We start from the raw sequence: 72,089 nt of genomic DNA, 5'->3' as shown, positions 1-72,089 counted from the left end.
CAGCGTAACGATTCAATCCGAACAAAACATTCGGAATTGGAAACCCACACTTTAATAGTTTTCTCCGCTATTATTTCAGATTCACATTTTGACGTCTTGTTGAGTTCGGTTAGATTTTGTTGGTCAAAGCCATGAAGCATGAATATAACGGATTTCAACGATTTAAAAAATATTCTCAAGAGCAATGTTAAATATTTTTAAATCACTTTATTAAAATACGTACTAACAACTTTGTCGAAACCACTCGTTAAGAACTAATCCAGATGTCAAAGATGTATTGGGTGGGTTGAGCTATCTCGATACCGATACCAATTTTGTGCCGATATATCGGCACAAAAATAAAATCAGCATAAAACAATTTTCCTTGAGGTACATAGCTGAATACAATGAAATAGAAGCCCAAAATTGTGGCCTTTGACCGTTTGACATTCCTTTAATAAACAGGAACTACATACAAGCAACCACAATCTTTCTGGGATTTATCTATTTAATCATTTGTAACGAAAATGATTGAGGTAAGCTAGTTCTAAAGGGGTCAAATATAAAATAAATCAATACATCTTTTCTGTAAATATTTTTAATACCACTCAATCTATGTTCTTGGAGTAACAGAAGCCCTACATACTACTACATGATGCTCTTACATATGTAAGTTTTGGACCTTGGATTTCGTATCAATTTAAAACATAGTGCCTTAATTAGTTGCCACGTTGAATAGTTATGCTATTAACATACATATTCTAGGACGTCGCGTGTTTCACGACAGACATATCATGCACATCAGGAAAATGTAACTTTGGGTTGGGATGGATGATAATCCTTACATATATTTTATATTTACTGATAGGGATTGTCAAAATATGGTAATTTTTCATTCAACTGTTACCTCGGCGCAGAGTCTAAGTGACTAGCTGCGGGATGGGCACTTTCCCCAGGGCCGGGCCCCGTAGGGGCAGGGCCATCATGTCCATTAAAAAATTTTAGTAGACAAATTATAATGGCTTTATTAGATTGGGCGCATCGATGTGTGGAATATTCTTGTTAGGTAGCAAACTCTCCAGTAACAATGAATTTTTGCGGAAAGCAGTCCAGATAACAATTTTGTGATCCTTCTTTATTTTATTTTTGTTCATGTTTATTTGTCATCCTTGCGGCCTGACTAAGAATTTCATTTTGAAATTGTTTTACATAATCCAAAATAACTAGAAAACATAAATTAGAGAATCGGAAGCCTGTCAGCGATACTTCGAAAGAATCGGGTGCTCAAAAGCGCAAAAAGTTGAAGGTGAGAGAAGAGAAAGCCAAAGTTCTGCGGAAGCAGGCTGAGACTCTTTTTAAACCGGCGGCTAAAAACTTAGTTCATGAGGATGCTGATAAGGATGAAGTATGTATGCTATTCTTACTTCTACCATGTAAATACTTTCAGTTTGTTATGCATTTGACAAATTAATTATTTCAGGGGGTGCCGTTTCTGAAGATTGTTCACCGGGTAGACCCAACGATGAAAATGTTGATGCCAATGAGCCTGTTGGCGATAAAAGTGAGGCTAAGGTGAGCTTATCTAACCTTGTTAAAAATAAAAACAATTAAATCTTATTGTTTCTAATGATGACGAGAGAAGAAAATTAATGATGTTAATAATAAATGCAGGTTTGTGCATTACCAGCCCCATCCTTAACGATGGTTTCATTGGAAACTTTAGCGAGGAGAATCAAGCCGTTGATGTCGCGGATCCTAGTTGTTGGCGATATATATGAAAAATCATTTTGGCAAGATTTAGCCTTAAGTAAATACATACTTGCACATAAGTCTTTTTTTACATTTTATCTGCGCACTTAGGTCTTTTCTGAATTGAGCATCGACTGCACTTCGGTCGTTTCTGAATTAAGCACCGACTGCACTTAGGTCTTTTCTGAATAAAGCATCGACTGCACTTAGGTCTTTTATGAATTAGTACGACGATATGTAAATACCATCAAAATTAATTATGTGGAATTGTGAACAATCCCACTCAATTTTCATGATAATAAAATCAAATCAACTCTCGCCCAGCGGGAGACTGGCTTAAACGCTAGTCTTTAATCAAATCGTTGTTTTTATATTGCGTGCCTAACTATGATTATGGGGCAAAATTTGCCCCATTAAATATTACGCCAAAAAATAAACTGGACTTCTTAGAACCCCCAGGGCCGGGCCTCACTCGCTTAGCCTCTGCCTCGGCGATGTGATACATACATGGGTTCGTGACAATTATCTTTTTCTAAAAGTCACATCCTTAAACAAATTTCATACGTGGTGTATAATCTTTGCACTCATACCTGTGCAGCTTCACTCAATTTAGGTAAATTGAAGCTTCATTCACGATGAGGGAGTGAAGGAGAGTGAGGCAGAATAAGACGAGAAATGAGTGGAATGAAGGGTGAAGGAGTGAAGAAGATGAATTTCATCTCCTGCATTCTTTCATCTTCGGGGAAGAAGAGTGAAGGAATATAATTAGTTTACATACTAAAATCACCTTGGCCATATGACAATAGTGAGTCTCATATCACCCCAGAAAATTCTCGCGTAGCCCCAGCCTCGTCTTACATTACCCAAGCCCAGTCTCACATCGCCCCAGCCTAGTCTCACATCGCCCGAGCCTAGTCTCACATTGCCCCAGCCCAGTCTCACATCGCCCGAGTTTAGTCTCACATTGCTCCACTAGATGGCGCCAAAGTATTTAAATTATGGTGACACGAGGCATTTTACATTAGTTAAAATTGGGGCAATAATGAGACTCAACGAATGGAGTAACTGTGTGGCAGTACATGAAAAGTGGACGGTGCGGAATAAAGATAATTGGAGTTTTATAGGTAGAGGGTCAAGGTAGTTCAAAGCTTGGAGCCATGAACATAGATTTCATAAGAATTATGACCTTGTTGGAACAAGTACAAAATTGAGTTAATTGAATAATCGAATTAGTCTAGAGACAGGATTAAGTTCGTCTAAAAATTAAAATATATGATAAAATATATGACATTTGAGTTCATGCGTCAAGGACATACAAAATTGTATGAGAAATATTGCTGCCAAACAACCTGTTTGATATGATTACCACCTACGCTCTACGAAAGGTTTTATAAAAATTTTCTGACCGAATTCCACAGGTCATGATTCACATTCCAACTTAAGCGTGGACACCCTGTATTACGCTGTACAAAAACTTCTTTCTCCACTTTGACTTCCGTCACGCACGAAATTCCTTTCACTTCCGTGACCAATATTATCCCAATTATAATGTAAATAGATCATAAATATCAAGCAGCATATACATGCCTACATATGGTTTGTGTTTTTAAATTAGATACCATTTTGTATACATTTCTAACGGAATAAAGGGTTTAATTAAAGACAGCTACCATATTCTTGACGCACAATTTTTAGGATTATTAGTGGTTATGGACATCCTGCGCCACGCTAGGGCTACCTGTGGACACACGTACCTAATTAATTATTTAATTATTCTTCAATCATTTCAAATTCTTCATTCGAACATATTATCAAGTAGCTTCAGCTACTTTGTGCGAAGACTTTGTCTGTCTGTCTGTCCGTCAGTAGGATAGCGGAAGAACGGATTGATCGAAATCGATTTAAGCATTATACATATGACCCCAGGGGGAGGATCCTATCAACCTTTGGGGTCAGTCAAATATTGGAATTTTTTCAATTTTACAAATTTTCTGCACATTTTTCCCGATTAGGATGCATGTATCTCAACCAAACCTGCGCATTGGCAGGTAGTTCGATTTTCATCCGAATTATATTTTTGATCGATTGATACTAAATACTTCGGTCCAAATTTATGAGCGTACGTTGGGAGACCTCCATTGTGAGTGAGATCGTTTCTCCTTGTGTCTTAAAATTTGAAAGAAGCATTACGTTACGGTTGTATTACCCCTCTCAAATTTCGATTTCCCCCGTGAATGTTCTTTCCCTTCGATGGGCGTATAACACGCACATGTATGTAAATTACGCCATGTTAGTTCCACGAGCCGGTCGAGGGAGTCATGCAGTATTCATAATAAATGTGTCGGAAATCCAGAAATGTTTTTCAACGAAGGTATCCATACGCTCCAATTTCACGTAATGAATCTACCTAAATATTCATTTTATTTGCTTAATTTTCACGTTAACGAGGAAATTCCCGGCTACGTAAGGATCCCTAAGGATCACGCAATTGTAAGAAAACCATCGAATAGCAGAAATTCTAATAAATATTTTACATTCACCAAAATATTGATGTAGTGTCTCGATCGTTTGTTAAATATTTAGGGGATACATGCCACCTATGTACATATCACCTAGTTAGCAAACGATTGACGCATTAGGAATTTCCGGAGCAGGAGTTGCTAGCCAAATTTTAATAGTTACATATACGAAATTTACGCATTGAGTACACATCATCCCAGAAGATACCAACATACATTATTGTAAAAACCAAGCTATCTTCTGCCCGAAGTATAGTGTCTTTACTAGATATTTATTTTCTCTTGCTCGTGGTATTAAAGAAAGTGATTGAGTGAATATACGTTTACTTTATCTAGATTTTATTTCAAACAAATTATAAATTGTTAACAAAATTCAGAGCTCACCAACAACACGAGTAGATTGGTGACTAACTATTAACAAATTAATTGTGAGCGTCAATTACAAGGAACTAACAATTCTCACTCTTGACTGCCTACCACAACGACTAAAATCTTAGTAACTGACTTTGAAACATTCAAATTCCCACTCAGACGTCACTATGGCAACCACCACGTCACGGGGCATAGATGTACATAGATGCATACTCAACAATTTACAAAAAAATACATAAAACAATTTCATAAATACATTTTCCATTTTACATTGAACAATTATCGTTATGTATACCGACAAGTTTTTACCCTTATTAATCGCTCATTTAAAATTAGCTCGGAAAATCAGGAATCTTCCCTTAATATTTGACTCCGACTCGGAGAAACTGATCCTGATAAAATCTCCCGTGAGAATATGGGCATATCGTATACAGGCCATCATGACTTTAGTGTACTGGCTCGTACTCGTGGCTAATTTCGTCTTTGGAAAGGTCACAACGATACAAAGGTTGCAAGGATTTCCGTTTCTAGTCTGCTTCGCGGCTCAGCTGGGGGGAGGATTTAATGTTAACCCGGACATTGTTCCGATTCAAATAGTGAACTCGATCCTAACGTTTGAAAAACGGCTTCTCCGAGGTATGTATTTATATATTTATTTTTTTGGCTTTTATTAAAAGGCATTTGTAATTTAGTAATAAGATAAGTCCATCCAATTATCAGGCTTGGGGAAGTTACTTTAAGTCCAGGATACTGAATAGAGATAGTTTATTCTCTGTGTTTGCCACAGATACTTAGATTTTAAGTAAAAGATACTTTTTAGTATTTTTAAAGATAGGAGATAAGACAAAGTATCCTTAAATATTCCACAAGATAGAAGATACTTTTGATTTTTTAAAGATTTAAAATAGGTAAAATTTCATATTTTTATGAAAAGCGAATTTTAGATTGTTGCGGGTAACATATTCTTGCAAAAAGTATCTTGTATCTTGAAAAGTATCTTAGATACTTTCCTTCTGACGGAAAATATTAGATACAAGATACACACACAATATACTCATGGAGGATTTTCCAGATACAAGATACACACACAATATACTCATGGAGGATTTTCCAGATACAAGATACAAGATACTTTGAGCTGGGGCAGCTGGAAGATACATGATGCGCGTAGTATCTTGTATTTTATAGTATGTATCTATTAAGAGGTGAATTGACAGATCGTATGGATGACATTGTGTAGTAGTTTATTGAAACACAAGCTTTCGGAAAACAACTGTTTCCTTCTTCAGGTGATCAGAAATAATTACAATAATTATTTACACTTGGCTATCTATCTATTGCCCAAGCCTGCTAATTTTATTCAAAAATGACTAAATTGATAGCTCATCTTTGCAATAATTTTCAGGTGGTGAAAGCTCTAAGGCATCTTCCTCAGAAAAGTACATGGTCGCCTTGACCATCACTAGCGAACTTGCCACGATGTCAATCCCGTTCGGCGTCGTGTTTCTTGCAACGATGAATCCATGCACGCCTCCATTTATTCTCTCCATGTCGGATCGTTGTCAAGAAATTCGTTGGATGTCAGGCGATAGTGGCAAGTTCTTCGTTATTGTCCTATTTGAAGGATGGATGGCGTTGCAGTTATATTGCTCTGGACCGATATGGGCCTTCTATATTCTATTCGATGGAGTTGCAGCAATCCTGAACTATTTCAAAATGCTGGAAAGGTAAAACTTTTTCACTTTCTTGACAATCTTAAAACGTTATGAAAAATTTAAGAACAGCCAAGACAACTTAATTCAAATTAGATATGTTCAGACATGTTCATAAAATTTTCATTCATTCAAAGCCTTGAAAAAAATGAATTCCTTATCCACTCAGTCATACATAATTTGTAAGAAAAATATTCATTAATTATTCAACATTCCTTCATTATTCATGTTATTCAAAATTCATAGTATTAAATGAATTTCTCAGCTTTCTCTATGTATTAAGCATTGAGGTAAAAATAAATGATGAAAAAATATTCATTAATTACTCATTCACACGAATTGAGTAGATATTAACACAAAATTCATTGATTCAAAAATCAGAATAAAATACTTATTCATTTAATATTCATTCAAAATTTCGAATATTGAATGGATAATTTATTCAATCATCATTAAATGAATGAACTTGAACATGTATGATTACGTCATATATTATTAGCTCACCCTGCGTAGCATGGGAGCTATTGAATTCCTCTTGTCCGCCTGTCTGTCCGTCTGTCCGTCTGTCCGTCCGTCCGTGTGTTCACGAGTTTTTTGCATCAATTGATGCTAATTAATAATCCCCATGTCCATAATTGAATAACTTAGTCCCACCATTGGTATTGAAAAATCCGAACGTAAATGGTGCGAATCAATTGGGAAAGTTGATCGAGAAAGTACTCCAATATTGTAATAAGTAGCACCGTTAGTATCAAACAATCGGTTATCAAAAATGATGCGAAACAATTGGGAGAATCGATGCCACATGCACCAATACAAATAGTTCTGAATAACTGGATGAAAGGTGGTGTTAAAAATTTACCACCACGAGTTCATGGCTCCGGAGGAAAACCAAAATTATGTCAAAATTAGATATTTATTTTGGCTCTTTATTCTGCACCCTTGGTGCAAAAATATATCATTTTTACATACCTACATACTCTTTCTGGTTATCCTGTACCATTGGTGCAAAATTATATGACAATACGATATGTATTTGTTCGATTATTCTGCATCAATGGTGCAAAAATTGTATAACTTTTATACATATATATGTATATTTTGCGCGATTATTCGGCACCTTTGGTATAAAGTTATAGCAAATCATTATATATGCATATCTTACTCGTTCAATTCTGCACCATTCTGCACCATTGGTGCAGAATTGTAAAAGTATGTTTGTCGAGTTACACCGCACCTTTGGTGCTAAGTTATAACCAAGGCATTATTACAGAGTGAGCTACTTCTAACGTTACTACGGTTTATTTAATATGTAGGCGCCTCGCGAGCTCTAGAACGGTTTCGGAAAGTCAGGCCTGTCTCAGTCTCTATAGGAGGATTCAAATCTTAGAAAAATACATGAATGGACACCTCATGGTCCGAATGACACCCACGGTTATTACAATGCTGCCCATCCTGCAGGTTTACATGTTCACATTCATTGATTTAATGATCTATGAATAACTATTTTTTGAACATGTAACAGGTAGCCTGTCAGTTCGTCTGTATCAAGATGCACGGGGAAATCCCGATGCCGGGATTGCTCGTTTTTCCCCTGATGATGTTGGACTGTGCTGTCGTCAACGGATTCGTGTTCACCTTGGCCTCCAGAGTGAATACGACGTCGACTGAAATGCTGAAAATGCAGGAAAGGCATAGCATTCAATTCGGTGGGAGGCGATCCGTGCTGGCGCGGGAGATCAGGTCCTGTGGTGTTTTGAAGATAAAATTCGGGTCGAACTATGTCGACAAGGGAACCCCATTGGTAATCCAGGATTTCTGTGTGAATCAAACCTTGAACTTGCTTCTAATCGATGAAGGCCATTAGGGGGGTCTGAATTCATAGTCTTGTTTTTCCCCAAGATTTTAAATTTAGTGCTTGAAGTAACTGCATTTTTCTGGATCATTCCTTTTGTCAGTTAAAAAAGTAAGCAAGCAGGTATGCATGTATGCGAGAGAGAATAAATCAGAGCATAGTCTTTGTCAAGTATTTAATTAAATTGAAATAATTAAATAGAGTAATTTATTATTGCTCGATTAGAGTTTTTATACTGTTTCATTTGCTCCAGATAAGTATTTTTTTACATCGACCCAATCTTTTTTAAGACGTAGAACCTTTCTAGCTGGTAATTAGTTAGGTCTTACAATAAGGGGGTCTGTTTAATTGGAAATTTTACCTTAAGGGTTAAAATTCTAATCTTCCGATAATTTGTAATTATTAATAAATAACGATGAAATTACTTTTGTTGCAATTGATAAAATTTTATTACATTCGTACTTATCAGCTCTGACTTACAGATTACACACATGAATGCGAGTTTTTAAATTAGCATTCATTCAACTAAATAATGACCTAAAAAAGTGGGGATATGTAGTATGTGAAACATTCAGATACATGCAATGTGCACGAATTATTTTCCTCATCACATTTTATTCTTAATCTGAAAATAAATTACGTTAGTTATTTTGTTCTACTTTAATTAACACTTGTTGACTGAAAGACTTTAATTCATCTATGCCAAAAGCGCGGTTATAGTGAACATAGCAATATTCGCAATAATCGAGATTTTAGTGGATTTCTCCAATTTGTGGAATCTATAATCAAACAAACCCGCATAAAATGTGAACGGTCGTAGCGCACTGATTTGCCTTCTTATTAACTTCCTTCGATTGGAGGGCTTGCCATCCTCGATTTGTGGAAGATAGGCTGGTAGGAGTTTTAAATTTAGAATGATCCCGGTCGACCCTTCTAACATGTAGATGAAGGGGGTTAGGAGGATTTGAAGGATGCACACACTACAAAAGTCGAGGTAGGGAAAAATCCAATAGATTGCTCCTGGAGTTACGGTGTACGCAGAGATGGACAGGTACGAGGCGATAATAGTAGTTCCCATTAACGATGCTATGAACGAACTCATGGCGCAATCGGACAGCCCCTGCTGACATCGAAGGTAAAGATTTACCATGGCGTATGTAAGTCGGGTCAACTTGAAGGAGAGCTTTCCCCGTGTCAGGTGGTTTATGACTGTAAACATGAAGTCGACTGTCCCGTACACCAAGACGTACGCTAAAGCAGCCATCCACGTAAAATCAAAGATGCAGGTTGTGGTTATTATAAACCTTGCGGCGAAAATCTTAATCGAATGATTTTGCAAGATGTGACTTGGTAAGAACGCTTTAGAAACGAAGTAGAACGGATCCAATTCGAAGCAAGTTCCGAAAAACGATAAAAGAACGGAGAAGAAAGGGCAAGATAACATGACTAGCACGTTCACATCGGTAAAAAGCTCCAACATCTTGTGTTTTTTTCGGGGACGTTTTGGACTCTGTAAGAGAAACGTTCTAGAGAATCCTGAACATTGTATAATAATTCTGAAGTAGCCCACATAAAAATAGGTTTCAACAGTACCTAAATGACATACCTTTCTTCAGTATATTTTCAATCAGGCATATATTATCCCACGTTGTCACCCCTACTTGCCCATAGATTAGAAGCAGCAATCCGCACCCGCACCCTCCAACGGCTCCAAGCATCCCGAATAATATCTGCACCACTAAAATATGCGTTGTGACATTAGTCACCTTCACGAAGATCTCTCTCAGGCATATTATCCCGCAACAGAAGATAACTGTCAGGCAGAAATACCAAAAGAGTAATTCTCTGTGACTTAGTCGGTATATGAACTTTTTCTTTTGTACATCCCAACGAAGCGGGAGATTTCCGAACCTCTGAAATACTGCGGCATACGAGTTCAGGGCGTAAATACATGATTTGGTAGGCATTACGGGAAACAAAATGTTGTGTTTAACTGTGTAACGCAACCTAAAATCTCACTATGTCGTAGGTTCCCAATTTGAATACGGGTATGAACAGAGGGACACAATCATGTTTTATTTTCACGGGAAAGATACAACTATATTAGAAACAGTAATAAACTCAATAAGGGACAATAAATTATTTTAAAAGTCAACCCACAATGTCCGTCTCAACTAATTTAAAAAAAAAAGTAATAAACTCATTGGAAAAACATTTATATCGCAAATAGAACAAGGACTGCTTAGGATATTTGATTTTTCTTGCTGTTTATAACAACAGGAAAGAATTAAGCACAACCTCGACCATTTGGCCAGTTTATCGAATTGTATTATATACCACAATCATTAAAAATTAAGAAGGAGAGCTGACAAGCTTTGCAAAGCCAGATTCTGATGCCAGTTATATAGTTGGATATGTTGTGCTGATAAGAGAGTAGAACAAATGAAAGCGAGTTGTTTAAGGTCCAATGTGCGCCCTGTAAGGCCACACCCTTTCAGCGGATTGGAGAACAAGCAACCACCTCGTGAAAATTCAAATTAATCTTGAATTTTACATATTTTCTTTGGTATGTTAGATTTGCGTTATCATGTTCGACATCAATTTTGTTCATGTTTTTTTGGCCAAGGGTATTTCTCTGTAGTTCTTGGCATTCCTATAAAAAACCCAGACCCAGAGCGTTTACCCTGGTTTTATGGGTATTCCGGGTATGTTGTCGGAGTTCTGGTGGCAAAACCGTCAATTCGGCATGTATTACGTTACGGAAACAATCTACTTTTTCAACAATTTCGCAACAAAACTGCATACGTATGAAATCAATTTTAATGACTAATTAATTCATAGAATTTTATACAACTCAATGCTATAAAATATTTAGTGTCCGTTTTATTAAGTTTGAAAACCCCGACCATCCGGAGAATGGAAGGGTATTGCCGATACTTGTACATCAAAACACACGAACCCGGGTACTATTATTCTTATGCTAAAATATTATCATAACATTTCCAAGAGGCATCAAGATCTGGCATTGCAAAAATAGTCGATTCTCCAAGAGATAATTTAAATACATGTCGAGAAATATATTCTTGGTTTACGTATTTAGCAATTTCGTTGCGCTCAAAAACTGAAGGCAAAGGACGAAGTTTATTAAATTTGCTAAACAGGATGTGGCTGAGAAGAAAAACAATTATTCTATGTGCGGCGGACGTTATTTATTTGAACTTGGCATATGTATGTAGATATGTGTAAATATGCTTTGCGGTATTGAATTCAGATGAATCACTAAATCCTGGACTAGAGGATTTTAGCAATCAAAGAATTATGTATCAATATGCTTAAGTATATCCAGTGTACTATATTCTAAATCAATGCATTGACGACACGTGGAAAAATTCAAGCAGTAGGTAAACAACACAGCGAAACATGGGGAACATTGTTTTATTTTAATTTAGAAACTATTTAAAAATGAAAAATGTTAATTTTGAACATTGTTTAATGCTAATTTTTAAAATGAATAACGTTAAAAAACAAAACTGTGTGTATTAATGCATCCCTTTCTGAAGACAGTGAATAAATTTTGTGCACTTCAGGGAAGATGAGCTTTAGTAATATGCACAGGTGCATTATTAGTTCTTTAGTTTCCAAAAATAACACTTGTACAAGCACAATAATACTTTGCTTATTTTATAAAGTAGATATTATGTAGATATTTACTAATTTAAAAGACAATAATAACCTCCAAATGATTAACATAGCTGTCATATTTTACTTTGAACAAGTGCAATTAGAGTTTGTTTTGCTAACTGAGACATTTATTAATTCTGTTCAGATATCTGTGAATTCTAGGAATAATGGGTACCTTCACATGCTTTACGAATTTGTCGTATTTTACTTTTAGGTAGTAATAAATACCACTTCTACACTCGACGATAATGCATACAACCCCAGAAATCAAACATATTCCACACAGAGCCAATACCTCTCTTACAGATTTCATAGAAACAGGGTCCGATTCGTGGAATGTAACTTGCTCTCTCCCACTTGACATGGCCTTGCGGAAACATCTTTTGTAGTTTTTGTTATCCCTTTTATATACGAATTCTAAAGGCGTATACAATTCACTCATTTTATACCACCTAGCAATTAAACCGGAGCTCGACAATTGTACAAATCCCCTCTGAAATATTGGGACAAGAAAGCTTTTACCCCCCACGGTAAAAGATATTTCAGTAAAGGGCGTTGTTCCATCTTTGGCGTAGATAAGTTTCCGCCAACCACTCAATTTTATATATGAAGTAAACTCGTTTAGAATTACCTTCTCGTCCACAATTCCCCATGCTTTGTTACCATCAAATCCAAGCGACAAGTTCTGAAGTAGTGGAGGATTTGATTTTCCAATATTACCAAAAACTTTTGCCATCACGTCAAAATAACTAATTCCTTCGAAGGAGACAACTCTGGAATTCAGTTTTTCCAATAGCTTGACGAAACTTTCCTTTTCCTTGTATAACTCGATGTATTCTGGTATGCGAATAGTTTTTAATATGGACAGTCCAGATTGATAGGCGCTGGATAATGTAATAATTGGAATATCTGAATCAACAAGAGTTGTAAATTTATCGGGAAGTATGGGTGGCATTACTGCACTTAAAAAGAGTAAATTGATCCTACATATAAATTATCCATAGTTAGGTAGCGTCCACCCAAAAACCAGACCGTGAGTATGGGTACTGCAACCCATTTCTTATTGTGGAACATTAAAAAACTGTCTCCATTCACCTGTCCCATTAGAATCGAGGCGATATTTAAAAAATCAATGATGAACCTGAAAACTTTATGTCTCCCAGTGTCAGTAACTACAATAATTAACGTAATAATTACACAAGCAATTATTAAAATTGCCCAAACCGTTGTATTGAAAGGCGACAGCAATCCCTGTATCCCAGTTAGAGCAGTGGGAAACGGGGCAACAAATATAAATTGTATATTTGACCATCCCATTTGGTAACTGGAGTAGAAGTCTCGCACTATCAAATCAATTAATGTCTGGTGAAGAATAGCGTTAGAATGAAAATCATAGTAATAACCAGACTGATGCAGAGATATGTCCACCAGGGTGAAGTTATGCTTCACAGAAAGCGAAGAAATTGCACAAATATCAAAATCAGTTGTCATTTTGGGCTGAAAATTTGTCATATCGCATTGGCTATACTGGTAAATCCAAAGGAGAGGAACAGCCACCATATTTTTGTGAAGATTGTTATTTAAGGAAAACCAGATTGACTTAATTTTTCTAAGAGGGTAATCCATCTTGCTAATTTCCATTATTTGTTCCCACTCACAAGTTATACAAGGGATATATATTTTGCCTGGTTGATTGTAACTGAATAAAAATAGACTCGCAATTCCGTGACAGGTATGGTATGAATCGTAATTCGATGGATTTGTAGGTTGATGCGTATGGAGGAAGATGTACGAGGGATTTAAATACAACATGGTCGAGTATTGCATGTCAAAGAAAATGGAGAAGATTTCTGTATTTGTTAGTTTTTCTGTACTTCCAATATTAAGGAATATCAATGGTACTCGCCTTGAAGCTGAGTGTGGTCCATGGATTGATCTGTGGTTGCCTATAATATCCATGTAGGAGTCGTTACGTTCAAACGAATTATGAACAATAGGCGAGTAAGGATTTGAACAGAGTAATTCATGGAAATATGGTATATTGTGATGTATATCTAGTGAAGAAAGGTCAAACTGATAAGTTAGAAAAATTATGTGACAGTTTTGGAACATATTGGGTACGGTCCAAACACTGCGTGATAGAGGAACGACTAATGCAAAGAGAATTAAATAGATTAATAGTATTTGTGTTATTTTTGTAATCATGATTGGGGATAAGGCATAAATATGTACGACAATTCACACTCACTTACAAATTTGATATGATTCCTGCCAATGCCAACTAAGGATATGTATGTAGATGTTGAAAATTTTGCTTGAAGTTAAATCCTTGTTTATCGTAGTGTTGCCTGGCAACTAAAATCAATTTGTGGCGCAAATATGTGATTTTAAATCGTCTTTTATACTTTAAATATTAGACTTAAAAGGGAAGCCTCCATGGTGCCCGTCGTTATCTTCGTATCCACCATGTTTATTCCGTATCTGTTAGGACGACTGATGAAAGATTGGTTAATATTTCTGTGTAAAATTCACATTTGGCACCAAGGTGTGGCAATACATTCGCCAAATTGGAATGTTTTAAATTTTAAAACGACCATAATAGCCTGGACGGATTATCAAAATTTTTGACTACAAATATTTATCGGTAACGAAAGTGAAAAGATATGTCCCGCCTAATCAGTGAAAGTAAAGGAAGCCAAGAGCGAATGGGGGAATAGCCCGAATTAAATAAAATTCGAAACATTAAATGTCTAATGGTTATCCAGGCATGTATAACCACTCCCAGATAACCGCCGTCAGACGACCACAGAAGATAACTACCATAAGACATTTAATGTTTTAAATATAATTTATTTCGAACTTTCGCGCCATTCGAACCTTGATTTTCTTTACTTTCACTTCCGTCCCGGACAGACATTTCCTGCGTATAATATAGATTAAAATTGCCAATTAAACTTAAACCTTCATGACTGTAATTTATTCGCCTTATGTTCCTCAGGATTTTTTTCAGTATACCGCCTCCCTCCCCCCACGCAAAAGTCAAACTACCGCCCACCACGTCGACGTTGTGAAATCTATAAAGGAACACAAAATAAATGTGAGGCAACTTTTCTCCTTTGATGGAACTTGACATAAAAATTACAAACTATTTTTCTTGTCGATGCATATAAACTTTTTTCTATAGATGAGCAAATTCAGAAATTTACTTACCTTTAAAAGGGTTTATAAGATGTGATCTGTGAATGGAAATTTGTACAGAATAAGTTGGTGAAAGGCGCCCTAATTTTCTCCTCTACTTTTTATCTGTAATTATATGTGCGTACAAATTATCAGGAACTTAAAAAGTAAGTAGATATAAATACATACGTTATCAAGAAAATAATCGGGATTTATTACTAGATATGTATTAATTTTTTACACAAAAATATATACGTTTAAATGAAATGTACTTCAGATATGCTTGAAATTTACCTTAAATATCTAAATTTACTTTGCCACGTACCAATTTCATTCTCCAGGCAGAATGCCAGGTTGCCTTCCTCGTCTTAATTAATCAGGCTTGTTCCCAAACTTGTAAACTAATTTTTTTTCCAATCAGTATTTCTTGTTTTTAAAATCTGTAAGTCTACCCTCCACTATCATTACCAAAACCTCTCAGTTCTCGGTTTTCACAATATTCTTCAATTATAAATTTGATTTTACGTTTTACTCGCATTTTTGCCAACACTATGTTTTCACGTGTTTCTGAAAGAATGTATTATTTACCTTGAAATATCAATAATGTTGAACCTTTTGGTGGAGGGCAAAAAAATAACGTCTATCCATCCACCCATCCCAATGGATGTGACGTCCTCGATAAATAAATATTTTCCTGATTATCCGCAATTAGTTAATTTATTAATGTATTTTACCATTCAAGCATGCACTCCCCTTTCTTCTCCAAAACTAACCCTCTCCCATACACTCCACGCAGTAAATAAAACGTAATAATTAAAAATTGGAACTCCTACTGTGAACATTTTTATACCTAGTAATTAAGCATTCTTATTATTAGTTATTATGTATATACTTGTACCCCATTACATATACGCTCCTTTATGGGCCCGAGTGGCCCCAAAAAACGATTAATAAATTTATTCATTCATTCATTGATAAATAAATATTTCCATGCAATAAATATTTTCTCCTTCACTAATCCTTACACCGATCGCTTTTGTACTATACGGAAAACTGATTGTATGTATATTGGCACACATTTTATCATGGAATACACAAGCTTCGCTAGCATATTAAATACCCAATAATTTCCAGCATCGCAGCTTTATGTTGGCCAGTGCCGGCGGAAGCTGTGGGGATATCTTGAAACATTACCATTCGAAGATATGGGATCCCGGGTGAAAATCGTATGTCGAATTTGACATAATTCTACACAAGTGGCCGGAACAATGGTTTGTGCAGAAAAAGTATGAACTATTTTGCATAAAACTTCTGACAGGTAAATTCTGTAGAAAGATTTGGCACAATTATGCATAATTCTGCATATTTTGTACACAAATTGTTTCGGTATAAATTTTTCTACATAAAATCCAGCAAATTCTCTATATAAAGTCCCTAAAAAATTTTACCCTGCATGGCTATTAACCAGTTTACACTAGTGTTGACGATGGGATGAGATGAGATTGCCGTTAAGTTACATAGCTCATCTGAGAGGTCTCAGATGAGACGAGACGTGTTTGAGGCCCATAAATTCTAACGTGTCTCAACTCATCTGATCTAATGAGTTTCAACCTTCAGTAACTCATTTTAGCTATACTAGGGAAACGAGATGAGAGGAGGTCCCTCTCGTCTCACAGACAACCCTAGGGGACACTGGGCCTCTGTGCTTCTGCGGCCACTTCGTTTGAATGTAAGCAGCCTTAAATAACAAATGAATCAGTGTTAGGTAAGTATTCAGATTGAATATAAAATATCCCCCACTTAACCTTCTTCATGCGTACCATACCATGCCGCATAAATTAATAGATTATACATCCACATATCTGGTCTTTTGTCGCTGAGTTGTTTAAATTTGTTTCTACTGGATATACATACTCTTACGCCGTGTGCTTATCTACACTGCAAAAAAAACACGAAAAAAACTATTGTGCAAGAGATTTTCTGACTGATGTTAGCATTTTTTATTAATAATAAGTTATAACATCGTGCATGGAGAAAATACATGTGTTAATTACTAATGAAATCCTACTACATACAGAGAACGATGTAATACCCAGTCGGCTAATGACGATTTACACGTCTTAAAGACATCTTCAAGATCTCCAAATGTCTGCAAAATGAGTAGCCGTTATGGAAACCATTTTGGGAAAGAGATTATGCTAAGTGACCGCACACGGAAAATATTACCAAGAAATGGTAATAAATTGACTACCTGTTGTTACAAATTTATTGCCATGGCGGTAGTGTCATAAATGTATGTATGTAGGTATAGTTATCAGAAGAAAGTGGAGTAATTTATATACATAAATACTTGCAAAAATCGGTTTGGGTCAAGATATGACGATATTGGTGGCGAGGGCAGAACTATTGGGGCCATCCATATGTTACGTCATCAGAAATTCTCTATTTTAGTACCACCCACCCAAAGTAAACATTATGTGATGAATCTCGGTCCCCATTTCCGCACCAGCGGAAATGGGGACCGCTTTCATTTTTCAAATAATTTTGCATGTAAATAGCTTAGGTTAACACTTTAGATAGTTCTTGAGGATAGAAAATTCCTAACACTTTTTCCCCTGAATTATCCATTATGGAATATGAATTTGCTGTTATGAGCTTCGCTAATTTTGTAAATCTTGTCTGTAAAAGTAGGGGAATAGCCTTTCCTGAAAAGCGCTTTATTTATTTTAATTCTAACAAAATCTCCTGATTTTAATTTCGGTTTTTGATGCTTCATCATAAGAACATCTTTATTACTCTGAAACCAAACATCCATCTGATTATACTTGTTGACAGACCTAGGCGAACATTCAATAATTCTGTGTTTGCTCTCATTATATGAATCTACTACTTCTTGTAAAATATCATAATACACATTTGTTTTTCTATATGTGAAAACTTTTTGTAATCTCGTCATCAGAGTTCTATTAAACCTTTCGACCATTGCTACTTTAAGTGGCGAATGGTTATGAAATAATTTTATGTCTTGTTCCTTTAATAAATTATAAAATTGTTTGTTAAAAAATTCTTTTCCTTCGTCTGTTTGTATGAATTTTGGTTTCCGATTTGAGTTTAGGATTAATTCCTTGAAAGACTCTGTTACTGATTTTCCATCTTTTTTTCTTAGAGGTTTAACAAAAGCAAATCTACTTAGAGTATCTATTACTGTTAATAAATATTTTGTTCCCTTGTTTAATCTTGAATATTTTGATATATCTATTAAATCAGCTTGCCAACAATAATCAACTTCGTGGGAAGTCATTTTACGTCTAAAAAATTTATGCTTCACAGATTTGTTTGTTGTATATGTTTCATAATGCTGTAGAAAAGTTACAGCATCCTTCAGGGATACTCCCGTTGCTGCAGATAACCGATGTGGTCCACCAAAACTTCCAATATGTTTTGGATTAAAGTAGATTTCTTTCAAAAGTTTGTCTGTTTTCATGATTGAATTGTTTGAAATATCCGAACGCAAGGTCTATTTTTCTGAATACAAATATCGCTGAGACTATTTGCACATTTTCCGCTACATTCGATTCCACATTTGGAACATTTTGGAAAGTAAAGGTTTGTTTTTACAAAGTTTGATACTATTTTATCATTCACAAGAGTATTTTCTGAGTTGAATTTATTTAAAATTTTATCGTAGGACAAGCCACGGTTTCGATTAATTAAGAAGTATAAGCAATACCCTCCACACAGATTGCTGGAATTTGACTGAAATTGAGATGATGACTGTCTAACCTTTTTCTCGTTTCTTAATGCAAAATCTTCAAATTCTTTTCCATAAAAACCTAAAGGCATTCCAAAGCTATCAAAAAATTCTAGAACAGACGATTCAGTTTCTTTGTAGAAAGCTAACCAGTGCATCCCTGCCTCGTTTGAAGATTGGTTATTACTAATAATTGCAAACGTTTTTGAATTAATACTATCTAACTGATCTTTGGCACAAACAGCTATGAAAAGGTTCATAGAGTTGATTAAGGCATATCGAAGTTGTAAAGAATTCATTATTGTACAGAAATTTGTCTAAATCTGTCAATCTCCAAGATTTTAAAATGTTCAGAATAAACTAAACAATTTACCGCTTCAGGCAGTGCCTTAGCAAATTTTAATTCGATTCTTACACATCCGTTTTTTTCCAACTGTAGTGCAGAATCTGACCCAGTAGACTGATTAATGTCAAATCCCAAAAATGTCTGACCACTACAAAATTCTTCTCTGTCAAAAGTCAAACCTTGATCTTGTCCTGCTGTTCCAAGAGAACAATACAGTAAATAATATGGTAATAACTTAATATCACTGTCAAAATCAAGTTGTAAACCTTTAATAGGATAGGGAACATTGTTCACACTTAATGATATATAATTAAGATTGTAATGGGGGAATACATAAGGATTAACGTCATAGTCCCCAACAAAACCCTTACTCGGAATTAGACAGATGACAATTCTAGTTGGGATTGTACCAAGGAAAACATTTTCTTCGATAAAGGATTGTGACGATTTTGGAATTGAAAAAAATTTTCTGATTTTTTGAAGGGGTATCGAGCACTATGCCCTCCTTCAAGTAACTTTTGGTGAGACAAGACAATACTAGGATATAAAACATGTTTTCTAACAAATAGACTCGCATCAAGGAATTTTACTTTGGGATTAATCGCGGGACTACCTGAAGCAAGTGCCCCGCACAAAAGGGAAAACGTTTCAACAGCTCTGGCTAGGCTAATGGTAACTGTTGTGTCATTCAAAATATATCGATGTTGATAAGCAAGGTCAAATTTTAATTTATCAATTAATTCCACCGGTTTCGAGGCTTGAATCCATTGCTTTCTTTTTTTGTAGCCTGTGTTAGTATCTTTCAGCGATCCATTATCAGTGTCTTTGTAGAATAGTGGACAAGTCGCTTGGGAATTTATGTAATCAGTTCCGTATGTCAAAACTGTTTCTAAATAAGCTTTGTACATGTAACAGTTATTGCTGGTTGAAACAAGTTGATTATTTATACTAACATCACATTGCGAAAACAGGGAATGCATAAATAAGTTAGAAGTACTAACCTCTGCTGCTGCTGGTAAATCTTTTCCATCCGATGCAACAACTTTTACTCTAAGATAACAGAAATGGTCAAACAAGTCAAGATATTGCGATGCATTTCCAGTAATTCGAAAATCAATTTTTGCATCGTTATCTTGTATATTTACAACAGGTTTATATTCTGCGTAGAAACTGGATTCAACCGTTGTGTCTGTAGGTGGAAGACCAAATAACTCTACTTGTCCCCTAATAGACGGTTGAGAGAATTCGTTAATTAATGCCATTATCCAAATATATCCCGTTTACTAAAAATTGATCTTCTTTTCTTAGGTGCAGTTGGTGTTTTTCTCTTGTTGCCCGATTTTACGGATGAAGCTTTAGATTTCTTTGGGTTGGACGAGTGATGTGATTCGTGCAACACCTTACACTCTTCTGACGTTGCACCTAGTAAAGCTTTTCGTTTTCTAGAACCTAATCCAGCTCCTGCTTGGGGTTTAAGAATAGATTTTCCAACCTTTTTAGCCATTTTAATAGCATTGGATTTTAGGGCTGTTTTAATTGATTGACCATTTGTAATATCAGATACTGTACTCATAATTGCAGGCGCTGCATGAGGTAGAATATATTTGGTAATGAGCGGTAATCCATATCGACCGATAAATCCCAGAATACTTCCTAGACCACCTCCTTTCTGTCTATAACCTCTAAACACGGGTATGCCTTTACCAATTTGATTCTCTAACACAGTGATAGTGTTCGTGGTGAAATACATGAACATGCTTCATTTTTTAGACTATTAGTAGTGCCCTGGAAAAAGGATAAAAACTGTATGAAGCTTCGTACGCTAAGCAGTTGAATAATGGAAGTAAAGAAAAGTTCGGTGTACCCTTTACTTATAAACGAAAAATCATGTCATTGTACCTACACCTACCTTCTAATGTTAGCCCACGGTACTATCCTAATAACAGGATGTCGTTATATAAAACTAAACTACCAAAACGTTTGAATTTTATATCTAACGAATATGAAGTAGCTATTACAGAGTTTACTTACGTAAATTCTTTGAAAACGTTTCAGCAAGATGACGCAAGAAAAATAATATTTCCAAATGATCCAGAAAACAATATTGGTCATCGCATGGTTAAAAATAAACAATACCAACATGTACAGTCACTTGTTGAAGAAATCAATCTCTGCTTAGTACTTAATGACGAAGTTTATGCAAGTTTTGCATATAACCCTGAAACAAATAGAGTACATTTTTTAAAGGGTTGTGGAACATTCTATATAAATGTGTGTTTAGCTAACATGTTGGGGTTTGACTTATATACCCTTGACGATACGTGTCGATTTGACGTTAGTAGGATAGCAACGAACACCCCCAACCTATCTAGGGGAATATATCATATTTTTATATATAGTGATATAATTAAAAGACAAATTGTAGGAGACTGTCTTTGTCCCCTACTAAGAATGGTTAATGTAAGTTCAAAGAAAAATGAAGCCGTGACTCACGAATTTCGTCCTTATTATTTACCACTAAGTCAACTTGAATTTGACACAATTGAAATTCTTCTATGTGACGAATTTGGCGATGAACTTCAGTTTGAAAAAGGACAGTGCATAGTAACGTTGCATTTTCGAAAACAGCAGAATGGAAATTGAAGGTCATTCTCTAAAGCTTTTACATCCCTTCTCGTTAATTATTTCCGGAGTTTCTCAATCAGGAAAGTCAGAGTTTGTTAAAAAATTACTGACTCATGATGCACAATTAATTGAGCCTTGCCCAAGCCGGATAATTGTTTCTTACACAGAAAATCAACCTGCTTATGATGATATGGCTAAACATAATAATCGGATTGAATTTAGACAAGGATTGGATTTTGATATGTCTGAATTTAGTAACAAACACCCAACTTTGCTAATAATTGATGATCAAATGAAGGATGTGCTCACGAATGAAAAAATTCAAACGTTATTCACAAGAGGAATTCATCACAATTCAGTATCAGTAATTCTATTAACACAAAATCTATATCCTCAAGGAAAATTCGGACGCGATATACGACTAAATTGTCATTATATGGTAATTATGAGGTCTCCTACGTTCGCATCTCAAATACAATATTTAGGTAAACAGTTTTTCCACATAATACGAATTTTCTATCTGATGCCTATAAAAGAGCAACTGAGCAACCATACTCGTACTTATTCCTCAATCTATACCCTTAGTGTAACGACAGAACCAGAGTGCTCCAGGGAATTTTTTCAGACGAGCCAAAATACGTGTACATACCAAAATGAAGTACGTTATTGAATTTGAGGTATTTTTACTTCCAAGAGGATTTGTGTTTAAAGAAATAACAATTTGTAATATTAAGTGTACGGAAGACCCCACTTTTTTTCAGAAACATTTCTTTATTAAACCCCCCTGTCATTTCAACTCTCTTACTGTACATGAAAAGCGTATAGTGAAGTATTGTGAAAATAAACTTCATAAAATTTACTGGTTTGCTGGGCGGGACAAGTTTAATAGTGTTCTGGCGTATTTGTCTACTTTAAATGATGCTACAGTATACACTAAAGGACTACAAAAGGCAAACGTTTTGAAGAATTTGGGATTTAACTGGACTGTTATTAACACAGAGGATTTATTGGTTAAAAATACAGAGGACTGTTCTGAAAATCTGCCTATACAAGATTCTATTGAATGTCCGCTCTCATTCCATATTGACAACGCGCAATGCTCACATGCTAAAGCATTAAAAATTCTCAATGATTTATCAAGCTACATGAGAAATGAGTCACTGCCTAAATCGGAACCTCTCGTTTCTGAAGAAACTTGTGACATGCAGGGGGTTGAAGAGGAAGAAGATCATTCAGGAAGCATCCCCGGACGAGATACGAGCACTAAGTGAAATTGCTGTAAATATATTAGAAGGTCGTTTTCAAGTAGACGAGGAAACAAGAAAGAAATTACACAAACACAAAGATCAAATCAGGGAATTATCAAAAAAGTCAAAATCACATAAAAGCAAGAAGGAACATTTAGTACAGAAAGGAGGTTTTCTTCCATTCTTAATAACACCCGTGCTTTCAGCTCTGGGTGCAATAGCAGGACGAGCGATTAGTTCACACTTAGGGTTTTAAAAACTAAATATTAAAATGTCGAAAAAAATGATAGTTGTTAGTGAAGACGAGTATTCCCAGCTTCTAAAAAAGACAAACACAATGGAGCATGCTAAAACTCACTTTTTTACGGACAAGGATCAGGAAGCTACATCAGTTTTGGGATCCTTAATTCCGGAGGATATTAAAGTCCAATTGTACAGTAGTTTAATGAAACGTGTAAATAATCAGTTGAAAGACATTTTAGATAAACCTATTTCCGTTAGAATGGTTTCTGGTGAAGATAAATCATCCATATGAAAAAGTAATACTATCTCCACTTATGAAACTCCTCCACCTGTAACTCCTTCTAGCACAGAGTCTACTCCAGTTGGTTCCCCTGAAAAATTCACGTTATCTGAATCAGATATAAAAATGCTGAAAGAATTTCCTACCACTCAAATGAATAAAGCTCACAATTTGCTCGGGTTTTTAAAGTGTCATCCTGAAATGATAAAATGGGATAAATCAGGACGAGTAACTTTCTGGGGAAGTGAGTTTGAACCTGACTCTAACATTTCGGATTTAATGAGTTACTCCATTAGAGATTTGAAATGGACCACATCCCCAAACGGAATCAACAGATTCCTGAGAGTGTGTAAAATGTTAAATGTCCCTGCCGCTCTATTTTCAACTGTAGTGAGAAATGATCTTATGGGTACCTTAGATTCTATTCCTCTAAAACAAACAGCTACGCTCAGTGCTCATAAGCTGTCGAGCTTCAGTGCATGGGAACCGTTAAACCAAAATGATGCTCTGAATAAAACCTTTGACCCATATCGTACTCCAACGGGAATTCCCCACAGACCTCGCAACACTAAGGACGTTACATCAAGACAGAAGACTTCATATGGTTTCCCACATGATAGAATGGCTTTTGACTGAGGTATTCGTTTTTGAATAACAACAACAACAAAAAAAATTCCTTCTTAACTTTGAGGTCTGGTTTGTGTAAAAAAATTGTTTTAATAATTTAATAAACAATGCTAAAGTAGTACGACATATTAGTGATATGTTCATTGTAGTGTCAGAGCTCATGCGATTCAGTTCTAATCAGATAAGGTTTTCCGTATTTATTTTAAATACTAAACATGGTTCTCCAAGATGAAACTTTTCCAACTCTGGTCTATAAACCATACGATATTGATAACAAAGATATGTGTCTAAATAGTGATCGTTTAGCAACATTCAAAAACTGGACCGGAAAAGCAAAATCCCAAAAATTTTAGTGAAGCAGGATTTTACTCTACTGGATATGGAGATCGGCTTTCTTGTTATTATTGTGGAATAATAATCCATAATTGGCTGCCAAGTGATGATCCCTGGATTGAACACTCTATTCATTCAAGTGACTGTCCATTCCTCTCTTTGCACAAACCTAAATTGCAGACTATTTTATCGAAGGATTTAGACCAAAGTTATACTTACCAAAAATATAATGTAATTTTGTAATGCTTTTATATATTTTCAGTTTTATCAAAATAATTATTTTATTGTTTTATTATTTTTTTATTACAGAGTCTATGCAAACAAATAAATTCGTCAAAGGATGAGAATGGTGAAAATCAAGAAAATGCTACTCTTACACTCCTTCATAGCCTGATGGAAACATTTCTGTGTTCGGTGTGTAAACTCGAAGAACCTAATTACATGTTCACTCCATGTTGTCACATTTGCTCCTGCTTTCCATGCTCTACCACCCAAGACCTATGTCCTATTTGTAGATGCCAAATTAAGGGAATAACAAAAGTTTTCAAACCTTAAACTGTACATATTTTATTTATTATTTATATATTTGTAATTGTAATCATTTTATTGTTATGTTTAAACTGTACAATAATTAATTTGTTAATTTTAAATATTTTACTTGTTGTACGTAGGAATCAAAAAATGATTGTGAGCAAGTGTACTAATTCCATCGGGTAAAATAAAACGTTTCGAATCAAAACTATGCAAAGCTACTTTTGTATAATTTGCAGTTGTTAGTTTATGATTCTTTGAACGAATCAAATTCATTCTGCACATATATTTTGTTTGCTCAAACAAAGTCTCCATAAAAGCTTTATGAGTTACATGTTTTCGTACTAAAGATTGTTTGACTCCTTTCATAGCAATCTTATGGATATTCTTGCCTGCAAAGGAATACATTTTTGGAGAAACACCCACAAAACTATACATGATTTTTCCGTTACTCTCGTCCTTCATTTTACCAATCACTTTTTTATTTTCTGTAGAATAAAGTGGATGAGTGTGGTCAAAATCACTAAAGTCAAAATCATTTTTCACCAGTCTTAAATCAGCATAAAGATCAGCGGTTTTAATTTGATAGGCTAAGCTGTCCGTATCTGTAAAAAGGAACCTGGCTTTAATTCCATACCATTTTTTGATCCTGTCATAATGCCAAACCTGCATAAACAACTTGCTGAGATCTAAAACCGAAAACGCTGTATATATTGGCTTATCCAATACAATACTAGGTTTACTCATGAAAACAAGTACCAAGTTTGGAGAAAGAATCTCAAATTTTCTGAAGTTCGAAAGCCTGGAATAATATTTTGCTGTTAACTATATATACATATTGCTGATTCCTAACATTCATCATGCTACGTCCAAAAATTGCGTTAACTATTAGATTGAAAAAGTCTTGCTCAGATTTGTTTGTAGCTTTTCGTCGTAAATCACAACAAAGGTTTACAAAATCTTTAAGCCAGGGCCTTTGAACAAATTTAATTATCTTATGAATCTTTGTTAATACCATTCCCTTCTCCAAATAATATTTGAGACTTCTATAATGCACTGGATACATTTTTCTAGATCCTAAATGAGGAACTAATTTTTTCTGCTTTTCTGAATATTTAATGTTATAGGAAGTTAAAAGCTCCCGCTGATGCTTCGAGAGTTGATTCATGGAAATTGTAATTTTCTCCGGAGCTAGTGAATATTCGTTGTGCTCGCTCAACAGGTGGAGCTCACAGGGATATTCTAAATTGACAACCAAAATTCTACCGATTTCATCCTCATCACCCCATGCCAAAATATCATCTATACTTAAATTATCAATGAACTCTTGACTTTCTCATTGAAAATCAGAAACAGGCAAAGGCTGCTGAAGCGCCTCACCGTACAAGTTGTTTTTATCAATATAAAGAAGAAAAGAGTCTTCCTTGACTCCTTCTTCATAATCTTCCATATACTTGTTGTAAGCTACAGAATATCTATGAGATATCATAGATACTCCTCCTCTAATGCCAGACTCTATAGTATTGTACATGTCTTGATCAGTAACAAGTTCTAGCTTAACTTTTGTACTCAGAAGAGCAGCATCCCAGCTGAAGCCTGGGAGACTAAAATAGTGACAAGGGTCAAGCTTAAAGTTAGAAATTGCCATATCCCTGTAGCTTTCAAAAACGCATGCCAACAGAAGTACATCTGTTGTTAAATATATGTCGTGGTACGAACCCAGGTCAGTGCATTCGGTTTCAAACACTGACTTACCAAAATCATAATCCTCTTGTGAAATCCCTTCACAAGTGAGGGTGTTATAAAACTCTGAAATATCGGGAAATTTGGTTTCCTTAAATTTATCCCAAGAACTGAAATAAGAATATGGATAGACACCTTTCCTTGAGAGTTTTACAGCCCGTTCTTTTGAAAAATGTTGTATCATTATACCAAACTTGTCATCAAAGCCTTCGGGTTTTGCATGAAGGTTTGTTACAAGAGTATCTAAAGATTTGGGCAGATGCATGAAAGAATCTATGAACATGAACTTATCACAAATAATGCCTATAAATTTTTCAGAGTTTTGAGAGATAACGAACGTATTCCCAGAACCAAATTTCGTTGCTGAACTTAACAGCAGGTGAGAGTCATAATTTCTAAAACTATGCATAAGTACAGGGATTTTGACTTTTTGAATATACGAAGCATTACATTCTCTATGAGCAGCTCCTCTAAATAATCCAGTATTGTGATCATGATCTCGAACTTTTATAGATTGGTGATCAAAATCATGCTCACAAATGTGGCAGGAATCTGCCATAGAAAAATCATATTCTTCCTCTAGAGAAAGTTGTTTCATAGCGATATGGATTTTGTTCCTTTGTATGCAAAAGCTAGCTTGTAGATTCACTTCATCTATAAATTTGTCAATGCTATTTGGACCACGATATTTCGATATATGAACCAGTTTCTTATTTGGGCCAATTACTGCAAGATTATATCCTGAAATTTTGTGTTTATCTATTGAGGTCGTACTGGTATTATCGTCTGTGAGCATTGCTTCAAAATCTCCATACATCACAAAGTTACACTTTAGTTTATTACTAAGTTTTTTACTCTCAAAAGAGCAGAATGGAATTTTTCCATCAACGACTGAAGGAACAGAAACCTTTTGAGTTTTAAACTCAAAACACAACTGCTGATGTGAATCAAGACGCTTTTCATCTCCGAAAGTATTCAAACAATTGTAGCAAACAAATTTTCGATGATGTCCCTGTCTGTTGATTAGGCGAGAAAAATTCAGGATAGACATGTAATGCCCATGTTGCTTAAAAGCATCCGATGTTGGAAACTTTAACGAAGAGAAATCGTAGTGAGTTTTAAATTTTTCATATTGAGATATTCTTCCACGATGCCTGTTATCTACTGAATCTCCGTGCATGCAGATCAGAAAAGCTGAAACAAAGCAATCATTTTCCTTATTATCGGGATTCACAATGGCATTCTTATTTTTCAGATGGCTGGGAATGATGCACGAACATCCACCCTTTAATATTTCAAACTGAGCTGTTCGTATATCACAGCCTTTCACTTCATCTAATATCCAACCACTGCCATTTTGTTCGAAGATTTCCACATTATTATCGATTTCATTAACCATGTCACAAAAGATTCTACTAATGTAGAGGGGACTGAGGATAATTTTAAGAGAAGAATTAAAATATTGTTCTGTTGTTTCCATGAATTCTACCTCTTCTTCATCCACGCTTGGATGCATACGTTTAAATTTACACAAAAGCGTTATTTGAAACTTAATGCTATTATAAATTGAAACATTGTGAAATAGAATCTGATTAATTTTAAACTTAAATCTATTAAAAAAATCTCTAACAGAAATAATATTATTATCCTCATGTGTATTTCTAAATCTGTAGGTTTTCATAAAGCCTTTAAAGGCTTCAATTTCAGAGAAAGGGAAAGCATTCAGTCGTAGCCCTCTTCCTCTTTGATCAAATTTCATGGATTTTATAACTCCTCTTTCATGAGCTTCATTGTGCTCTATAAGATCAAAAATGTTGGCTCAGAAGTCACAATATTCACATCTATGATAAGTATTCATATGTACTTCTAACAATTTAGACGACTTGAATGACATGGTACAATATTGACACAATTTTCTCTTGTTTTCATCTCGGTGCCTTAGTAAATGTGACGCAAAATGCTGACGATTTAAGAATCTCCTAAAACATTTCAAGCATTGGAATGTTGTCGTCTTAATACGAGGAGCCTGCCAAAATAAAACAACAATCTCAGTAACTATCAACAGTTTATACACATTCTTGTCTAAGTGATCTCACCATTTTCTTTGTGATGTAAATCTCTCTCTATTATTAGGTTGCTCCGAATGAAGTACTCATACACTAAGCACTGAGAAAAAAAACAAATTTTGAGAATTAATTGTATAAATTTAAACTTGGAAATTTAAAAATAGTAAATAAATAAAAAATAACTTTCAAAAATTTCCAAAATCAAAGTCAAGAAGTGTGTATTCTAAAAATGCTTGTGAGAAAATATGTATGACAACATCTTTTTTATATCTCGGCGTGACGTCATTATCTTAATACCAGGAATGTGTTTACATATAATAAAACATACCATCACTTCAACTCCAATACTGTAAAAAATATTAATTACCACTTACCACTATTAACCGTATTTTGTAAATAATTGAATTAGTAACCCCTAGGGAGTTATTACATTTTTACGGTATGTACTTATTTTGGAATTTTTTTTTTGTAAATTACTAAGACTATAAAAACAATTGGCAAAGTAATGAGCAAGTTAGTCAATGTTTCAACATTACGTGCAAAGGATTTCCAAAGAAGAAATAAAAACTTTAAAACTCCAAAATGTCTCAGGGTAAGTTTTCCTAAAACACAAATAAAATAATTTTAAGAAACTAAACAAGCTTTAGGAAAACTTTCAAATGTTGATAAAATATAAACTTAAATAAATTCCAATATTTACGTAAATCTTAGCAGGGATAAACGCAGTGGCAAGAGCACGAAAAATCTTAGAGGAGGCTAAGCCAGGAAGTCGAGAGTCTGTGGACGCACGAGCTTTTCTTCTTTCTCACCGCCGACAACCTGAAGTCTTTGACGCTGGATTCGTCGTAGACGATGATGAGGAGGAACCAAGCGGACCTTTCACTGATGAGGAGGAGGATGAAGACGAAGAGGACGAGGATTCTCCGTCTGAGCCAGAGGAGGATCCTGATTTTGTTCCTGCAAATGAACATTCGCAAAAGCGTAAGATATTTTATTTTGATTTATTAGGTCATATACTTATTGTTCATTTTTAATTTAATTGTAAATTGTTTCTACTATGAGGGCTGAACCTCGTGGATGATTTGTATGCAGTGCCTAAGTCAAAGCGCAAAGAACCTGCAACCAAATCAAAGAAACTGGAGCCAGTTGTTAAACTGAAAAAAGTTGATTTATATACGGAGCAGAAACGACGACGGGAAGCAAGGGAGAATGCAGCTGATGCGAAGAAGGTTGACGCTGCTTCCAAGAAGGAGCTAGATGCCGCTCGTCGAAACCCGTTAAGCCTGTTCTACACTGGTCCTGAAGAGAAGACAGTCAAGGCTGCTGCCGCCGCTAACAAGAGGAAGATGACTGAAAAGGGTAAGATGTCAATAATTATTTTAAAATGTTAATAGGGAAATTTGTTGTAATCATAAGCTTTAAATTTTTATTTCTATTAATTGCAGAAAAGTCCCCAGCGGAGAAGAGAGGTCGAGTCAAGAGTGTTCCGCCTTCTGCTGTTCCTGTTCCTTCAACGGCGCTTGTTCCTGTTGCTCGTACTACGATTCCTCCTGCAAGCTCATCATCATCAGCTCCGGAGCATATGAAGCATATGTGCCTTCATCATCTTACAAAGGTCCTATTTCGCTTAATTTTGCTCCCGAAGGGGAAAGGAGTGACGATCCTAGTGGACAAAATATTGTCCATTGGGAGGGCCAGCGAGGTCAGGGGTTTTGGCTAAAACTCCAAACTTGGAGAAAAAATGGGCAGGCTTATGTCTGCATCAGAAAGAATCAAACCACAGGGGCAAACCTGTCGTTTAAATATTTTCAATCGTTGGTTGCAGCTTGCGATACCCTGCAAACAAAGATTGACACAGACCCTGATTATACTACCTGGATCCCATAAATCCTTTCAAAATTAAACTGAAATCTATTTTTTCTTTACCTCTCTTAAGCTGAACAAGTTGGTTGGTCAGAGGAAGTAGATTCTAATCAGGGCGTCTATAAAAATTCGGAAGATCTTATAATTATTTCAAATAACGATTATATAATGGGACATACACAGTTTTTTCACTTCTTGCCTATAACACTCCAAAGAAAATTAAAATTTGTTAAATCATGTAACGTAGCTATGACTTCGATTTTCCAAGCCAAAGAAAGCTTTCTTTTACCTGACAATTTTTGGTATCCCGTTTTGATGGTATCTCCTCATTATATGGATTGAATGTAGTAATTGATTTCCTACATATTTCAAATATATAAAAATAAGTCAATAATTATAATAGTTTGACTAATAATTGAAGTTTAAATAAAAAATGTATAAATATTAACCTTCTAGATGACTATAGAACGGTCCACTTTATTAGGAAGACCTTTGAAAGTAAATTTCCAACAAAGTTGCACCCTCAATCTGCTGGTTATGATTTGTACTGTCAATCCGGAGCGTTGCTTAAAGCAGGGGAAATGATATTGATGGATATTGGGATTCAAGTTAAATTACCGTTGGGCCATGTTGGTTTGATTAAACCAAGGTCTGGGTTAGCGTTGCGGCATAAAATTGACGTCATGGGGGGCGTGGTCGATGAAGATTTTGAAGGAACTTTGGGGGTTATGCTAATCAACCATGGGAAACTTCCATATCAAGTTGAACTTGGGGATCGTGTTGCTCAGTTCTTGATTATAAAACTCCATAATGGACCGTTGAAGAAGTCTACGTTTGATGAAATTATTACCACCACAGCACCTGTTGCTTCTCGGCGTGGAGCCAAAGGATATGGCTCCTCTGGAAAATAAAAACGAGCAATTTTTACTATATTCAATATAAACTAAGTAAAATTTACTTAAACTTAAATATCTTCGCAGCTAATGTTAAAATTTCACCATCCTTCCTGCACGACCCTTGATTCAATAAATAAAACACACGCACAAACTTAATCCAAATATTTAATGTAATAACTGAAATAAATGTCCTCAAAAATGTTAATATTTGTTACATAAAATGTCTCCTATATTGAACTGTACCTGAAGAACATGCTTGCATTAGTTGGTGGGCGAGCTCCTTGTTGGAGCTACTAGTGGAAGAAACTTTTCTCTCTTGGTCGAGTTACTTTCACTTTCCGCTGTAAGACAATGTTGCAGTAAGACGGAATATGTAACTTGAAAAGAAAGAAAAAATAATAATGAAAATCATAACTAAAATCTAAAATAATTAATGAACTAAGCATACCAAGCTTAATTTTGCAAATATTTTGCAATGAAACATGCGTATTTTCATATGTACATATATTTCATGTAACCTACACACTTACCAGAAAATAAAACCTTCATTTATCATCCTATCTTTGGTGCTGTTGTTACAATTTATTGATATCAATCTCCATCCTGTATGACCCTTCATCACACAAACACACACACACACACACACACACTTTTGCAAGTATTTATTTTTAAAATAATCTCCTCTCAAATGTGAATATTTTCTTTGCAAATTGCACGTTGCATTTAAGTTGATATTAGTAGTAGTGAATAACGTGCATGGCTTACATTAGTTAATGAGCAAGCTCCTTGTAGCAGCAGCTGCTCGGAGAGAAAACTTTTTCTCCTGGTGGAGCTTTTATTTCACTGGTCTCCCATCCGCACGCTAGGGTGCGGAAGAAACTTTTTTTCATTTTAATCTTTTGTAAACTTTCTCTCTTTCACTTTCTCTCCTTCACTGGTCGCACTTCCGCTGGAGCGGAAGTGCGACCATAAGATCATCAATTATGAGATAGGGAATTTTAACATGGGAAAGATAGGAAGACCAAAACCATCCTCCCACTAAAACGATAACGTAATTTATGGATGATCCCTTTAATCACGGTAAAATAAACCGGACGGAGATAGGAAACCCTTATTTTTTTAGGAATTCGTCACCCCTAAATATAGCCTTAAGTGTTCTACGCAGCTGAAGGTATTTATGCCTGAAAGTTTGACCCAACTTATTTTTATCCATATTTACTAATAACGTGTTCTACCTTGCGCAAGGTGGTCTTGGTTATTTGACGAATTTGGTATCAATTTTGAAATACAATTATGAACTAATTTCATTTATATTTGTTAAGTAAATTCGATTCAAAGACGTGTCCTATATTTGTAAAGCAAGCGGCGGGTGTACATAAAGCTATTATGAAAATTTTAAGAGCAAATCAGTTACAGGTAAGAAATTCGAAATATCATAGATAGTTTTTGATATTGTGAAAAATTCCTTACTGATATTTCTTAAGAGTTTGAGAGACTTGTGAATGCAGAAATTTTGACAAGTTGAAAATTTACAAATTAAATAGGAAATTTAATATTTAAGGGAATCGTATGTCGAATTTGACATAATTCTACACAATTGGCCTAAATATTGGTTTATGCAGGAAAAGTATAAACGATTCTGCATAAAACATTTAACTGCATCTGAAAGGTACATACATATATTCTGCAGAAAGGTTTAGCACAATTCTGCATATTTTGTGCGCGAATTGTTTCCGCATAAATTTGTCTGCATTAAATCTAGCCAATTCTCTGCATAAAACCCAGCCAAATTTCTGCACGAAATCCCTTAAATTTTTCATGTGGGAAAATAAATAGTATCTGACAAAATCTTATTTCTTTACTTTGTTTCAGTGAATTCTACCAGTCTGCATTTTCCAAGAAAATTATTAATTACTGATGGCACCAATACGACGTCTACCGCGAGGAGAGTGTCCTCACTGCTTTAAAATTTTCAAAACGGGATGGCGTTTAAAGCTTCATCTCGTATGTCACGAGACAGATTCTTCCGTTAAGTGTGACGTAAGTTGTCTTGCCAAATGATAACGGTACTCACAATGGAGGTCTCCCAACGTGTGCTCACAGATTTCGTTAATCGATCACAAGTATAATTAGTGTGAAACTTGCAAATGGCACCATATGCCCATGCGCAAGTTCAGTGGAGATATTTGCATCCACAGGCGCGGCGGAATATGATTTTTGCCGGGGGGACAAAATCAAAAGTTTCCTAAGCCGCTCGCGCCTTTGGCGCTCGCGAAATTTCCCGGGCAAAAATACGGGCAAATTATAATTTTTATTTGGCACTTAAATTCAGTGTGCACAAAAAGGCTGTCTTTTTGCAAGTTGTGATGCCTTTTTGCCTTTATAAATTCCCTTTTGCCGTTTTTATACAGTTTTGGTGTCTTTTCGCCAGATGGCATGAGTATTTGAAAGCCTTTTACCTATTAGTATCATGCTGTTATTTATATACTAGCTTATAAACCCGCCTTATAGACGGGCCACATTTACAATTTTTCAAAAATATATTAAACGAATTAAAGAAAGGCAGAACATAATCGGAGCAATGTACAAATATCCATCTAAATTATACAGAGGGTGTCCCATTTATTCGTGGAAGGGTTGGACAATTTTTATTCCCCACAAGGGAGACTTTTTTAAAGGCGTTACTTGCTCGATATGACGGCCATTGTTCTTAATTTGAAGAATGCTTCACTTTTTACCCGATAGAAATACTTCCAGGCACTTTTCTACGGTGTTTTTCCTCCACTCATTATTTTAAGCGTTCCAAAATGAGTAAAAATTCTTAAATCGTCGAATATACAAATTCCCTCTCTACGATGAAAAACCGGAAATAAACCAATCGGTCAATGTCTGATTATCACCCAGGGTTGTCTTGATATTTTACGACCGCAGGACCAAAATTGCGCACTGCTGAGTTTTCTTGGAAGTAAGCGCAGAAAAGTTTGTGGTTTTTGAATGAGAAAACCTACATAGGTTATTTTTGTTCTAATATTTCCAAAATCAGTTTTAATTAGTCTGTACATAGTTGATTTACTGCAATTTAACTGTTGGACCATTTTATTCAATGCATTTTATGCATTGAGATTAGGTGTTTTCTTAGTGGGTTAAATCGCCTAACCGAATTTTCAGCTTAGCAGTTTAGTAGGGGGTGGTTTTTCGAAGGTGAAAATGATGTTAGACTATTGGGTTGAATTTGAATATGTCTACCATGCCCTATTTTATAAATTAAGTGCAAATTTATTTCATTGGAATATAATTTAAGCTCTGTTTCATAACCATTCCGGTGGAAAATCTGCTGGAAAAGTCTTTCACTAGTACCTCTACTTTATGTGAGCACAGTGGTCGCACTTTTTAAAATAAGTTTGCAAAAAAATTCGGAAAACTACTTTTTGAGTTGGTCTACCCGAATTTTTTCTTCAAGTTTGAATTTTATTTACCCGCCAGTGAGCACGGATGTCTCAAACCTTCACACGGATAAATGGGACACCCTGTAATTCCAGAATAAATCAACAGCAAATATAATTCAGAAACGGTATTATAACAGGCTTAGCCAAATTTGGAAATTGTTTATCATATTCATAACTAGTGTATAAGCCCGTCTTCGCCGGGCTAGAGTTTATTATTTGATTTTCGCGAAAATTAAGTCGGATTGCTCATAATTCCAGCCAATTATTTTTTACTATATAATTAGCTAGAAATACCTGTTGGCGAGGGAAGTGAAGTTTTCTCCATTTTTACTTCCGTCACGGAAAATTACTTTCGCTTTCGTTGCAAACAAACATTTCCAGCCTATAATATAGATTGATTGATTAAGGGCTTTGTATACGTTCGCTAAGAATTTCATAAGGTTGTCAACGAATATTGGTTCTTTAAAAGTTGATCAGCTATTTTTAACGTTTCTAAGGGATTTCATAACGCATCTAAGGATGCAGCATCCAAACAGGAAAAATGCGCAGCAAAATTTGCAACATGAAAAATTTACCAGTCTTGGGGTGCTTCTTCTCCTCTTTTTGCGCAAATATCTCCGCCAAACTTGCTCATTGGCAGGTAGTTCCATTAGGATATTTCAAACTAATTATATTTGTGATCGATTAACGAAATCTGTAAGCACACGTTGGGAGACCTCCATTTTAAGTCTGAAATATTAACACTGTAATAACTCCCACCTATGTACGTGTTTGCAGATTTGCAAGAAAGTCTTAAAAAATCAGTTAGTACTGAAGGTCCACGTTCAGGTGAGCCACGGCACCCGCGAAAAACATGGATGTCCAATTTGTCATAGGGAATTTAAAATGGCGGCAAATTTAAAAAGACATGTAGACGTTGTTCACAGTACGACACAGGGACCACGCTTCCCCTGCAAATATACGGGCTGTCACAAAGCATTTAAGACCAAGCCAGCCGCCTTGAATCATTTCAACGTGGACCATGCCCCAAATCCAATCCGATTTCGGTGTACCCTTTGCAGCAGGGAATTTAAGGCCAAGGGAAACTTAAATCGACATATTGTTTCTCACACGACGAAGAAAACCTTCACGTGCGCCACGTGTGGAAGGGGTTTTCAGCACAGGTGTGAATTAGTGAAGCATGAGGTTAGTTGCTACATAATTTGTACACAGTGGGGTAGCGAGTTCCCGTACAAGCATTTGTGGTGGTAAATCACAAAGTAAATATTAGATAGAGCTATAAGTTAGAAGTCTCGAAGCTATTTTTGGACAATTTTCGGACAAGGAGCAGAGTTTTGTTGGAATGTCAAGTGTTGGTTCCCCAAGTGTTCTGGGTCCAAGGGTTTAACTGTTGGCTGTATTTAAGACAATATTTCTTGGCTTTAGCTTTTACTCTTTGCGGGGACAAACAGAGCTTCGGCCAACTTGCTTCCATTCACACCATGCTGATGGCATCTTATTGACCTCCGTAGAGCAAATATCTGACTATTTTTGCTAATAAATTTTTCTCCACGGTGGAAAGTCTGACATTTTTCTCACGAAGATGACCCGTACCGCGATCCAGCAGGGGCAGTGCGTACAAGCCCGTGCAGGAAATTTTGACAAGGAACGAAAGATTTCTTAACTAGATTACCACCTTGTTCAGCATAGATCGGATATTTTGCGTACTCCAGCCTCTACGTACTCCGGCCTCCGGCAAACCTCGCGTACTCCGGCCTTCAGAAAAAGTTGCGTACTCCGGCCTCCGGAGGCCGGAGTACGTACTCCAAGCCCTCCAAGCCCGTCTGTATGTTAACGATCACGGACTATGGATGTAGCTTTACTTGATTTTAACCATTGGCGCAATATTGCATACAAATTATTGATCTGCTTTGTTGGATTTTTCTGTACCATTGGTGCATAATTGCATAATAATTATGTATCTATTTTGTTGCATTCTTCTGCACGTTTGGGGCAAGTTAAAACCAAATCATTATTACAGGGTGAGCTACTTCTAACGTTACTACGGTTTGGATATGGACTCCATATCCAAGTTTCTATTATTAATTTACGAATGCTCTCTTACCAGATTCTACCCGGGTACCGAAGTGAAAGCTCGGCAGCCTTTACGCTCATCTCTATACATAGGTACATAAATACATACATAGACTTGCTAGGAATTTGTGGCATGAAATAAACATATGGGAAGCAGAGTTCCTCTAGTTCAGTCTGAAAATATTTCTTTTCTGATTTTACGTTGTCTTTAGTATTCATGTACAACGTACAGAAAAAATTGTAAAAGTATTTGCAATGTTCGCCATGGGAGCGTGTGTGGGTGGAGGGATGGGTTTGTCAATTGCGGCGTACGGCAACAGGGAAAGTAATTTGGAATTTATTATGGCAGAAATTGACCTCCCCTGGGGTCGGAGACGGAACGAGGTTTGCGGAAAATTGAAAATAACGCAGAAAATTGGACACAAGATTTGTAAAATTGACACCAACAAGGCCGACAATTGGCATTATTATGGTAAGAATTTGTTAAACATGGGTTTACAACAGAGTGGGGATGACGTATTGTAAGAAAGGAATTATTAAATAAGTAGCTTAAGCTACTTTATGCGAAGCCTTTGTCCGTCTGTAACGTAAGTGCGGATAGAGATAATCGAAATCGATTTGCGCCACCATACATCGGACCCCCTGGGGGAGGATCCTATCAAATTTTTGGGTCAAACGGACCACCCCCCCCCCTCCCAGGGTCAGGGGGCGTGGTCGGGGCAAAATGAGATTTTTACAAAACTTGAAACTATGAATGAAATGGAGAGAAGTTAAGTGACCCCGAACCGTGTCGCACCCAGGGGGAGTGGTCGGGGCAAGCTGAGATTTTTATGAAAATTGCATCTATAAATGAGATACTATGAAATTAAGTACTCCCCAGATGTCGTGGGAGTATTTGGGGGAACTCGTCTGAAGCTACTTTCTTACATGCGTTAACGACGGTTTATTATTTTCAATTCGTTGAAATATGTACGAAAGGCGTAATATTTTTTTTAGCAAATCATAAATAGTTCTAGAAAAAATATTCTATCTGGTACGTGTTTAGATGAAGAATTTATTTCCTTGTAGCAATATTTCTGAGCCAATCTGTATTTATGTGTGATTGAAAAAATCTTACTTACTATACATATAAATATGTTCCTTGACAGCACTCGTACTAGAACTACAGGGTCACCTCACAACTACAAATAAAAGTGGGAAAACATGTCGCACCCCTTTGTCGGAGCTTGTGCCGGACGAACATCCCCAACTTATTTGCAAATCAAGGATCTTTACGGTGGTATCTGGGGAAGAAAGTGGTAAAAAGTATACTATTTGTAACCAATAAATGGGTTCTTTAAAGGCTCTGGAAAAAAATTTCATAAAAAATTGTCCACCAATTGGTGTACAATTTAAGGGATTTTATACCGCACTTTGGCCTGGGTTTATGCAGAGAATTACCTGGATTTTCTGAATATAAAAATTTATGCAGAAACAATTTGTGCACAAAACAATGTGTGTGGTCATGGCGCGGGAGGAGAAATTCAGGAGTTTTAATAACACTCGAAGAATTGAAAAATTAAAAATTTAACATTGCGTTGTATCGGGAAATATAAAAATTTTCGGGAAGAAAATCTTCAAATTTAGCGTTGTGATGGCATAGAAGATAATCCCTCAAAATTGCAACAAATTTGAGGTCGCGGAGAGAAAATGGTGAAAATCAATGACCTCCTAGAAACGACAATTGTCTTCCTTCCGCGCCATGACCACGATTTTTCAGGACAACTTTTGTCTTAGTCTAGAATTAAACTATTTCTTATAAAACGACTATTGTCTTCGTTACAGTCTAAATGGTTAATCATACATTAATCTTGCAGGAATTAAAAAGGAACTCGACCCCAAAAATAAGACTCCTCTCTTCCTGGTACGAAATCCAGCCTCGTTTCCGTTCGAACTCCGACTCCCTGCAACTCACCAATTCCCCGCCAGCCTGGAAGGACCCCCTGTTCGGATCGAGTACTTTTTAGTGGCCTACCTCCGCACGGAAAATGGCTACATAGAACTCGACAGAAAACCACTGGAAAGATTTCGTGGGCATAATTTGATCTCGTTTCAGAACGAGGGTGAAACTTTGCGTGGGACTTTTATCGGTAAAAAGGTTACCGCGTTTTGCACCTCACCCCAGAAATTTTACCGGCTTTGGATTAAAGAGGAAGTCGTTTTCAGTGTGGAGCTCGAATTTGTCGAGAATTTCGAACTTTCCGTGGAATGTGGGGTCTCCGTCGTGCAAAGGGTTTCAATGGGTGGGGTGGTCGTCGAGGAGTCTGTGATCGAGTCGAAATCCGAGTCCAAGCAGGTGACCGGATTCAGGCTGAGATTTAGCGGGAAGTTGCTCGACCCAAAGAATAAGACGGCGGGGAAGGGGGGAATGTTGTTGGCGACGTATAGTCAAGGGAGAGAGAGCGGGTTAAAAATCCAGCATTTTTTGAAGGTTAGTAACAGAGTGGGGATTATGTAGTTGGTTACACTGGATATAAATGTTTTTTGTCGGATCTACTATGTGGCCCTGTCGTGTCGGTGATAATTTATCACGAAAGGGTAACAAAAGAATACACGGATGCTAACTTCAAATTGGCAACGGTCTAATGGAAAAAAATATATTTCTAATACCGATCCCGGATATATATAGCTACGCACCATGCAGGTACATATATCCGGTACGGTAATAATTTATCAGCAGATGGGCATGACCATGTAATTAGGGTTGTCAATATGTCATGTCAAGGAGTAAATGCCATGTCCTCTCAGATGTGTCAGTGTCATGTCGTAAATGTCCGTCAACGTCGTAGTGGCGAAATACATGACATTTATGACATTCTTTATATGTCGACATGTCTTGACAAATGACATATTAACAACCCTAACGGTAATTATTACCTTAGAAAGGGCCACATAGTACGAAGACCGTCGATAATTTTGTCCCTAATTATTATTGAAAGTGTAAATATGCGAAATTCAATCGGAAACTTGATTATGGAATTTTATAAGGGAGATAAATTAAAAAGGGAGCCCATAATATTTTTGTGCTGCATTAATTGCAGTTTGATGTGGATTTTACCAACTCCTTAGAAAAAATAGAAGGAGAGGAGGAAATATGCATCGGGTCTGGGAAGTTTGTAGAAGGAGTCCAAGGCCCTAGATTTTTCTCCAGGATGAGGTCACACTCCGTGTCATCCCTCCTGTCGCTCTTACTACCGTCATATTCGCGTATCTCGTCTCGTCGGGGATCACTGATGTCCATGGAAACGTGTGAGTATGGATTTATGAATGGAAATTTTTTATTAATTTATAAAGGTAAAGCTGGACGAGGAATTTCACTATTTATGTGTATTGATTACAGTGCCTCCACATTATGACGATCTATAGGACATGTAACTAAAGGGTCGCTGGTTTGTGGGAGTTTTTGGGTATCGAAGGCCTAAAAACACCAATATTTTTTATGCAATTTGAAGTTTTTATTGAATACAGGCTTCTAACAAATGCTTGTATGTATGTATATGACTACTATTAATTTGAATTTAAGGTTCTTTAATAAATCGTCTGTGTATGTATTTATGGAAAGGGGGTGTGGTCATATCGGGAAATTCTGAAAATATACATTTCGTAGAAACGTACAAAGCTTCAAAAAGTTCAAACCTTTGAAAATCGGGCAACAACCGAAAAATTCGTGACAATGTTCATAGCCAATGGATTTGGAGTTAGAAGGTCAGCAACTCAACCAGAATGCTAAAAAACTCAAGGCACTCACTCGACGATACTGCACACAATCCCAAGAATTAGACGCATTCCACAAAGAGGAACTATCCGTTTTGCAGAATTCATGGAAACGGGATTCCATTCGTGGAATGTGCTTGGGTCTTTCCCACTTGATATGGCCTTGGCGAAGTATTTTTTGTAGTTTTTGCGATCCTTTGAATAGCTGAGATCTAATAAACCATATACACTAGGGAGCAATATTATTCGGGTAAGGGGAACCTCTAAATTTAAAGGACAATTTCTCAGGAACAATAAGAGATATTCCAAAGCCGTTCCTGCAATTAATAGACAATATAATAGGGTTCCAAATTGCATGTTGCATTTCACCCCAACCCTGGATTTTATGTTTTTGATACTCCTTGATGAAAGGAATCAGACGGTCTATCTCGAATTTCTGAAAATAAACCTGTGCACAGCCCTTTTCAACTAAATGGTCCCAAAAATGCCCAAATTCGACCAACCACGGCCAAATCCGTAACTTCTTAAGAAATTTCGAAGAACATTTTAATTTCTCTCCGGATTTCAGTTGAGAGATATATTTCCCATGAAAAAATTACCTTCCCGGAGTTTCTTACACGTTTCCAAGGACGTAGGACTCGTCGTCAATGGACATATTTTTTGGTGAAATTTTGTTGTAAAGCTTAGGAGATGTTGCGTTTAACATTTTTCATGACCTTCCGTATGTTTTGGCGCAGATTTGTTTGCATACATTTTGACCCACAATTCATGGGCTTTAATATGATACAAGTAGTTTGTGTTAATCTTTTACTTCTTGGCAGCACCAGGCACTGACGTAGAGCGGCATTTTCCAAAAATAAATTGGGTGCCAATTAAACGGTCCCCTACACTGGATAATGATATGGTGCTTTTTTCCGTGTGCTGGCGAGACGACATTTTCTTTGGTATCGTATTGCAAAGAAACATTTCACAACAAAACTTACAAATACAAAAGTAATCAACAAAAACCGAGTGAAAAAGTCATCAAACTTTTAGGACACCCTTCATACAATATGGTAAAAATTTTAAGTCAATCGCCATCAATCGGTAAACTTTTTCGTAAGTTATTGAAGGACATACAGACGGACAGACGGACGGACATCATAACAATTATATAAGCCCTGGTTCAGGCTAAACAGTAAATTATTTCGGTGGAAATTTTAATGAAAAGCGTTGTAAAATAAATCAATTGGTTGCATACGTCATGATTGCCGAAGTTATTAATTTTTGTTGGAATAATCCATATTTTCGTTGGATGGTATAAAATAAATCCAAATAAATTCAATCGTTTTTTACTCTTGAGAGGTCGATGTGATGGTTTTTGCTCATTGCGCTTGAAACCCAAATAGTCGTCCAAGCCTTGCGTAACCATTCTCAATTTCACTCGCTGGTCGACCCTCCAAGCCAACTACAACTGAGAACTGAGAAGAAGTCGTCCCTTAATCTACTTGGAAGCTACAGCCTGAAAGAGTCTTGAAAGGCATATGGCAATAATGCATTTGACCTTATTATTAACAAACTGTATCGTCCCCGTGCCATACTCTTCTTTAGCCTCATCTGCGTAGGAAATTTCACAGAGGGTCTAGCGCACGATATTGGTGTCTCGTTCAACGATTACCGTGAAGGTGGATCTAGCGAAAAATTTACGTACAGCGAACGCGTTATGTTGGACGTATATCGAAAGGGGATTACATTCCGCGCTATACAGTACATCCCCGTATTTCATGTCACCACGACGAATGAAGGGTTTTCATTCATGACCTGTTATTCTAAAGATGAGTTGTCATTTCAAGCGTTTCTGAAGCCATTCGAGAAATAGGTCTGGATAGCGCTAGTGTTGACCCAGGTAACTATAGCGACTGTTCTTGTCGTAATTTTGATAACTAAGCTGCACTGGGGATGCCTGGATGCGATGTCTTTCGCACAGCTGGCCGTTATATCCATTGTTTTTGAGAAGCCGACAAACTTAAATAAGAAGATGGAAAAAAATTTTGCATTTAAGTTCATATTCTCGCTTTGGTTGCTTCTACTCCAAATATTAACAAATGGGTATTTGGGGTTAAGCATTACTGCAATATCGTCGCCGTTAAAATTAAGATCGGTGACAAGGTTCGATCAGCTGACTAAACCAGGATGCAAACTAGATAGAACGGAATGCCACATTGGTAGAATTCGAATGTTTGATACATATATCGTTGCTTTAGGGAACCATTTGGCTCAATCATGGCGTAGATTTATAACTACCGTTCAGTACCGTACCAACCGTGGTATATTGTGGTACCAAATACCAGGCCCGGGGCCCGTCAGGGCCCGGGCCAGGTCGCTAGCTTTACACTAGATATAATGGACATTTTTGTGTATTGACGATTAAAAAAAATATTCCACGCAAATAAATTTTCTTACATCTAACATTAAACTGCTAGATCTTATTTGTTTTCCATGTTCAATTTTTGTATGAATTTCATTCGCTTACACTTTTTTATGAATCTAGAGCAAATATACTGTGCAATTTGTAATTTTAATAGTTTGTCTTTCGAATTTTAATTAATATACAAAATCATGATTTTAGCTGAAACTTCCACACTTCCACTTCTTTTAAAAATTCAGCTAAAATGGAAGTTAGGCATATTGAAGAAAACCTAAAAGTGTGGGCCGACTTATTTCTGTGCCTAAGCAATTTAAAATTTGTAGGGTAAAAGTTGGAGAGGATCACTTCATGCCTACGCATTTTTAGTTATAATTCCTACATATTAATGTGAATTACCTTACACCAAAATTTCTCAACAGTTATAATTTTTCTATTATACTTATTTTGTGTGATTGTGGGAAATTCTGTACATGTAATGAGTTGGTACATTCTTAATTTCTTGGAACCGAAAATATGCAAAAATTCAACGTGAAAGAAACAAAGATACTGTTTGACAACTTCAAATGTGCCTTGCTAGGGGGCAAACTCACCTTAGCCCAGGGACAAACTTTAGACACAAACTTAGGACCCTAAACTTACAACTCGATGACCCCAAAGGTCTCGCTCCGATTTTGGCGAAACAACGATAATTAGGTAACATTAGACAAATAATTAAGCACGTGTTTCAGGATTTTTCATAATGCTCAGCTTAAATAAAATTATGTCGGAATCCGTGAACGAGAATTTCCATTTTCACCGTGAGAATTTTCTCGCGAGGGAGTAAAATACAGATTCTCGCATTCGAATTCCATCATAATTTCGTTAAAGCTTAAAATTTGTGAGCATGAAATGGTTTCCTCAAATTTTGACCCGACCAATTTGAAATTACTCACACACTGAAATAACCCGACCCGTGATTTTCTTTTTCCTGAATTTCCAAATAAAGATTTTTCAAAAAGCTGTTAATTTTCTAATTTTAACGCTATTTCAGAAATTAAAGAACATGTTTGCTAAAAAATTAAGTCCACAAAATTATAAAAACTGTTTTTCGAAAAACTATTAACGATTAAAATTTTTATTCTATTTCGGAATTTTGAAAAAATGCTACAGGCCAGAAAATTCGAAAAATTTAAAGTTTCTGAAATGTGGAAGTTTCTTAACTCAATGTAATTCCGTGAAAAAATGTTAATGTCTTTCATTTTTGAAATACGATCAAAATTTATCACATTGAGAAATCCAAATTTGCAGAAAATGTATTAAAAAATTTCCTCACAGGCGGAAACGGGCTATGCAGGAAAATATGTGCAAAAATACAAGTCCGCTTATTTCCTCATGTGAGTAATTTAAAATTTTTCGGTCAAAATTTGAGGAAATCATTTCATGCCCACGGATTTAAGCTTTAACGAAATTATTATAGAATTCATATGCGAGAATCTGTATTTTTCTCCCTCGCGCCTCGCGAGAAAAATTTCACGGTCAATATGGACATTCTCGCTCCCAGATTCCGTCCTAATTTCATTTAAGCTGAGCATTATGAAAAATCCTGAAACACGTGTTCAATTATTTCTCTAAGGTAACATAATTATCGTGATTTCGTCAAAATCGTAGCGAAACCGCTGGCGTCATCTCATAGTTAGTCAGGCTATAGTCTGACGGCTTCAGGCCCAAATGTGTACAATTGTATATTTTTATATTCTTACCGCTTCGTCAATTTTAAAAGCTATTTTCAGCCAAGACGTTAGCTTTTCAAAATATTGTATTTATGTCTTTGAATTTGTACCTGAATTCAAGAAATATAAAATCCGTGTTTTAAGAATTAAATTGAATTTTCGGACCTGCATTTTCACGAATTCCAAATTTTTCTCTTAATTTTTCAAACCTTTAAAACGGACAGAAAAGTAATTAATCGAAAAGGTTTTGAGAGGCGTTGGGAAGTAAGCGAAAAGTTCGCCATATTCACATATTTATGTAACTTCAAGGTGTTTACAATTGAATTTTCTCCGTCCAGCCGATGCTCTTAATACGTACGTAGAATATTACTTCGTTCCAAAATACTATTATTATTCTGGAGCAAAAACTATTACGTAATATCGGATATATTGACCTTATGAAAGGGCCCGGTACTGAAGCTCATACCAGGCCTGGAAATTTGACGGTACGGCTCTGCTACCGTTCCATATCTGCCATTCGCCCGGCCTACCTGGAATGAAGTGTATCGGACTCTGAACGCTTTACAAAATCAATCCATCAGGAGATTCGATGCAAATAAAGATTTTGCTGTACTTCCGTATTCGTTTGAGGAAAATCCATTTAGTAATATACTTCAACCCAGAAGTAGTTTTGATATAGAGTTGGCAGCGACATTAAAAATGACAATAGATATAATTTTCCAAAAAATAAGATTTGGAGATATAGCTATTTCATCTAGTGTAATGGACACTCTGAGACTATATGATTTACTTGATACTTATCATATTGCACACACGTATCATGGTAATCTGACTGACGTAATGCACATTAAACACGAGTGGGATATTGATAAAATCAGAGTCAGGGTGGATGTTCGACATAGAAAGAGGAATATCAGTTACGCCGCAAATATTTGGAAAATTGTATGTCGCAGGAATCATCCAACTTTTTGAGGGATGGCCAAATATGGCGTCAGCACGAAGGGCAAATATCACCAGAAAGGTGCAGACAATCGTGGATCACAGGCCGGCAGAGGCTGTTAAAAAAATCTTGTTAGGTGGGAACACTCAAACAGTTTTTTATGTTTACTTTGCATCTATATTAATGGCAGGTGCTGAAATTTTAATAATAGAGGTCAAATTGTACAAGATTAGATGGGCCATATTACTCGTTACGAAGTCGTGGCTAACTGTCAAATGGAAACGCATAATAATAATATTGAATACAATTTTATTCAAGGAATAGTTCTTGCAAGGGTCCCTAATTACAAGGTAATTCTCAGCACGATTTAACAATATAACAGGTTACAGTTTATCCATTATCAATGGAAACGCATTGCCCTAAGCTTTGTGAAATCGAGAGGGTGTAGAATATATCCCACGTTTGTCATTTGTTAATAAAGATACTACAAAAAAAATTCTGGACACTTTTATTCCACATGTAAAATAAAATAAAATATTATTTAAAATAAATATAAAATAAAGTAACGCCAATTGTTAACCTATACTTTCAACTTTCTCTTCACCATCAACTTATTTCACTTTACCTCCCAATTACTTTCCCTTTGGTAATTTGGGTAAGTTCAAGTGTAAACCAGTACTTTTACCTTCGTATCACTTTCCCCTTTACCCGTGTGGCAAATTAAAAATTACAAGGTTCAGAATAGTAGAAAAATAGTTTCCTCGCTTTTTCCCAAAATTGGTTTTTATGAAAAAATGTCAATGACATCATTTTATTCATACAAATACACATATTCACATATTTTACTTTGCAATTTTTACCATTTGTGGAACCAATATAGGTGGTAATTATGCGCATCATAGCATTGGCATGTAAGTCTTCGAAAATTAAAATTCCAGGTGAAATATAAAATTTGGTAGTGTGGGTAGGCAATCGATGGACTAAACTCTTGTCAAGGATGAAATTAACGCCCTGAACCACCCAAATGGGGTCAACCTACAAGCGAACCGAAGAATATGGTGATGTTTCATGCGAACACTGGAAGTTTTCATCGAAACGATTAAAGAGAGTGGAGCAACGGAACACGGATTTTACGAAAGTTAATTATAAATAGTCCATTGTGGTGAAAAATGTCGTTGAGTCTGCATAATGTGGTCAAAGACGTTACAAGCTAACTGATAAAAATCATGTGCCCCCTAAAATAGTGATGACCGTGTTCTACTTGCATAAACCGCATGAAGAAGTGCGTATTTGAAGACTTAAGGAAGGCTTCATAATAACTTGGAACATAACGTCAAACTCTATCAGGTCAATATTAGATTTTCCAGGAAATTTTTCACGTGAAAAAATATTTTCTCTCTGCAATCGTCGGTGGACACACGAAGTCAATTATATATAGTGTAAACCAAGAAAGCTGGTCTTGGCCTATCGGGCCGCGGGCCTGGTCGGCATTTATAATTCCACCTCCACCCTCATCCACCCCCACCCAAAACCACCCCCAACATTTTTATGGGGAAACGTGAGATACGTTGGGGTAACATGAGATTTTATTTCATATTGGGGTACCGTTCGAAAGTAGCGAGCGAAGCGAGCAGGTTAGGTTCAACCAGGGACGGGAAAAGCGTGGAAGGCTTAACTAGCTAGCCTCGATAATACCTAGGTAGCTAGGCTAAATAGTACCTAGGTAGCTAGGCTAAATAGTACCTAGGTAGCTAGGCTAAATAGTACCTAGGTAGCTAGGCTAAATAGTACCTAGGTAGCTAGGCTAAATAGTACCTAGGTAGCTAGGCTAAATAGTACCTAGGTAGCTAGGCTAAATAGTACCTAGGTAGCTAGGCTAAATAGTACCTAGGTAGCTAGGCCAAATAGTACCTAGGTAGCTAGGCTAAATAGTACCTAGGTAACTAGGCTAGCTACCTGGGATAGGTAGCCTTGCTAGCTAGCAGAGCTACCTAGGTTAGCGAGCTAGAAGTGCTACCTAAATTTGTTTTTGTGGTAGAAATATGTGACAAAACTTCGGGAATTTGTACAGAAATTTTTTTAATTTGGTCGAACGAACATAATTTGATAAGCACCAAATAAGTGGCCATAACACATATTAAACGTTATGCGCTGTGACATAAACATCGATGTAAGTAAATCACTACAGTAACCAACCTGATTTTGTATGATTTGTGCAAATATGCAAATGCAAATTCATATATGCAATGAAATGCAATGAAATATGCTAATTCATTTATGCAATGGACTCTTAAAATATGGCTTGCTTCATAGTTATTTCCAGCACACACTGATAGCATTCGTTAACCTTTATTTACTTAAACAAAATAACCATGGTTTAGCTCACTCCATTCATTGTTTAGTATTTAATTCTGCGAACCGAGAGTTTAGACTCGCTTATTTAGACAAAAGTGCAGATATCGTAAAATCTAAAATATTCTCGATAACCGAAATTCTAGTAGATTTCCCTAATTTGTGGAATCTGTAATCAAACAAACCCGCGTAAAATGAGATCTCTCGCATAGCACTGATCTTCCTTATTATTAAGTTTCTTAGATTGAAGGGCGCACGAAAAACAAACAGGGGAACATTCACCGGCACAAGTTTTAACTTCAGAATAGTTGCCTTGGACGCCTCGCAAATGTGAATGAATGGAATTAGGAGCATTTGAAGGATGCTGGCATTGGCAATGGCGAAGCAAGGAAACATCCAATAAAGCGCAACAGGCATTAAATCGTACGCAGAAATGGATAGATATGAGGCGATAATAGTTCCACCCATTAACCCCGTCATGAACAGGCTCATGGCGAAATCTGTCAGTCCTTGCACGGATCGAAGAAGAATATGTGGCATGGGGAATATTCGTAAGACCAATCCGAAGGATGGTTTTCCCTGTTCCAGATGGTTGATTACAGTAAAAGTAAAGTCGACTAATCCGTTCACCACAACGTACATGAGGCTGGACACCCACAAGAATTCGAAGGTGCAGATTGTGGTTAATATAAATCGCACAATGGCAATTGTAAATGAATGATTTCGAAATACGTTACTTGAGAAGAATGCTTTAAGCACGAAGAAGAATGGATCCAATTCGAAACAAATACTGAGAAAGGATATAACGACGGAGAGCAATGGGCTAGGTCTTATGCCAAACACTGCAAAGTGGATAAAAAGTTCCAGACTCCAGTGTTTCTTCAATGCCACCTTCGACTCTGTAAGGGAAAGATGTGTGTAAAATTAACCCATTTTGAATACTATGCAATTTAAGTTACAATTTAATCTTTGAAAACTACAAACGCCTAGTGTTATTTTTAAATCAATCGTCCCGCTTTTGTTTCGCTAAAGTTCTTTACCTATTTACTTTAAGTTATTACACGTATCCCTACATACGAGTATGTGTTTGAACATAACTTCAATTACCCGTATTTAGCAGATTTTCAATCATGCACATATTATCCCACGCTGTCGTGCCTACTTCGCCGTAGATTAGGAGTATCAACCCTGCCCCGCACCCGCCCACCGCTCCCATCAACCCCAAGAATATCTGCATGACTAAAACATACGTTGAAACATAGCTATCCTTCCCGAAGATCTCCCTCAAGCATATAAATCCGCAACAGACACTTCCAAAAGCTATGCCCATCATGTTGAAGTACCAGAAGAGTAATTCTCTGTGATTAAGTCGGTATATGAACCTTTTCTTTGATTTGTCCCAGCGAACGGGGAGAGTTCCTATACTCTGAAATACTGCGGCGTACGCATTCAGGGCGTAAATACTCAATTTATTCGGCATAGCGAAGAAAGTGTCACAGAGGAGGAGATTATTTTGCTCTAACTTTAAAAATTTTAAAGACCACTTGAACTCGTAACAGCTTACAGAAGTACTGAATAGGTTCGAAAAAAATAGTGGGTGGGAATTTTAGTTACGGAATTGTATTCTAAGTACAAAAACCTCAAATTTAATTTTATGTAAAGAATTCAAGTCTGACAATTTGCTCAGAAAATCCTCACGCCCAATGCATGAGTGCTCGTAGATTATGATTTGTCCCGATTTTATTACTAAAAGCAAAGAACTACAGTTTGTATACTTCAACTTCTTTCTGCGTCGTACTGTTGAAAATCAATAATAAAGAGGAGAACCCACGAGCTATGAAATGAAGAATTTTGGCATATGCGAATACAAATTTATTAAATTATTATAACTTATGAAATATGGCAAACATGATGCAAAAATTTTTGCTTAGATATTTAAGGTAAAATTTAGCGCTTGTTTAAGTAAATTTACTTTACAAATATGTATATTGCGAAGGTTTTCTTTTGATAATTATATTAAATACCAGCTCTTGTGGACTTTACTTATTTACACATTATGAATACTCAAGTTTCCCTTATGAATATTCCAAAGTAAAATGGACACGTGCAATCAGGGTTACAAGTAATATATATCACCTAGTGAGATTTAGTGAGATTTAATGATTTATATCATTTATCTCACTTGGGGCTGAGTGAGAAATATGAGAAATAATGAGATAAACCTGTAGTTCATGACCTCGTCCGATAGGTGGCGCTAGTGCATGGCTCATAAATCTCACTATATCTCATATTTCTCATGTCTCACTATTTCTCATTATATCTCAGTGAGATGGATTTGTGAAGGTGAGATGAGATTTCTGCAACCCTGCATGCAATAATTGAAGGAATAAGGTAGCCACGGAATTTACTGGAATAACCTAGAAATAGTTAACAATTTCTTAAATTATGATTCATCATACACTCTTCAAAAAATGTTGAATGTTACCCTTTTTGAAAAGTATTCAAGTCACCATGAGTTCCGAATTACATAAACTACAATCATATCTGCAGCAAACGTTACAATTTATAAATATAATGTGTACAATGATAGAGCGCAGTTTGCTTAATATGGAATTAGGAGTGAAGTTAGTTACTTTTCCAAAGAATCAACTTATTTTTAAGAGTGTAAGCTTTTTCTTTTCATTATCTAGAAGGAAGTTTGACTGCAAATACCTAATTTAATTACATTTGTATAACGCACTTGCCTACATATTTTCGTGATCTAATCGAAAACAAGATTAAAACCACCAATAAATTAGTCAAAACTTCATACTAACGAAGGAGTAAAATGAAATAAATAGAATTAATCCTGCAACTTTCTACATACTAAAACTGAAGTAAGCCTAAATAACCAATGGGCAGGCCCCGATTTAGGGGCGGGCAACCCGGGCAGGTGCCCGGGGCGTCAACCCCCTGGGGGGCGCCGGCAGGCGCCAGGGTTTACACTAGATATAATTGAATCATCCTGTTGTAAATTTTGAAAATCTTTTGCTTGGAGTTTTCATTTCTATCAAGGCTGGACCACTCATTGCGACAGTTCTGATGTGTTGATGCACGATTGAAATTTTTGAAACGCGTAATTTCTAAATTTTCATCCACACTTTAAATAAAGATAAGTAAACCAACTTAAGGTTGAGTAAAATAGACGACGACACGAGTAAATATTGGGTAAAATTTATTCCATGGTTGTGACAAATTATTGAACCGTTTTAACGGTTGGATAATTTAAAAATAATGAATGAACAAAGTTCACCCAATTTTTGTATTAACCGCTACATATTTTGCTCAACATGTACGTATTTAAATTCTCTAAAACTTAAGTTTAAAATAATGTGCCTGGCAATACATTTAGAGTTTACGTTGGGGAGCAAGATTAATTGTGTGACATAAAAACTGTTCTATCTTGTATTGGTTGCATAGCATCTTGAAAGTCTGCACAATGGTAGCCCAGAAAAATTGTGGCTGTACCCAACTAGAAATTTTCAGTAGTTTTAACGCAAATCCAACCCTGTTGGATAACTGTAAACTTTGGCCGCTTTTTTTGCATTGGAATAACGTAAATCGCTAACGTTGCTTGAACGTTATTTTTGTGTTGGATAAGTGTAATTTGCGATAGTGACGTTACCAATAACTAATGTTGCTCTAATGTTATATGAATGTAAATGAATATAATTGAAATGCTGGGTAGTGGTTGCTTTTGGGTTATATATTGGTAACAAGTTTAAACAAACAACATAAATATAACCATTTTATATTTTTATTTATTACTTACAAAAATTTAGAATTATTAACTAAATAACATCGTAAACACATTAACCTATTTTATAAATTATAACCAGTTTATTAAAGGTAATGAAACAAATTGGTTTTCTACATGAGACGGAATTAAGACACATTTTGTGACAATATCAGTGATATTGACAAATCTAATAGTAGAGCCTAAATTACGGAGCAAGAATATGTTCAAAGTCTGACTCTCAATTGGATAATGAAAGAACGGCTGCTTGAATGAAAAAGTTCTGACCTCTGCAATATCAGCCGTGTGATTTTTTACTAAACATACTTGACCATTTTTTAATAGAAAACAATTATCCCCCTTCTTGTTGGAAAATTTACATTTTGTAATATCGTTCTCTTTCTCCTGATTAAACAAAGTGGTTACAGATTCACGTTCAAACACCCTTCTAATTACCTGAGCTAAACAATTAGATTGTCCCCTTAACATATGTTTTAAATCTTGCATATAGTTTTCGAAAGGGAATGCACTGACCGATTCAATTGATCCAAATTTTTCTGCATCGTCGGCAAGATGAATCAATGAGTGCATATTATATGTAATAAAACGGCTAGAATAAAACTCTGTCACACCTGCTATGAACTCCTCGAGACACTTTCTAGCTAATGGAATCCACTGACTGTTATTTTTGTTTAACAACATTCGCACGCCAACAGACAACAACATAAAGTGGTTATACTTTTCTACACTTAAAATATTTTTTAAAGCTACAGGACCACTATACAGTAAAAAGGTGCGATATTCGGTCCCTTTCCAATACTCTAACTCACCAATTCCTCTGGGTTTTCTATTAAACTCCACAGGGAAACAACTATTATAGCTTGACAATTTTCCAGACAAGTAATCAACATGCTGCTTACTTTCTTTATATGGAATTTGACCTTTACACCAAATGTGAATGATTTTTTTTGTAATACCAAGACAAATCAGATGAAGATAATCTAATGGAAATTGTGTTATCATTCCAATTCCTAAATCTTACAATTTAGAGAAACCTTGGTGGTGCTCTGGTTGTTCTCTACTTCTAAAACTTTCATTTGTCCTTAAGGGTGCATTAATCTCGGGAAAAGTTACCGTTCGGTCATAAATTCCCTTAGTTGTACATCTCTCACAACCAAAAAAACCATTGTGACCTATTATTCGTTTGACAAAACTTCGTGCCGGTGCGTCGGCGATTATACTTCTAACGACAACAGAAAAATTCTTTCCATTAATGCTAACGTTATTTTTAAATAAATCTAAAAGTTCATTAACAGTCGGTGTTAAATACTCATCGCAATTTGGTGGTTTCCCTTCTCCGAACCACAGACCAACTAAAAATGGGGTTTTATCACAGGCTTGTTCAATTCTACCCAAAATTGGCCAAAATGATTTTTTTGAACTACGAGAAATTGGAAGACCATCAATACCTAAGCTAATACTTATCGTATTATTATTTGTGCATTGAGAATCTAACGACTTATGGGTCAAATCGTTAAGTTTCCTCTTAATACCAAAATGATAATATTGGCCATTTACAAAACTTTGAATTTGATAAGCTACAGGGGTTTTAAGGAGAGTTTTTGAGGTACTAGGGAGCCCTGAACTTGGATTTGACTTCCTTAATATTTCTAACAGTTGATCTACAGCTACAGACGTAATATTATTTTTAATAGCCCATTCAGCTAACGAGAATTTTAAGTTAAACTCAGGGACAAACTCATCGTTATCACTAGAAGATAACGGATCATTGCTTAAATAACCGTCGGTATCTACCAACCCATCAATATCATCGAAACAATATGAATTATCATTACTTATTTCTAAAGTATTACTTAAACTATCATTACCATTAACAACATTTGATTCGTTTAAAAGATTTTCCAACTCTTTCTTCAGCTTCCGCCTTTTCGTTCTGTCGGAGGACATTGTTGAGATCTCAAACACTAATTGCTTGATGCCCTTTGCTCCTTCGGCTTATTCTGACTTGGTGCAAAGCGGAAAAAGTCTTGCGCTATTTTCTTTATTTCCGCATCTGTAATTCTACTGAACTTGTTGTGTCTCCGTACAGAATCTGAAATATTACAATAAAATGTTTAAACGTTTAAAATAAACATTTAAACTGCACAAATTTAAATATTTAATTTATGTATTTGTAAAACAACCAATTTACCGAATACTAATTTGTGAATTTGAGGGAAGTCTTTAAAAGCAAGCTTATTGTTTCCCTTTCCAGAATAACTGATTTGACAAGCAAATGGTTGGCTGAAAATGCGACGTAGTATTCCCCGAACCACCTCTTCTTTCGTAAATCCACCAATTAACGCGAGATAGGAGACCTTTAATTCATTTTTAATTAGTGAGATTGATGTGGTTGTAAGTTTATGAAAATATTTGTAAAAAAGATGTTCACCGCTAAAGCATAGTCGGTATCAAGTTGAAGAAACAATTCAAATCCTCTTATTTCGACAATTGAATTCAATGGGAATGTAGGAAGGGTCGAGTAATCAATTGCATTTGTAGGTTGTGAATTTGCCCCCAATCTGGTCAACTGGTCTAGAATATCTGTCTGGTTTCTCTGTATTTTTAATAATTGTCGCAGCATAATCCCTTTGAAAACTGAAACAACGAAAAGAACTCACTTGTTATTCATTAAATTGCATTAAAATTATAATCATAAAATTAACATTTATCAAACTTGTTTACCATTCAAATCTGCTTTTGTTGCAAACTCAGCCAGGTTTACATCTACGACAGCTGATGGTGAATTACGCGGGTCTGCATTGTCAACTAAAACTACGAATTGGTCTTCATTTGGTTCAAAAGTAGACACATTAGTATCCAATTTGTTATTGTCAGAAGTTGGGACTAATTTGTTTTCTTGATTTCTTATACGAGTCCCACTTCCTTCGGCCAACTGAAAACTTGGAGGAGCAACAATCATGGGAGTCTCTTCTTCAGATTCTTGCTCCGAGTTGATAGACTGACCTTTTAAATTCAAAAAGAAAATGGGATTAGAAACATTGTAGTGTTATTGCAAATTTAAAATTAAGCTAAACACAAACTATTACCTTCATTCAAAGGGTATACATCATGAAATGAATGTTCTGCAATTGGACTCAACGACGAAGATGGAATAAGTGCAGAGAAACTTTTATACACTTTTGATGCCTTTTTGACGGGAGTCAAAAAAATCCTTTGATATCGCATTGTACGTGTCCATTCTAATAAGCACTGGGTAGGAATATTTTGCGCAACTATTTCATTGAGAAAAAACCACATGCGAGCGCCGAAGGCGCCAACGGCTAGGGGCGCATAATTTCTTTGCCCAGGTAAGATTTTGGGCTAGATCGGGGCCTGCCAATGGGGGACCAACATGATTGACAGAAAAACATTTAATTACTTTATATTTTCACATCATCATACAATACACATGTCAGACATGTTTCTTCTTGAAACCAGCACTAAAATCTCAAGGACCTAAACGCAAAGAATAGTTAATGTGACATTTGAGCACCTCTGCAGAGTTCAAGAAGTTATGAAGGTTTTAGGTTGACGAAAACGTTTCATCATGTGAAACTATACAGAGGTCACCTCTCCGCTTTCTGATGTTCTCTTCATTTTCATCTTTCGCTCAATATTGAATTAATTAATTTGGCGTATGAGAAGATATAGAATTCTTTCTTATTAGTCTTTAACTGACCCAGTTTCAAAGAAAAATATTAAAGGGATCAATAATTATAGCAGAATTTGTCTCGAGCGTGGGTCGAAAAATGGATGTTGGCGGATTAAATCAACACTTAACCATTTCAATATTTATGTATGGAAACCCCAAAAACCCTTAACGGATGGTAGACATTATTAAAGTTCCTTATGGGGAAAAGCCCAATTCTGCAGCGAATGAGATAATTTTAACTTCGCTATGAAGGGATTTCACAACTGGGACGTAAAATTAGTGCATTCATGGAGTCCGGGTGTTACCACTTTATGCGGGGAGTTTTCATGGGTCAGGATATAGCGTCTGAAAACAAGAAAATTCGAACAGAAGAAATTGCTGCTAACATGACTCGTCCAGAGCGTCTTGAACCCCTGAATCTTTCCAAGGCAATTTCAGCCGTGTTTATAATCCTTGGTGCTATGTATCCACCGATAATTCTGGTACACCTAGCTTCGTCTATTTACTTTTATCGGGAAAGAATTTGCAAAATATGCTTCAACAATGTTTTTGAAGGTATTTTCTATTGCACACGTAAGCGAAGAAGGCCTGTTAAGAGTAGGATTCATGCGTCAGAAAACCGAGATAAGATCTATGCAGTTATTAAGTTTAATTGAAAATTATTTCAGAACTGAATTTTCTCTAGATTTATTCCAGTTTGAAACACAATACAAATATGTCTTGCAAAAAGAATATTGTTTAGTCTTTACTATGCATTGTCATGTTGGCCTGATCTTTCATTCAGAATATGTAGGTGCATATATATATTCGCAGCATCTGTTTATAAATATAAATATATAAGTTGATTAACACGACCCCGCTAAAATTTAGCATATCAGCTGTTAGTCAATGTCAACGTTAGTCAACGTTTCGTAACGTGTAATTATTAGTGTTGCCGATGAGTTGTAAATGAGTTACTCTTAAATTCGCCATAGCGAATTACCAACTTGCGCAAAATTGATTTTTGAAACATTTTAGCTCCCAGATAAATTTTGATAGTTTCAGTTTATCAAGTCAGTCTTTTTAAGGAATGTGAGCAAACAAAGTGTTCCGGATTTACCCACATTCCACATCAATTTGCTCAAATTCTGTTTTCCGATCATCCGAACCGAAATCCGAGAACGAATATGTCGATTAAGTTTTCTTCATCCGAACCCGAATGAGCAACGGATGAAAAAATTTGATCCGAACTCTAACCCAGGAGCATATTAGAAACCTGAATCCATGAGAAGCACAAATTTACACAAGACACGAATATTCATTCCAAGTAAATAACTAATGTAATTCTAGGTTGTTACGTTTTCCATTTACTTGAAAAACTCATTATCCACCAACATTGGTGAATCTTATACATAACTTATGAATTTTGTCTTACATATGCTTCGCCTCCATATCGAGTGTTTACCAAGAAATATATAACCTATAAAATCCAATCAGAAAAACCAAATGAACACTTTTACAAATTCTTTGTAGTTTCCAGAAAAGTGATATCTAAACTTTTTGTATCGTGAACAAACGATTATGTATGTACCAAGGAAGTAGAACGTATTGATACAAATTCCTAGATTGCAGTTACCAGGAATTGTGTAGAATCAATACATGATATCAAGAAATCCCCATTAGACTTTTCTAGTTAGGTTTTGAATCGTATAAATAATTTTAAATCGCAACTTTGCAAAAACAAAATATATTCGTGTTCCCTTCCTTCTAAAAAAGCCTGAGCAATGATTCTGAAATATATCTTCGCAACTGTTATTTTCCCAGCGTTCACAATGTGTTATCTCCCTCCCGGAAACTTTGGACACTTTGGCCCTTGCGTACTGAAGTTTGTAAGATTGAGCGATGCTTTTTACTACGTGGACGTAGTCGAACACCTCATTCATGCGAACAATCCATCCACCCTCATCTACACTATCTGCGGGAGACCGAAATTTTATAATCGTCGCATCCACGACAAGACAAATGTACCCGATTTCACCTTCTTTGAGGTCTGCACGGTAACAATCTTCGTAAAATTTGACACCGAAGATAACCAATTTCGCGCGGATTACTTATATCTCACGCGAGACGCCCATAGAAGTCGAGAACATTCAGTGTTCATTTTAATTTCTCACATTTCCCCACCACTTGTTAAATGGCGTCTTTCTAAAGTCGATTATCGTGGGGCTCACAGAATTTTTGCTCTCTACCTAAAAATGAAGCCCACCATTACAAATTCTTTTCACGAGTCAGAAATGGCATTGTTTTTTGTCTGCATTTGGTGCAGAAATAGATTTCATCGTGTCGAATATGACGGAAAGGTAAAGTCGTTAACAATTCGAACGTTTCAGAAAGATTGGAAACCCGACATCGGAATTGCGGTCGACATAGGTCGCGGGTTTGTACAAGGTCTACTTTGTGGCAAGGGGCAATACTACATTGCCCCCAGTAAACAAATCTGCATCCCCGTTGAGAGAAAGTATTTAACGATCGGGAACATTTTAAACGTTACGATCCTCCAAATTCCTAATGCAATGTGGAAAGATCACGACTGGGGTTTTTATCATGTCGGTTATCATCATAACAGATACTTTTATTCCGATATCCCACCCCTTTATTCCATCCACTATGACGGATATCACGCCATTTATTGTGATTTCAACGTGTGGTCGGAAAATTCAGATTTGACTGTGTGGCTATCCCCATTTGTTCCAGAGGTGTGGCTTACAACCTGTCTGATCTTCTTGGTTGCATTGGTGGTACAAATATTGAAACACTTTCTAAAACCCGATACACCTGTAATAAATTTGGGGCTACTTAAAAATCTGGGGGAATTTAGCTTCGCAATTTGCGCACAGTTTTTCAGACAAACGTCATGTAGCTCGCGTATCCCCAAATGGATTATAGTTCCCTTGTTTTTCACAAGTTTTATGCTCATTGCTCAGTATGAGTTATTCTTGACGGGAAACCTCGTGGTGCCTCCGCGTGTTGTTATACTTGGCACTCTATCTGAATTTTTCGCCAACAGCTATACCCTTGTCTTCGCTTCAGAGGACATTGACGGCGTAGTATCACCACTGTCCCAATTGCAGGAGGAATTTATTCTCCAATCTTTGGGAAATTTTCCAAAAGAGAAGTGCATCGTAACCGGGTATTTCGTTTACTAAATCCAAATTTATCTGGTAATTTATTAATTTGTGTGCTTGTTTTGTGTCATCGGTACATTGGTTTAGGTACCAATGGAAAAATGAGACTGCCTACATCAAGAAACATAGACCGAGAACTGTCGTCCTACTTGACAATAAACTTTTGGCAATTCATTCTCATGCTTATTTGCGAAATATAATCTTAAAAGGACAATTTAAGTGTTTCGCGATTTATGATATTGCCTTGAACGAAGCAAGCTTTGAGTATGTGGACAACATGTTACGACATGAGATTGGACACAGCATCAAGGGTCTCGATCAGGGAGGATTTAGTAAACTGTGGGATCGCGAAATAAAACATTTGATTCATCTGAAAGCTGCAAGGCTGTCAAAGTTGAGATTGGAGTCACCTTATATTACAATTAACATGTTGTCATCTTTCTTCAAAGCGGTTGGTCTAAGTGTGCTATTGTTGGCAGCGGTTGCCATGGTGGAGGTCGTATTAGAGGTGCCAACTCGGCTTGGCTTGAATCGGCTTATTGAGTTGAGTTGAGTCAAGCTGAGTTGAGTTGACCTCAAGTAAGCCGTCGACTCAATAAGCCGGCTTATTGAGTTGTGAGTTGGAATGAGTTGGACTTGGCTTGACTCAATAAGCCGCTGACTCCGCCTCCTCGGGCTTACACACGTATGTACATACATACGTACATACATACGTACACAAACATATTTACTCCGGTCCACTAGTATTGGCATGCTATTTTTGTTTCAATTATAAACTAATTATTATTGTTTTTTGTGCTTCACAATATCAAAAATTTAAAATTGAGACGAATATTGATATTCAAATATAAACTGCTAATATAATCAGCTGTTTTATTTTCATAAACCTTAAGTGTTTAAAAATTCGTAGGGTTTTTAAATGTGCAAATTTATTGAATTTATTTTATTAAACTGCTGTATAGTAATTGAAGGAGAAAATATTTATTTTTAACTGTAACAATGGATCCAATTTCAGTTTAAGTTTGCATTTAATCACACAAATTACTTTATTTACATACGTAATATGTAAATATGTATGTAATTATGTAGTTTATGATATTAGTATAAGTTTATTACTGATTTCATTTGGATGCTTAACATTTTAAAAGTCAACTTTAATTTTTCTGAATGTTATTTTGGTTCCTATAACTATTAAATGTCCATTTACTTAAACCAGAATGCATGTCCATAAGCTGACTCGGCTTAATGAGTCGAGTCAAGCCAAGCCGGCTTATTGAGTTGTGAGTCGAAGCAAGCCGGCTTACTTCTGACTCGGCTTGCTTCGACCCACAACTCAATAAGCCGGCTTGGTTTGACTCACAACTCAATAAGCCGGCTTGCTGGCATCTCTAGGTCGTATACTGGTGTTGAAAACGTTGGGCAGTTTGTTTTTGACATCCATAAAACCTTCTGGGGTTCACGTTGTATAATTGATCGAATTAGATTTGAGTAAGACGTGTAATCTTAATCCCGCATAACAGTAAAAGTGTGACCAGTATTTAGTATGCTGGCCAGTGTCGGCGGAGGTTGTGGGGATTGGGTTTGAAACATTACCATTCGAAGATATGCAATCCCGGGTGAAAATCGTACGTCGAATTTGACATAATTCCACACAAGTGGCCGGAACAATGGCTTGTGCAGAAAGAGTATGAAAGATTCTGCATAAAAATTCTGACGTGTATATTCTGTAGAAAGATTTGGCATAATTCTGCATATTTTGTGCATAAATTGATTCGGTATAATTTTTTCTGCATAAAATCCAGCCAATTCCCTATATAAAATCCTAAAAAAATTTACCCAGCATGGCTATTAAGCAGTTTAAACTAATGTTGACGATGGGATGAGATGAGATAGCGGTTAAGTGACAGAGCTCATCTGAGCGATTTCAGAAGATGTGAGATGAGACGAGACGTGTTTGAGGCCCATAAACTATAACGTGTCTCATCTCATCTGATCTAATGAATTTCAACCTTCAGTAAATCATTTTAGCTATACTAGAGAAACGAGATGAGAGGAGGTCCATCTCGTCTCACAGACAACCCTCGGGGACACTGTCCCTCTGTTCCTAAATATGCTTCCGCGGCCACTTTGTAAATATGCATGTATGCAAATATGTACATAAGCAGCTGTAAATAACACACGAATCAGTATTAAGTATTCAGATTGAATATAAAATATGTATCCCGCCTTCATGCGTACCATGCCGCATAAATTAATAAATTATACATCCACACATCTGGTCTTTTGTCGCTGAGCTGTTCAAATTTGTTTCTACTGGATGTACTCTTACGCCGTGTGCTTAATCTACACTACAAAAAAATACGTAAAAAAACTATTGTGCAAGAGATTTACTGATTCATGTTAACATTTTTTATTAATAATAAGTTACTACTCATCGTGCATGTAGAGAACAACATGTTACTTATTTCTGAAATCCTATCCTATTATATACAAAGATGTAATACCCAATCGGCTAATGACGATTTACACGTCTTAAACACATCTTCAGGATGTCAAAATTTCTGCAAATTGGGTAGCCGTTATGGAAACCATTATAACCATTATGGAAAAGAGATCCGCAAACGAAAAATATTACCAGGATATGGTAATAAATTGACTACCTGTTCTTACAAATTTATTACCATGGATGTAGTGTCATATATGTATGTATGTAGGTATAGTTATCAGAAGAAAGTGAAGTAATTTATCCACATATTTGCAAAAATCAGTTTTGGTCAAGTTATGACGATATTTGCGGCGAGGGTAGGACAATTGGGGCCACCCACATCAAGAATTGTGGATTTTTGCACCCACGCGCCCAACGTATACATTATGGGATAGGAAATTTTAACATGGGAAAAATAGGGAAACTTGAACCACTTGGACGTTCCCATAGGGAAGGAATACGAGTGGATGTGAATCGACAAAAAAATAAAGTTCGCTAACCTCCACACTGAAAATAGTGGCTCGCTTTCCCGAGTTCCGATCATTTCTTTTGCATGCTCAATTATTACACTCTAAATAATTTGGAGACAAATTGTCACCCGACGGAGGTACTGCACAGCTCTATTTTTGGGTAAAGATTACAGAGACGTTTTGTCACCAATGGGAAATTGAGCCCAAAAGTTCGTGTACCAAGCAGGCGTGACGTCGCCATGTAAAATACGAAATATTTTCACGTAAAAAAATCACATGGTCAGATCAAAATGTTCACAGGTTTTTTTTAGTTACGACGTTACCTGTGCTTCGTACAAGAGTTTTATATATTTCGTCATCAGAAAGTCTTGATTTTAGCACCACGCATCTAACGTAAACATTAAGGGATAGGGAATTTAAACGTGGGAAAGATAGGAAGACTAAACATGTACCCATTACAATGATAACGTAATTTATGGATGTTCCCTTTAATCCAGGTAAAATGAAAGGGACAGAGACGGGAAACCCTTATCTTTTAGGAATTCGTCACCTCTAAATACAGCTTTAAGGGTTCTGCGCAGGTGGCGGTATTTATGCCTGAAAGTTTTACCCAACTTATTTTTATCCAAATATACTAATAACGTATTCACCCTTTCACAAGGTTGTCTTGGTTATTAGATGGATTTGGTATAAATTTTGAAATACAATTATGTACTATGGTCCATCCAGAAAAGACGGACCATCGGCCAATGTTAATAATATTGTAAGGCTAAATGGCCGACCTTGCCATAACTAACAACATGTAAAGTTTCAAAATTAATTGCACGGTCATTTCTTGATGGATTTTCAAAATGGCGCACGTTTTGGAAACCTTGGACCCTTGGGCGAAATATATATTTTCAAATTTTTGAAATTTGGCCCCACCCACCAGTTATCGAGGTCACAAGGTCAAAAAAATCAAAAGACATTGCCGTATTGAATTTCAAAATTCTGCAAGGGAATTCGAAAGACCTGGGTACAGATTCTTGGCGGATAGTCAGGTCATCGTATCCAGCGGTTATCTGGCCGCACCCCTTCATTAGGGGTCAATGGTGGGTGTGGTCAAAGGTCAATTCCCAAGAAATACAATAGAAAAAATTCTTACCACCGTAGTTTCTGAAATTCAACGTCACCATTATTCATAAACTTCATCGTGCACCCCATCTGAATGACCTGACCTTATCGTAGACCTCATGACGACAAAGGGGTGTGGCCATCGGCGCTTCTGCGAATACCCAACTCATATACGGCATGCGACATATCATTCTTCTCAGCTCGATGGGGAGATCAAGATTAAATATTTGAAATTTGGAAACCACACCCCCAGTGGGTGTGGTCATCAGCGACTTCTCCATTTTAACGAATCCACGTCATGCGACATATCATTCTTCTCAGCTCGATGGGGAGATCAAGATTAAATATTTGAAATTTGGAAACCACACCCCCAGTGGGTGTGGTCATCAGCTACTTCTCCATTTTAACGAAACCACGTCATGCGACATATCCTTCTTCTCAGCTCAATGGGGAGATCAAGATTAAATATTTGAAATTTGGAAACCACACCCCCAGTTGGTGTGGTCATCAGCGACTTCTCCATTTTAACGAATCCACGTCATGCGACATATCATTCTTCTCAGCTCGATGGAGAGATCAAGATTAAATATTTGAAATTTGGAAACCACACCCCCAGTGGGTGTGGTCATCAGCGACTTCTCCATTTTAACGAAACCACGTCATTTGATATATCATTTTTCTCAGCTCGACGAGGAGATAACGGCAGAATACTTAAAAATTGGAGACCACACCCCCAGTGGGTGTGGGCATAAGCTGCTTTTCGATTTTAACAAAACCACGTCATGTGATATATAGGTTTTCTCAGCTCGATGGGGAGATCACGACTTTCCGATCAACAAAAGCTATCACTTTTACGCAAAAGTCATACAGTTAAATTGCAGCAACTGATGGCCGGCAAAAATCCGTGAAAAGATACTAGATATTTAACGTAAAATAAACTGTCAATATTGCATAGAATTGACAGTCATATTCATGCAATTTAGCCTCAAGAATATTGCGTAGAAATAACCGTCAAATTAATGCAATTTAGAGCGTAGAATATTGCGCAAAAGAAATGAATAATTTGATGCAAAACTTGCAGTTAAACTCCATGCAATTACTGCAGTCAAATAACACGAATTATTAATTTTTATCAAAATCATTTATTTCATAACAAAAATTATATTGTTACATTATACAAGGGAATGCAAATGTTTTCATCTATTTTATCCGACGGGAGTAACCAACATTTCTTATCAATATCATTAATACCTATTATGGTTACGCTATTTGATAATTTGCTAACTTTAATTATTCCTAAAATTTTACTTTCACACGGACAAGTGAACAAGTTGTCCGAGTGTTTGAATTTTCTACAATTTATATGTTTTTTATCTTTACTTATACTACTTATAACAACTACTTTCCCAGCCTTTAATATAAAACAATGATCCTTTCCGTTCGATTTTATAATACAGTGTCTATTTAAATTCACAGGGGACTGGTACTTATGATTTTCTCTCTCAGCAGTGCGATTCACAGTTTGCTCAAAAGGTTTATAGTGAGCTCGTAGCGAGCGCTTTATTACTTGCATATTATTTTCGAAATCGAAAGCACTAAAAGAATCTAACGGGCCATGCTTTAAAGCGTCATCACTAATATGTATAATATGTATAAGAGAATGCATATTATATGATAAGAACTCTTCTTCATATAAATTGGGAACATTTTTAACAAACTTCAATAAAAGCTGTCGTGCATAATCGTTCCAATTATTTGCTTGCGCCTTGGTAGTTATAAGAATCGTGACTGCTACGCAAAGATTTAAAAAATGTGTATACTTTTTCGGCGACAATAATCCTTTTAAAGCGACGGGTCCTGTATAAAGAAGAAAAGTTCTAAACTCTGTCGCTTTCCACATATCTAACTCTTTTACTGACCTCGGCGTACGACAAAATTCTTTAGGGCAACTATGCGAAAATAATACTAATTTACTTGATAAAGTTGAAATATCACGAGAAGATAATTTAAATGGCAATGGACCTTTTACCCAACTTCTTAATAGTTTTCTAACCACACCTAAGCAAATGAGGTGCATGTAGTCAAGAGGAACCGAAGAAATCATCAAAATTTTAAGCTCCGTAAACGGGGAAATGCCTACATGGTGGTGTTTATCTTTTTGAACATAAAAATCTTGATCTGTCCTAAGTGGACTATCGAATGTTCTGAAAATTACACGTCCCTTCCAGAAACCTGGATCTATACATTTCTCGCATCCATTGTATGCATTATGACTTTTACATTGCTTTAAAAAACTCCTGGCTGGCGCATCAGCTATTATTTTTGAAACCTTACAAAATATTTTCAAATTATTGTAACTAATCCCAACTCGCAAACTTTTTAACTCTGCTATCAAATCCATCAAGTATTCGTCAATACTTTCTGGTTTTGTCTTGCCATAAAATAAACCCACGACAAATACGCCGTACGTACTTTCTTCACACTTTGCTTGAATTGGCCAAAACTGGTTACTGTTACTCTTAGAAATGGGCAATCCATCAAAACTAAATATAAGGTTTAATTTAATTTCGCTACCAGAAGCAAGAATACAATTGGAATCTATTTGCCATTTTATATTTTGAATAACATCAAAGTGTGCATATTGACCCTGACCGATAGTTTTCATAGAGTATTTAATTGAGTTTTTAAGCAATGTCCTACTATCCAATAGAAGAAATCTAAATTCTTGATAAAAGTTAAATATGCGTAGAAGATCGTTTAAAGCTACTCCCGTTATGTTATGTCGAAGCGACCAGTCCCTCAAGTCCCGTGTTAAATCTAAAATATTCCTATTATTTTCTACTACACCATTGTCGCTTAGTGAATCGGAAACTAATGGCTCGTCACTATTATGGATAACATTACTGCTTCTATCATTATTGCTAATATTACTACCTGAATCGCTATCCTCAACGACAGAATCACATATATCTAAATTTACAAGATTATTACTAATAGCAGGTATGTTTTTTGCACGAGTGAGATTCTCTCTAACCCGTTTTGCAATTATTCGCCTAATGTTTCTCGGTGATTTTCCATCTCGATCCATGATTATGATGCAATTCCCGAGGGAGCGTCGTCGTTGCACCTACTTTTTGAAGAAAGAAACCAATTCATTGCTGCAGTTTGAATTATATCATCGGTGGGAATACGGCCGCTGGGATTTTTGGGATCGGGAACGGACTCAACTGTAAAGACGTTTCGCACGGTTTCTGAAATTTGCAATCCAATTAAACATTAAATAGAGACCAACAATTAGAAAATTTTCTTCATTTTAGAATATATTTTAGCACCTGTTACGACTTCCAACAGTTTTAGGTTTTTCATCGATGTCTTGTTTCCTTTACCCGTAAAATTAATTCGCCTGCCAAATTCATTCGTAAATAATTTTTTCAAGATTTTTCTAGTGCTCGCCTCGATCTGTGTCGCAGTTGAAAATGCCAAATATTCAACCTAGTATCAAATATAAGAAAAAACATTAAAGTTTAATTATGCATGTAAAATATCTCGATTAAATCGTACCAGTAATTCGCGATTTGAATCCACCTCGAGCCAAGATTCAAACTCCGCCAGTGCTACCTCGTTGTCGAGGGGTAATTTTTTAATGGCACTGAAATTGGGAGCCTTCCTACCATCCGGCCTTTGTGTCATATTAATCAGTAAAGCCTTAATGTCTTTAATGCCTTCAGCCTGCTTTTCCAACAAAGTTAGCACACTTTGCGTTGTCCCTGCAACGTGATTACAAAGCGTTAACATAATACATCAATTTTAATAAAATTATTTTGCTTGTACTAACTTGAAATCAACAGCCGTAAATCATTTAACTCCTGCGAATTTACAACAACAAAAGAGGTGTCTCCAGTTTCAACTTGATTTCCTACTTGTAGATTGCTTTGCTCTTCAGTTTCGGGAATTATTTCAGGAATGCTCAATGGTTGGTCTAAAAAGCATCACCATAATGATTAGTATAAAATATTTGTGGCAGTATTATAAGCCTACCCAGCTCCAAATTATCCAGAAGTGAGCCAGACGGAGGACTGTTTTTGTTCGCTTCGCTATCCTCCTCATCGGATGAAGACGTTACATCCCCTCGTGTGCTGCTGGGCTGAATATCGGGGATTATCTTCTTGCTCCTTAATCTGATTTCTGGTTCTGTTTCACTTTCCAAGTTGGAAGTGTCCTCGGCTACTTGAAGTTTTTTTGTCGCAACTTCATAATCATCTAAAATAATGATATTTGTTAGTAAATGTAAAATAATTGGAATGACTTCTCATAATTTGAATTAAATAGCTATTTACCGTAATTCCCAATAATCCTGGCGTAGCTAACTCTTCCCCACTTGACATCAGGAATAGCAGTGCCCTTTTTTTATCAAATTTCTAATACTTGGCCCAGAGTTTGGTGGCCAGAGACAAACTTTCTCTGCGGGGATAACCCAGTGACTTGGAACAAGCTCCACAGGCACTGAATTGTATTTATCAGGGGGGAATTCAATTATGTAATATTTTTTTGGCGACATTGAGACAACAGATAAATTAACACGGAATTAAATTAACAGGGAATTTACGAGACTGCGAGGGTGGGAGAGAAAAGGAAATACCACGCTTCTCTTAGATTCAAACTCTCGCGCGTTGCCTGTCTCTTCGCACCCACCATTCATTGCGTATAAATTGCATGATTTTAACGCCTCATGTAATGTGGGTATTGACGAGATATCGGTGAGGTATTTTTACGCAATATCTCAGCACGTTTGGGTGCAATAATTTTTCAACCATAGGTTACAGTTTTTTAATGCAAATTTAGCGTGTCTCACGGTGCACACCAAACTTAGCACAAAATTTATGCAATAATCACGCCTTTTTTTGTTTGTTAAAAATTTTCACCATGGATGCGTTACTTTGACGCAAAAGTAATAATTTTTGTTGATCGGGTTACACCTTGCAATCTGGAAACCACACCCCCAGTGGGTGTGTTCATCAACTACTTATCGATTCTATCATGCAATAAATCATTTTTCTTAGCCAGATGAGGGGATCTTAATTGGATAAGCAAAATTTGGAAACCACACCCCCAATGGGTGCAATCATCAGGGAGTTTTTGATTTTGACAAAATAATGTCATGTGATTTCCCTCGTCAACGAGAGAGGATTCAAACGATATACTTCAAATTCACGATCCACACCCCACTGGGAGTTGAACTCGAAGGCTTTTCGGTTTTAGCATGCCTTGTGATACAATTTTCTCAGCTCGTCTGGGGGTTTGCGACTGAATAAGTAAAAAGAGGAGAACACGTTCCCCTTAAGGTGGCACATTTTTCACTTTCCAAATTTGCTGCGCTCCCCATATTAGAGGAATATGTGACCATTTGCCAATTTCATTTTTGACATTTTGTAAGAAGGATTAATTTTGGAGCAATTTAGAATGAGTAAAAAAAATTTTACCCGAAAGATTTCGGGTTTTTAGGAACAGATTCAAATGGTCTCTGGTAATCAGACCCATCCTTGACACGAAATTTAAACAGAATTATGCAAAATTAGAGGCGACTTCCATTCAACAGGAGGGAAATTAAGAGCATTAAGGTGTGAAATCTATTCCCCCTTCATTGGTTGGTTCAATCCCAATGTCCCTCTACTACCCGGTGAGCCAGTTCTCGTTCGCCGTATGACCCTTCATGCGGATGATGATAGTGTGATGACGATGATAGGATGACTATGATGGCGGCGGGTATGGCCTGGCAATAAGAGCTGGCTGGAGGATGAAGAAGGTTGTTACTTGTCCGAAGGTCGATTTATTACTGAATTGACTTTGGCAATGTGCAATACTTTTATGATACAAAATGTTTACAAATTAACTCCTCCTTCATTGCCATATCACCAATTCTTCCACTTGTGCACGTAGATGCACACAGAGGAAGCGCGAGAGCAGAGTAGAGGTTGAGTGGTTTCAGATGTTGCTTTCCACTTGGGAAACTTGTTACATTTTTGGACGGTAATTCCCCTTGTATTAAATTACAAGTATTAAATTGTACTAAATTGTATTGATACATTAAATTACTTCCTATTTGTGACCGACTGATTCCAGTCTAGTAAAAATTTGTGAGCATACGTTGGGACTCCCAACTTGGGAGACCTCCATTGTCGGTAGACATCCGATTTGAAAATAAAAATTCAGTCTAATTTTGCCCAGGTGTATATAAAGAAATTCTCGGGTGAATCAGTAAGTTTAGAATCCACGTCCAGTGGGCGAAGAAAAAAAGTCACCCCAAGTCCATGACTTCCGCAAATATAAGAATCATGCAGACTACTTATCAAATGCCGTGTCCACCAATTGGTGTGATTCCGAGGAAAACTCCCAGTGGGGTGTGGATCATAAATTTGAAGTATATTATTTGAATCCTCTCTCATAGATGAGAGAAATGACATCACATGACATTGTTTCCTTAAGATCGAAAAGTAGATAATGACCACACCCAGTGGGAGTGTGGTTTCCAGATTATAATTATGCAATTAAGATCCCCCCATCTGGCTAAGAAAAATGATATATTGCATGATATTGGTTAGAATCGATAAATCGCTGATGACCACACCCACTGGGGGTGTGGTTTCCAAATTTCAAATATTTAATCTTGATCTCCCCATCGAGCTGAGAAGAATGATATGTCGCATGCCGTATATGAGTTGGGTATTCGCAGAAGCGCCGATGGCCACACCCCTTTGTCGTCATGAGGTCTACGATAAGGTCAGGTCATTCAGATGGGGTGCACGATGAAGTTTATGAATAATGGTGACGTTGAATTTCAGAGACTACGGTGGTAAGAATTTTTTCTATTGTATTTCTTGGGAATTGACCTTTGACCACACCCACCATTGACCCCTAATGAAGGGGTGCGGCCAGATAACCGCTGGATACGATGACCTGACTATCCGCCAAGAATCTGTACCCAGGTCTTTCGAATTCCCTTGCAGAATTTTGAAATTCAATACGGCAATGTCTTTTGATTTTTTTGACCTTGTGACCTCGATAACTGGTGGGTGGGGCCAAATTTCAAAAATTTGAAAATATATATTTCGCCCAAGGGTCCAAGGTTTCCAAAACGTGCGCCATTTTGAAAATCCATCAAGAAATGACCGTGCAATTAATTTTGAAACTTTACATGTTGTTAGTTATGGCAAGGTCGGCCATTTAGCCTCCCGAGAATTCCGATGGTCCATTTATTCTGGATGAACGATAATTTCATTTACATTTTTTTAAGTTAATTTGATTCAAGGACATATCCTACTTATATTTGTTATACAAGTGCCTTGTGTAAAACTATTGTGCAAATGTTAAAAGTAAACCAGCTACAGGTAAAAAATTGGAAATATTATAGATAGTTTTTGATATTGTGAATAGTTCCTTACTGATATTTCTTAAGAGTTTGAGAGACTTGTGAAGATCGAAATTTTAACGAAGTTGATACGTTAAAAAATAAATGAGAAATTTTATAATTAAGAGAAATGTGCCATACCGCGTTGCATCGATTTGACGAAATTCAATATGTATCAACATTTGGAAGCACAATTTCGGGTGCAACCATTAATGTACATAGCTATTTCAGAATTATATATTTGCAACCATCCCCCTTCAAAAATTGAGGAGAAAAATTGTAAAAAATGAGCAAGTCAATTTACATTGGGTAAGATAAGAATTAGACCATGCATAACTTGCCTTTGGCATTTGACTTGTCCTATGAATACGAACGTTCTCGTGCATCAAAAGCTTCAAAATTCGGAAATTGGTGGTTTTTTGACCATATTGACATAAATCACTATAAAACTCATGGTTCCCACACATTTACTTCTGACAACCTACATAATGCTAGCTTTTTCTACTTGAGTAGAGCTATATTTTCAGTTGTTGTTGTCCGAAGTAAAAGTGTGAGGTGGGTACCAGGAGATTTCTGGGGTCAAAGTTTCTTAGGGAGTGGCTTATATGGCAAGGGCCCTAACAAAATATTGCAAAATATGGTATCAAGTTTCGTGGCACATTTTCACCGGTATTCTTCGGAATAAATAAATGGTATCTAACAAAATATTATTCCTTTACTTTGTTTCAGTCCGAATACTCATTCCAAGAAAATCTACAAGTGATATATCTATTCCATTACTAATGGCACCAATACGACGTCTACCGCGAGGAGAGTGTCCTCACTGCGGCAAAATTTTCAAAACGGGATGGCGTTTAAAGCTTCATCTCGTAAGTCACGAGACAGATTCTTCCGTTAAGTGTGACGTAAGTTGTCTTGCCAAATTATAACAATACTCACAATGGACGTCTCCCAACGTATGCTCACAGATTTCGAGCAAACTAGCGTTAATCGATCACAAATATAATTAGTGTGTAATTTGCGAATGGCACCATCTGCCCATGCGCAAGTTCAGCGGAGATATTTGCATCCAAATAGGAAAAATGCGCACCAAATTCAGAAAATGAAAAATTTGCCAGTCTTGGGGGTGCGTTTTCTCCTGTTTTTGCGCAAATATCTCCGCCAAACTTTTCCCGCCCATTGGGGGATAGTTCCATTGCAAATTTCGTACTAATTAAATTTGTGATCGATTGACACTAGTTTTCTCCAAATCTATGAGCATACGTTGGGAGACCTCCATTGTAAGTCTGAAATATTAACACAGTAATAACTCCCACCTACCCACGTGCTTGCAGATTTGTAAGAAAGTCTTAAAAAATCACTTAGTCCTGAAGGTCCACGTACGGGTGAGCCACGGCAACCGCGAAAAATATGGGTGTCCAATTTGTCATAAGGAATTTAAAATGGCGGCAAATTTAAAAAGACATGTAGACGTGGTTCACAATAAGACACCGCGACCCCGCTTCCCATGCAATTGGACAGGCTGTCACAAAACATTTAAGACCAAAGCCGCCGCCCTGAATCATTTCAACGTGGACCATGCCCCGAATCCGATTAGATTTCGGTGTACCCTTTGCAGCAGGGAATTTAAGGCCAAGGGAAACTTAAATCGACACATTGTTTCTCACACGACGGAGAAAGTCTACAC

At 36.4% G+C, this 72,089-nt stretch overlaps 3 protein-coding genes and 3 long non-coding RNA genes across 17 annotated transcripts; 2 read left to right on the top strand and 4 right to left on the bottom strand.

The window, feature by feature from the left end:
- Positions 1-11,779: 11,779 nt before the first annotated feature.
- LOC118437852 lies at positions 11,780-15,942 on the bottom strand. 3 transcript variants are annotated; one of them, XM_035857241.1, is made up of 5 exons: positions 15,779-15,942; positions 15,633-15,718; positions 15,370-15,445; positions 15,078-15,170; positions 11,780-14,941 (listed from the first exon to the last, which is right to left on the bottom strand). In XM_035857241.1, the coding sequence occupies exon 5, from the start codon at positions 14,070-14,072 to the stop codon at positions 12,831-12,833; it is 1,242 nt and encodes a 413-aa protein (XP_035713134.1). In that variant the 5' UTR covers positions 14,073-14,941; positions 15,078-15,170; positions 15,370-15,445; positions 15,633-15,718; positions 15,779-15,942; the 3' UTR covers positions 11,780-12,830. The 3 variants fall into 3 exon arrangements, with proteins under 3 accessions (XP_035713134.1, XP_035713133.1, XP_035713132.1); XM_035857240.1 differs by having other exon boundaries at positions 15,633-15,942; XM_035857239.1 differs by having other exon boundaries at positions 15,370-15,718.
- A 9,218-nt stretch (positions 15,943-25,160) lies between these two features.
- On the bottom strand, positions 25,161-28,948 carry LOC118437802. Its single transcript, XM_035857181.1, has 2 exons — positions 28,867-28,948; positions 25,161-28,796 (listed from the first exon to the last, which is right to left on the bottom strand). The coding sequence occupies exon 2, from the start codon at positions 28,527-28,529 to the stop codon at positions 26,364-26,366; it is 2,166 nt and encodes a 721-aa protein (XP_035713074.1). The 5' UTR covers positions 28,530-28,796; positions 28,867-28,948; the 3' UTR covers positions 25,161-26,363.
- Positions 28,949-29,102: 154 nt separating this feature from the next.
- Positions 29,103-32,465, bottom strand: LOC118437810. 10 transcript variants are annotated; one of them, XR_004836370.1, is made up of 9 exons: positions 32,126-32,465; positions 31,839-31,936; positions 31,658-31,715; positions 31,318-31,599; positions 31,149-31,246; positions 30,014-31,058; positions 29,907-29,952; positions 29,537-29,793; positions 29,103-29,438 (listed from the first exon to the last, which is right to left on the bottom strand). It is a non-coding gene; the product is annotated as an uncharacterized LOC118437810 (long non-coding RNA). The 10 variants fall into 10 exon arrangements; XR_004836377.1 differs by having other exon boundaries at positions 29,103-29,793; positions 30,014-30,386; positions 30,448-31,058; XR_004836378.1 differs by having other exon boundaries at positions 29,103-29,793; positions 30,014-30,818; positions 30,879-31,058.
- Positions 32,466-37,378: 4,913 nt separating this feature from the next.
- LOC118437756 lies at positions 37,379-39,611 on the top strand. Its single transcript, XM_035857085.1, has 3 exons — positions 37,379-37,586; positions 38,263-38,412; positions 38,971-39,611. The coding sequence occupies exons 1-3, from the start codon at positions 37,379-37,381 to the stop codon at positions 39,609-39,611; spliced, it is 999 nt and encodes a 332-aa protein (XP_035712978.1).
- A 601-nt stretch (positions 39,612-40,212) lies between these two features.
- Positions 40,213-40,704, top strand: LOC118437859. The gene is made up of 2 exons (XR_004836427.1): positions 40,213-40,402; positions 40,494-40,704. It is a non-coding gene; the product is annotated as an uncharacterized LOC118437859 (long non-coding RNA).
- Positions 40,705-66,719: 26,015 nt separating this feature from the next.
- LOC118437792 lies at positions 66,720-67,152 on the bottom strand. Its single transcript, XR_004836358.1, has 3 exons — positions 67,036-67,152; positions 66,833-66,976; positions 66,720-66,764 (listed from the first exon to the last, which is right to left on the bottom strand). It is a non-coding gene; the product is annotated as an uncharacterized LOC118437792 (long non-coding RNA).
- Positions 67,153-72,089: the final 4,937 nt, after the last annotated feature.

The sequence above is a fragment of the Folsomia candida genome, unplaced genomic scaffold (genome assembly GCF_002217175.1).
Source record: "Folsomia candida strain VU population unplaced genomic scaffold, ASM221717v1 Fcan01_Sc016, whole genome shotgun sequence".
NCBI classification, from domain to species: Eukaryota; Metazoa; Arthropoda; class Collembola; order Entomobryomorpha; family Isotomidae; genus Folsomia; species Folsomia candida.
This window is presented reverse-complemented; position numbering and strand designations above follow the sequence as displayed.

What these genes read in the sequence shown, in the direction of transcription:
- LOC118437852 (XM_035857240.1), bottom strand. Translation starts at nt 14,072, where the DNA reads ATGATTACAAAAATAACACAAATACTATTAATCTATTTAATTCTCTTT.
- LOC118437802 (XM_035857181.1), bottom strand. Translation starts at nt 28,529, where the DNA reads ATGAAATTTGATCAAAGAGGAAGAGGGCTACGACTGAATGCTTTCCCT.
- LOC118437756 (XM_035857085.1), top strand. Translation starts at nt 37,379, where the DNA reads ATGGGAGCGTGTGTGGGTGGAGGGATGGGTTTGTCAATTGCGGCGTAC. An exon ending in CGACAATTGGCATTATTATG is followed by an intron (nt 37,587 to 38,262) that starts GTAAGAATTTGT and finishes GTTCCTTGACAG; the next exon opens with CACTCGTACTAGAACTACAG. An exon ending in GGTATCTGGGGAAGAAAGTG is followed by an intron (nt 38,413 to 38,970) that starts GTAAAAAGTATA and finishes TTAATCTTGCAG; the next exon opens with GAATTAAAAAGGAACTCGAC.